This window comes from Procambarus clarkii, chromosome 54 (assembly GCF_040958095.1).
Source record: "Procambarus clarkii isolate CNS0578487 chromosome 54, FALCON_Pclarkii_2.0, whole genome shotgun sequence".
NCBI classification, from domain to species: Eukaryota; Metazoa; Arthropoda; class Malacostraca; order Decapoda; family Cambaridae; genus Procambarus; species Procambarus clarkii.
This window is the reverse complement of record NC_091203.1, coordinates 24,604,617-24,665,564: the sequence shown is the minus strand read 5'-3', so window position 1 is coordinate 24,665,564 and position 60,948 is coordinate 24,604,617. Positions and strand designations below refer to the sequence as shown.

The 60,948-nt window shown below is 43.8% G+C and overlaps 3 protein-coding genes across 3 annotated transcripts in view; all 3 read right to left on the bottom strand.

Moving 5' to 3' along the window:
• Nucleotides 1-11,471: 11,471 nt before the first annotated feature.
• On the bottom strand, nucleotides 11,472-19,692 carry LOC123771304 (peritrophin-48). Its single transcript, XM_045763789.2, has 3 exons — nucleotides 19,538-19,692; nucleotides 12,684-15,118; nucleotides 11,472-12,617 (listed from the first exon to the last, which is right to left on the bottom strand). The coding sequence occupies exons 1-2, from the start codon at nucleotides 19,595-19,597 to the stop codon at nucleotides 14,312-14,314; spliced, it is 867 nt and encodes a 288-aa protein (XP_045619745.1). The 5' UTR covers nucleotides 19,598-19,692; the 3' UTR covers nucleotides 11,472-12,617; nucleotides 12,684-14,311.
• A 14,950-nt stretch (nucleotides 19,693-34,642) lies between these two features.
• Nucleotides 34,643-35,583, bottom strand: LOC138352561 (uncharacterized). Its single transcript, XM_069305051.1, has 2 exons — nucleotides 35,255-35,583; nucleotides 34,643-35,022 (listed from the first exon to the last, which is right to left on the bottom strand). The coding sequence occupies exons 1-2, from the start codon at nucleotides 35,571-35,573 to the stop codon at nucleotides 34,916-34,918; spliced, it is 426 nt and encodes a 141-aa protein (XP_069161152.1). The 5' UTR covers nucleotides 35,574-35,583; the 3' UTR covers nucleotides 34,643-34,915.
• Nucleotides 35,584-50,330: 14,747 nt separating this feature from the next.
• Nucleotides 50,331-60,948, bottom strand: part of LOC123771303 (uncharacterized) — a 21,428-nt gene continuing 10,810 nt past the window's right edge. The window contains exon 2 of the mRNA XM_045763788.2: nucleotides 50,331-51,189. Coding sequence (XP_045619744.2) covers nucleotides 50,599-51,189 — 591 coding nt within the window. The 3' untranslated portion in view covers nucleotides 50,331-50,598. The remainder of the gene's footprint in view (nucleotides 51,190-60,948) is intronic.

The window sequence follows — 60,948 nt, the reverse complement described above, 5'->3', positions numbered from 1 at the left end:
AAATCGTCTGCATAGTTAAGCAGTTTGGGTTTTGGTAATATCTTCGGCTTTGATTACAATTATTAAACAGTTAATGAGTTCCGAAGCACCAGGAGGCTGTTTATAGCAATAACAACAGTTGACTGGGAAGTTTTCATGCTAGGAAACTGTTTAATAATTGTAACCAAAGCCGTCAAATATCGAGGAAAGATGTACACGTTCGTAAGTGCTTGCGTAACTGCTTCGTGAATCTGGCCCCAGGTCCAGTGACTGCAGAATAGTTTAACACACTGTCGACAAACAGCTGTAACTTGAGCTTCATGAATTGTTTCATAAGACAGTTGACGAAGAAAGGGCTTAGTATTCCTCCCTGCCGAGTCTCATTCTCCAGCCTCTTTGAGGACGATGTTTTTCCTTGGAATTTGACTTTAGCTTCTCGGTTTAGCAGGCTTCCTTTGGCAAAGGCAAGAGCGTGTCCTTTGATTTCCTTATCCACAAGGCAGCACAGTGTAGCTGGAGCACTGGCTAACTCGAAGGCTTTTTCAAGGTCTAGAAAAATAAGGATTCCAGGTTTGTCATTGATTTAATCCAGGAGGGAGGTAAGGCATTCTGTGGTTCCAACACCTTTTCTGTAAGCAAACATATTTTGATATAGTGGATTGGCTTTCCTTTCAATTCGATTAAGAGCCGTTCTTTCCGCAGTTTTGGCCAGACAGCTTGTTAATGAGATGGGTCTTGGATTTCCTGGGTCTTTAGGTTTTGGAATGGGAACTATAATTGCACTGTTCCAAGAGAGTGGTCGAGCACTGCATATCAACAGCCAGCTTAAATTAAGGACATCCTACCATCAAGATCAATACAGAATATCCATCTCACCTCACCTACTGACGGAGTCAACATGGACTGAGTAAAACCTAACTTCACCTCGTCCTTCATAGATATGTATATTCTAGCTTCAGCTAACATCTATTTACGTTGCCTGTGCTTCCGAAGCTTCAATGAAAAATATTATTTAGCATCAAGCTAATAAAATTGTAAAATTAATTTACAGCTAATTTTAATATAATATTTCCACATGAAGAAGAAAGAACGCAAGAGAGATACGATTCGTGCTACAGTTATGGAACTAACTTCTGAGATCATATTCAATAATATGCTACATGCATATGTTTTATATACTGGGAGAAATTAGAATAAAAATATGAGTCATCATATCGGTTAATGTCACAACTTAACTGGGTCACATTTGACCTGTGCATATACCTCTTACTGGTTTTGATACTGATACTGTTTTTGATAAATCTTTGAACTTTTTATCTATGCATTTTAGCAATTTTTTGTTGAGCAATTATTAAGCCCAATGTACATTGTATATCTATAAAAATAAAAATGGAAATGTTCGTTTGTTCAAAATCGCTAATCTCCGAAAGTTCTTCACCGATTGCTTTGAAATTTTCACTCAACGTTCCATTCGCATCCGAGCAGGTTTTTATATACATATTATATAGATGTTACGTATGTGACGGGAAAAAAAAACATGCTTTTATGAAAAACTGTTTTTCATGTGTTTTTCGTGAGGGGTTTTCACTAAAGTGTTTTTCACTTCGAATCCACTTTACCGATTGCTTTGAAATTTTGACACAACGTTGCATTCGAATAGGCGCGTATTTTTATATACCTATTATATACATACCTCACCCATGACAGGAAAAAACATGCGTTTTTTTTTTAAACAGCGCCATCTGTTGGACGGAAGAGCAACCCATGCTGTAATCTCCGAAAGTTCTTCACCGATTGCTTTGAAATTCTGACACAACATTCCATTCGAATATGCACATGTTTTTACATGCCTACTATATATAGATGCCACACCTGTGACAGATAAAACATGTTTTTTTTCTTCAAAAAACAGCGCCATCTGTTGGACGTAATAGCAACACACTTGCAATACTAAATATGTTATGAATTCCATTTCAGAGTTTCCGATTGCATTGATAAATTTAATTTTCATAGATTTCAACTTATTTTAATTTGTATTGAATTATTTTGTGTGAAATTGTATTGGAATTGAGCTGTGTTGTTTACCATACCGTTCATTTCATAAGTATAAGTATAAATGCCACACCTGTGACAGGTAAAAATATTCAATTTTTTTTTAAGAAATAGCGCCATCTGTTGCACGTAAGAGCCACACGTACACACTATCATAAATATGTTACAATTCCATTTCAATGTCTTCCACTGCATTGACAAATCAAATTTTCATACTTTTCGACTTATTTTCATTTTGATTTAATTATTTTGTGTGACATAACATTAAAACTGAGCTATACCATACCGTTCATTTCATTTGTAAAAGTATAGATGCCACGCCTGTGACAGGTAAATTTTGTTTTTAAACAGCGCCATCTGTTCCACGTAAGAGCCATCCACACTGTACTAAATATGTTGCGATTCCATTTCATTGTTTCCGATTGCATTGATAAATAGAATTTTCATAGATTTCGATTTGAAATTTCTTTCATAGATTTCGATTTGATTTCTTTTGAACGGTGTTCAAAAGAAAACTAGATAATTACCTCCAAAGAATACCTGATCAACCGAGTTGTGATCCATACGTCAGGCTGAGAGCAGCTGCATCTAACAGCTTGGTGACCAGACCACACCAGAATTTTTTTTTTCTTCTTTTTTAGCAGGGATAATCCTGCGCGGGCCCTAAGCAGACCACACCAGAAGGCCTGGTCAAAGACCGGGCTGCGTTCACCTTGATCCTCGGAACCAACGGAAGGTACCTGTCAATGAACAGACAACAAAGCTCCATCAAGGAACATATAATTTCTACACACAACCACACCATCACCAGAGATATCTTGACCAATAACACCGAAATAATTGAGAGAATCCACTAGGGTTATGAGGTGGGCGCGAACCTACAATCCCGCCATTACCAGTCACATACTCTACCACAACACCACCTCGTGAGGTGATATAGTGGACCAATGAGGATTTTCTCATTGATATATATCACGTTAATATGATTTCTGTGTTAGCGAGATATTTTATAAATATAACGAAAACAGAACAATATACATAGACGAAGCACCACATATCAAACATTCTCGTCTATCATTCTCAAGATTAAGGCATAATATCCAGCTCACACCTCACCTACTCCCCCCAGCCAACATCGACTGGGTGATACCTCACTTCACCTCAGCCTTCTTGATTGCATATTCTGTAGCTTTAGCTAACTTGTAGCCCCTTCTCCTCCACCTCTGAAGATGTTGACAGAGATGTAACTTGCCTGCTCTAGCAACCTGGATATCTCGTGCCATTTTTTCTTAAATCATTAATGCATTGACTAATATGATGTTGAAGTTCTAACTAATATGATGTTGAAGTTCTAACTAATATGATATCCAAGTTCTTTTTAACTGAGTTTACAAATTGGAGTACTAAGTATTGTGGGATCCATTACCTGTCGTTACCTGCTGTAAGTAGAGACATCCCGGCCTAGTTCTGGCAGTAACTATGTCGCTCTCTCAGGTAGACACTTGGTACTCTCCGTTCAAGTTGTTCTTAGTTCTAAACATATAATAACTTTTAATACTAGAGGTTTGTGCCAAATGTTGGTGCTCCTCTGTCAGACATTGGTTCATGTATAATACATGTAGCTTTAGTTGGCTAGTTTATTTTAGTAATATCTTTTTGAGACGGTGTTGATACAAAGGTGTTTCTTAATCTCTTGCTCTGTGCATCAATTGTGTTTATTATAACTGATGTTGTGATATAATGGATTGCCATTGTCGGGGAAAGAAACCTATTTTGCTTATCTGGGTTGCTGTAACCGAAGGCATGTCCCACGAGGTCACCCATACAGTTACTAGCCATTACAAACAGTTCTTAATATTGTTTGATTGAGTAATGCGAACGTCATTCAACGCGCAACATCCATTTGCTCTTGAATTAATTTTTTTGCAAAGAATCTCATTATTATCGCGCGCTATCAACAGCATCTGCGACATTCTCAGGGGCCTGTAACAGTAACTGATAAGCTGGCTCCCTTGTTTTAAATTAGATAACCTATCCCCTAATTGTGGCCCCATAATGGGTATGGGAGCATATTCGTAGATGAAATGTTTACTTATTCGTTTATATACCGATATCTGACCCTCCTATAACTTCTAACACTCGTGGGGTGGGCGACCAGGCCCCTGAGTCGGATTGTGATGGAAGGCCAGGCTCTGTAGCCCCCCCCCCAACACATGGCCCAGACCAAGCTGCTTCTCTGACTCTCCCAACTGACTCTCTTCTCCCCTCCCACCACTGTGGCAGGGTTGAGACCCCAGCCCCCAGTGGTGACCACGTCATCACATGGAGTGGCTCCACCTCTCAATGTAAAAACTACACCTTTTACCCCTTCTCTTACTGGGGATGCTCAGCGCCGTCACTTTCGCAGTCGCATGCACACAATTCCTTCCTGTTCTAATACGTTCCAAGCTTTATTTGGTCCTGCTACATGGACTAAGTATTTTGATTTCAATCATGTTGATTCTATACGTCCTAATGATTTATTCCTCCATAAACACCTTGTTGATTCGGTGAATACCTTTATTACTTTTACCCATACCTGTACTGGTACACGTGATGTTGCAGCTCCTTCTTAGGAAGCAGCTGACAGCTTGGCTTCATTGTCCTGCATTGGGGAGACCCCCGTTTGGATCTCTAAAAATGGCCAGTTGAGTACCAGCATTGGCACAGTTATTCTCCCGCACCATGTTGCGACTGGTGACAGGGAACTGAAAGACTGCCATGAGGATATTAAGCATATCCTTGAGGCCCAAAGCCATTTTATCCTCCAGATTGATACGTTCACTCGACCCCCTCGTGGTCGTCGTCGTCAGCCTCTTCATGCAGTGAAGATCACTTTTGAGAGTATGTACCTTCCATCTTCCGTAATTCTTGATGGTGCCAGATGCTACTTGATACCTGCTTGGTGGGGGTACTGATGGGTATATACTTGATGAGTGCACGCGGGCTTTGCGATTTGGGCCTCACCAAAGGCAACCTTGAAATTTGCCCTGTAAAAGCCCTAACCTGGACATGCTACCTCTACAGAATATGGTCCAAGTCCACATCAAGGGGCAGACCACCTTAGTCCCAGGATCACAGTGCAATGGGTGCATAGGGTAAGATATAGTCGCGATCTGTAGACCCAGAGCCAAAATAGCTGGTAGTCAGCTACCTACGTAGGGTTATTATTGAGTGGCACCACTTCCCCGAATGGTTTCTCACAGGAGGGTGGATGACCTTGCCGGAGCCCACGAGTGGGTATGGCGGCGGCCGGAGGGACCCCCATGCGCATACATGACAACCCTCCCGCTCCGTGGCCTTGCCAGGAACATCCGCTTTGATGATTTTTTTCCATGTATGCTGTCGTCAAATTCATCATACCTGTTTCTAAGGCAGATTGTTGTTTTGCCATCAGCTTAAGTTTATTTTTAATAATATACTGAGCACCCCTCCCTTTGTGTGCTGTGTCTTATATTAGAAAAACAAATACAAAAGATTTTTCCATTGTACTATCTATTATTATTTTCATCTTAACTCCTGTGAGTGAAATGTGTCAACTAACCATTTATTATAAATATTTTAATTTGTGTTGGTAGGGAACTGTGTGCTTAAGGGGGTACTTCCCCGGAATTATGAGAGTTGTTGTAGGGTATTCATAATTTATTATCCTGATACATGTGAAAGGTGCTGCACCTAGGCCAAGTTTCAGCATCTCAGCCTAAATAGAGAAGGAGAAAAAAAAAACAAAAAAAAATTTCAACAATGTTCAATTGCTTTCACAGCCCACAATTGTGAACCAAAATCATTTCTACGACACTCAGCTATGACCTTACTATATAATAAAGATTTGGTAGTAAGATCTTTATCCCAGATGTATTTAGTGCAATAATACAGATTTTTAAAAGTTTCCCAAAAACGTATGCAACAAAATGAAGTGTATCATTATTTATAAAATCAATAAATCTACGTAGATAAGAAAAATTACTACCGTTTTTAGAGGCGTAAACTCTACATATAATGTGCAAGTTTCATGTAAATTGAATAATAAATAAAGGCTGTGAAGGCAGATCTAGTTGTAAAAGTTGGAGTTGCGTAGTGCACGCGACAAGTTACTCTACTCGCGGTCACTCGTGACAATGCGTGATTTACGCATTGCGGCCAGCTCGTACCTTCTATGGAGAGCTCGCATGCATCTAGCTTTCAATGCTTTTCTCTTGTTCGTTTGGTAAGTCATATTGCAGTACAAATAGCAAAAATAGCATGAGTTCTGGGAGATATTGTGAGAGCGCGTCAGCGATACATCCACTCCCTAAGAGAGACACACAGTCACTGAAGGGCTGAGCCACATACCACCCTCTCTCTCACACGATACTGTTGCCAATGAGTGAGTTTATATTCATTTTATGCATAACATGTTATTTTCAACACTATTACGAAAAATAAGACTTCTACAACGTAAGATACAATACCCCGCAGCGCACTCACGCCGCGAGGACCAGATTCACGAAAGTTGCAGCGGGAAATTTGACTCTAATTACGTTATTTTTCAAGATAACATTAAACGGTTTGGACCACAGTGTTGCCAGAACGTTGTAGTATTTTTCGTAATTTTTCGTAAATATTCCATTTTTCTTCGGATTTTCGGGTACCAAGGCCCCCCACATCTTCCCCATGCCTAGTGGTTGGGGCAACGGGTGCCCTGAAGCTATATAAAAACTCTACAACCCCCTCAGAGTGGCAGGGACAAGGAAGTAGCAATCTTGTCCCATACTTCTTAGGGAGCTGATAGGCGCACTCTCCTCTCTTTACATTCCTCTCTCGTACTGTCTAAACTCGATTATGGTTGTCCTGCTTACTCGTCTACCTCTCCTTATACTCTACGCCATCTGGATGCTCTGCACCATACTGGGTTATGCCTCAGTTCTGGTGCCTTTCGTTCGACTCCTACCCTAAGCCTGTATGTTGAAATTGGCATCCTGTCTCTACAAGATCGCCGTGGACGCACTATCTTTGCTACTTTGCGGAGTCCCTACTCACTCTCGCTTATGTCATACTTCGACCTTTATCCCTCCTATGGTCCCTGTTCCCTTTCACCACCTACCTCTTTCTGCATGGTCGTCTCACTTACAAGGTTCTCTATGAGTTCGTTTTACCAATATTTCTCCTCGTGTCAATCCATCCTTACCCCCCATGGAGGGGTCCCGCTTCCTAAGTTTTGTAGAACTTAACCCGTATGACTAAAGCTTTTACCCCTCCTACAGTTCTGAAACGCCTTTTCCTGACTACACCTATATAAGTCGACAGCCTTCAGAGATTAGCATCTTCATGGCAGATTTTAATGCTATTTTGTATGCTCTTCATCAACTGCTTTCTCGCTGTCAATCTTTCTTTGTTGTTGTAGTTGACTCTCGCAATGCCCTCATGGCTCTGGAATCCTTTAATCCAGTCCATCCTGTGGTTGTCGAAATTCAACATTGGCTGTTTCTTATTTTCAGCAGATTTAAGACAGTGGAGTTTTACTGGGTTCCCCGCCACATTGGTGTCCTTAAATGAGCGTGCAGACGCTGCCACTTAGGAGACTATCCGCACTTGGCCCATCTCCTGTAAAGGTGTTCCTTATTCTGACTTCTACCCAGTTATTCATTCCTGAATCCTTGCCCGTTGGCAGGGTTGTTGATCTTTTGTTACTGGTAACAAACTGCATGCTCTTAAGAAAAGCGTGTTCCCATGGCCTTCCTCCTACCACCATGACCGGCGGTGGGCAACGGCTCTGGCGATAGTACGTATTGGCCATTGTGACGGTGTCCCACCACTATATCTTTCCCGTTCCAGCTTCAAGAGTCATATCTCTACAACCTGGACGTTTTCTGATGTTCATGGAACACTTTGGTGTAGATGAGGGTATGGAATGTTATTGTGTTGGCAATGAATTTGCCGTTTTAGTTTGATTATACAAGTAAGTGGCAACTGGTAACTACAACTAAGTAAGTAACTGGTAACTACAGGGCGCCTTAATCCACTTGACCATCACGGCCGTCAAAAGGAAGTGATAGCCGAGGCTATTTGAGCCACTTCCCCGACGGCAACTCGGATGGTAATCTTGGGCATAGCATTTCACCAAATCACCTCATTCTTTGGGGCACACGTGAGGAACACAACTCGGCTATCACTTCCTTTTGACGGCCGTGATGGTCAAGTGGATTAAGGCGCCCTGTAGTTACCAGTTGCGTTGCTCCTGGGAGTATGGGTTCGAGTCACTTCTGGGGTGTGAGTTTTCATTCGCATATAGTCCTGGGGACCATTCAGGCTTGTTTGCATATATATATATATATATATATATATATATATATATATATATATATATATATATATATATATATATATATATATATATATATATATATATATATATATATATATATATTTATATATATATAACTGAAAACTCACACCCCAGAAGTGACTCGAACCCATACTCCCAGGAACAACGCAACTGGTATGTACAGGGACGCCTTAATCCGCTTGACCATCACGACCGGACATAAGGAAGTGATAGCCGAGGCTATTTGAACCACTTCCCCGCCGGCACTCGGATGGTAATCTTGGGCATAGCATTTTATCAAATCACCTCATTCTTTGGGGCACACGTGAGGAACACAAATGCAAACAAGCCTGAATGGTCCCCAGGACTATATACAACTGAAAACTCACACCCCAGAAGTGACTCGAACCCATACTCCCAGGAACAACGCAACTGGTATGTACAGGGACGCCTTAATCCGCTTGACCATCACGACCGGACATAAGGAAGTGATAGCCGAGGCTATTTGAACCACTTCCCCGCCGGCACTCGGATGGTAATCTTGGGCATAGCATTTTATCAAATCATACATACAACTGTACATACCAGTTGCGTTGTTCCTGGGAGTATGGGTTCGAGTCACTTCTGGGGTGTGAGTTTTCAGTTGTATATAGTCCTGGGGACCATTCAGGCTTGTTTGCATTTGTGTTCCTCACGTGTGCCCCAAAGAATGAGGTGATTTGATAAAATGCTATGCCCAAGATTACCATCCGAGTGCCGGCGGGGAAGTGGTTCAAATAGCCTCGGCTATCACTTCCTTATGTCCGGTCGTGATGGTCAAGCGGATTAAGGCGTCCCTGTACATACCAGTTGCGTTGTTCCTGGGAGTATGGGTTCGAGTCACTTCTGGGGTGTGAGTTTTCAGTTGTATATAGTCCTGGGGACCATTCAGGCTTGTTTGCATTTGTGTTCCTCACGTGTGCCCCAAAGAATGAGGTGATTTGATAAAATGCTATGCCCAAGATTACCATCCGAGTGCCGGCGGGGAAGTGGTTCAAATAGCCTCGGCTATCACTTCCTTATGTCCGGTCGTGATGGTCAAGCGGATTAAGGCGTCCCTGTACATACCAGTTGCGTTGTTCCTGGGAGTATGGGTTCGAGTCACTTCTGGGGTGTGAGTTTTCAGTTGTATATAGTCCTGGGGACCATTCAGGCTTGTTTGCATTTGTGTTCCTCACGTGTGCCCCAAAGAATGAGGTGATTTGATAAAATGCTATGCCCAAGATTACCATCCGAGTGCCGGCGGGGAAGTGGTTCAAATAGCCTCGGCTATCACTTCCTTATGTCCGGTCGTGATGGTCAAGCGGATTAAGGCGTCCCTGTACATACCAGTTGCGTTGTTCCTGGGAGTATGGGTTCGAGTCACTTCTGGGGTGTGAGTTTTCAGTTGTATATAGTCCTGGGGACCATTCAGGCTTGTTTGCACTTATATATATATAAATATATATATATATATTTATATATATATAAATATATATATATATATATATATATATATATATATATATATATATATATATATATATATATATATATATATATATATATATATATATATATATATGTCGTATCTAGTAGCCAGAACGCACTTCTCAGCCTACTATGCAAGGCTTGATTTGCCTAATAAGCCAAGTTTTCATGAATTAGTATATTTTCTCTATTTTTTTTTCTTATGACATGATAAAGCTACCCATTTCATACTGTATGAGGTCAATTTTTTTTATTGGAGTTAAAATTAACGTAGATATATGACCGAACCTAACCAACCCTACCTAACCTAACCTAACCTATCTTCATAGGTTAGGTTAGGTAGCTGAAAAAGTTATGTTAGGTTAGGTTAGGTAGTTGAAAAACAATTAATTCATAAAAACTTGCCTTATTAGGCAAATCGGGCCTTGCATAGTAGGCAAAGAAGTGCGTTCTGACTACTAGGTACGACATATATATATATATATATATATATATATATATATATATATATATATATATATTAGTATATTTTGGTAGCAGTCTTTCCTGTAGACATATATTATTAAATATGACCGAAAAAGTAAGATTAATAATTCTAACACGAATTTTCTCAATCTTTCGTACATTACGCTTCACTGTTGGAGGTAAATCAAAAATCACTTCTCCAAAATTCATTTTTATTTCTAGTCTGACGCGACACGGGCGCGTTTCGTAAAACTTATTACATTTTCAAAGACTTCACAAATACACAACTGATTAGAACTTACGTATCTCTGATCTTATATCTACATTTGAGTGAGGTGGGAGGGGTGATGTGGCATTAACACAAGACAGAACAAGAGGGGATATTAATAAGGTATTAAAAGTATCAACACAAGACAGAACAGAAACAATGGGTATTGAATAGAAGTGTTTGTAGAAAGCCTATTGGTCCATATTTCTTGATGCTTCTATATTGGAGCGGAGTCTTGAGGTGGGTAGAATATAGTTGTGTATATACAACTATATTCTACCCACCTCAAGACTCTGCTCCAATATAGAAGCATCAAGAAATATGGACCAATAGGCTTTCTACAAACACTTCTATTCAATACCCATTGTTTCTGTTCTGTCTTGTGTTGATACTTTTAATACCCTATTAATATCCCCTCTTGTTCTGTCTTGTGTTAATGCCACATCACCCCTCCCACCTCACTCAAATGTAGATATAAAATCAGAGATACGTAAGTTCTAATCAGTTGTGTATTTGTGAAGTCTTTGAAAATGTAATAAGTTTTACGAAACGCGCCCGTGTCGCGTCAGACTAGAAATAAAAATGAATTTTGGAGAAGTGATTTTTGATTTACCTCCAACAGTGAAGCGTAATGTACGAAAGATTGAGAAAATTCGTGTTAGAATTATTAATCTTACTTTTTCGGTCATATTTAATAATATATATATATATATATATATATATATATATATATATATATATATATATATATATATATATATATATATATATATATATATATATATATATATATATATATATATATATTGTGTGGTCTGACTGTGTCAGACTACGGAGGAAGAATTGAAACAGGAATTTCCTTAAGTTCTTTCGTATATTAAATACATCTTCAGAAGGAATGTTTACAAGTCAATAAGTTTTGGACATATATAGACAGGAGAGAGAGAGAGGTAAAGTGAAGTGAGGTACAATGACAAATATATGAATGGGAATTGGGTAGATATAAAATAAGAAGGGCAGAAGGCCTATTAGCCAGAGGTAGCTCCTATTTATACCCACTACAGGTTTAGGGCCCACAAAATAAGAGCTGCATCAATAGGCCCATACATGGATAATAATAACATCAGATAGTAAATATTGACAATGAATTAGTGAGACAAATGTGCATCAATGATCCTACTCAAATCGCCCTTTAACTGATCTCTCAAAAATGGATCTAAATTATATAAACAACTGCTAATATTCAAATTACATGATTTTGCAATCTGTATTAAAGCAGATTCAATTATATTCCTATTGAAAATGCTTTTTTTCAGTTCGTTATTGAAAAAGCCATCTCCCAATCAATTTGATGAGAATTTTCTGACAAATTAACAAACAAAACATTAGACAATTGGTCATGTCTTACAGAATATTTATGTTGCGAAATTCTACATTTCAAATCTTTAGATGTTTACCCAACATAGAACTTATTACAGTCTTTACAAGGTATTTTATAAATGCCACAATTATCACTATGAGGACTGTTTCTAACTAATAGATTTCGAACAGTATTTTCATAATTAAACAATACATGTATATCAAAAAGTTTCAAGGCCTTGGCATTATTTTCAAACCCAGAAAAATATGGTAAACATAACACATTCCTTGGGCGAATTTTCTCACTGCATATATTATTATAATATGTACGACGTGCTTTGCTACGTCAAACGTCAAAAAAAAAACTCAGTGGATAACAAAGCTTGAGACCAATATAATCAATATTCTTAAACTCTTCATCTAAGAGTTCTGGACTAACAACCCAAAGAGCTCTTAGATACATAGAGGAAAAAATGGATTGTTTTACATTGTATCTATGCCCTGGGAAAAAAATGAACATAAGATAAATTATTCGTAGGCTTTCTTTCTGTGTTTACGCATATAAGGTATTACACACAGAAATCACAATAGCGTGATGCATCAAATGAACAAATCCACAAGGTCCGTGACGAGGATTCGAACCTGCGTCCGAGAGCATCCCAGTCGATTAAGGCAGCGTCTGGGATGCTCTCGGACGCAGGTTCTAACCCTCGTCACGGCCCTTTTGGATTTGTTCATATAAGGTATATGCTTAAAAATATATATATGCAAGAAGGTTTCTTAAGGATCTTGGTTCCAGGCTCATTGACACTACAAGATCTCCTAAACTGGCAAGCTTTCTCTTCCAGCGCCTCTGTGAAGAGATCCAGACGGGAAAAGCCCGCTGCGTCCTCGGTTCCTGCCCGGCGTCGGAGGACTTCGAAAAAATCTACAGCATCTAGGAAACAAACTTCCTCTTATATCCCTCTTAATGTTCACTTTTTTTTAAACAATCAGATATGTAAGTGTATAACCATGTATAATAAAGTGTACAACATAAAAAAGGGGGGTGGTGGGAGAAGTGAACACTCATACGTATTCAAAGATATATGGCAAGTATTTTTCTGAATGTCCTGTGTTCCCTTCTTTGAGGCTGTGGGTCCTTACCATTGCACCAGAGGTGGTACCCCTTTATATGTATATATATATATATATATATATATATATATATATATATATATATATATATATATATATATATATATATATATATATATATATATATATATATATATATATATATATATATATATATATATTGGTGTATACTGGCAGCAGGTTTTCTTTCAAACATGTTTCATTGAATATGACTGCATATTCTGTGTTTATTATTTTCTGGTTTAGGGCTTCTATCGCTCTAACTATTTTCTTAGCATCAGGGCTTAATTGAAATAGGAGTTCTCCAAAACTCATTTTCGTACTTTTGAGGTGAAGAAAAGAAGTGATTTACTATAGAGTGTATTACACTTATTTATATAATTTGCACAACGTTTCGAACCTCCATGGTTCATTCTCAAGTGAACAGATCTTACAATACTAGTTGATTTTATACCCGGTGATAATAAGCCTTCTGCAACCTCTATGTTTCACCTCACATTTATCCCTTATGTATCCCCCCATGTTTTCACCTTTATTGTATTATCACCTGACCCAGTGCGGGTATAAAATCAACTAGTATTGTAAGATCTGTTCACTTGAGAATGAACCATGGAGGTTCGAAACGTTGTGCAAATTATATAAATAAGTGTAATACACTCTATAGTAAATCACTTCTTTTCTTCACCTCAAAAGTATGAAAATGAGTTTTGGAGAACTCCTATTTCAATTAAGCCCTGATGCTAAGAAAATAGTTAGAGCGATAGAAGCCCTAAACCAGAAAATAATAAACACAGAATATGCGGTCATATTCAATGAAATATATATATATATATATATATATATATATATATATATATATATATATATATATATATATATATATATATATATATATATATATATAACAATTATATATATAGATAAATGGATAGGGGTGCCACCTCTGATGTAATTGTGGAGACCCTTGGCCGCGAAGAAGAGAATAAACTGCATTTAAAGTAAACCTTGCAGACTCACCCTGAACATTAGTATTTTTTTCTTCTACCACCTTTGAATTTTTCATTCATTATTTTATTATTAAATTTATTACGTTGTATTACAGCTTAGACACTACATACATGGCAAACACTGTTCAAAAGCCTCCTCGAGGTGTGTATGGGGTGCATATGGGGAGTGTGACCACGATAATAGTTGAACTATTACTCCCCTGGATCTGGATATGGACAGTTAGCTCCAGTAACACAGAGGCCTGTGTCCGGGTGGTAGTATTGTCCGCTGGAACAACTAGAAGCTGTAACGACCTGGCCCATGTTAGAAGAACTGCAGTGATAGTAGTGCGGGTCGCATCTTTGTGGACACTTCGCGTGGTTACCAAGCACTTCGCAGGTGTATCTGTCGATGCATCCGTCCGGTCCCACAACGTTGGTACAGTAAGTAAGGCATGGAGCCGTGTCAGAACATGTCCCGCTGATAAGATCAAAATTTCCACTCACACATTCAGTGGAATACTCTGGGATGCCAATCTCGCTACAGAAGAAATATCGCTTGCAGTTCGTAGGATCTATTACACCTCCATATAAATCACTTTCTGAACAGTATGGTTTACAGCTGCAGCACTTCGACTCATCTGACTGACAATGAGATCCATCAAAGAACTGGTTGTCATTAGGACATGAATGTTGACCTTTTGAACCACAGTCATAGTAAATTTTACAGTCATAGCGGTCAGAAAAGTATGGCGGGGGTTCAGGGCTGTCAGGGCACTCGTAAGAACAGGTGCTGCAGATGTTGCTACATGTGTCTCCAACAACACATTTACTCTCGGCACTGTCAAACACCATGCCGTCGTCACAGGGGAAGGCTTCTGCAGTAGGTTCTTCACCCACACAGAAGTAAAATTGACGACAGTTTGTGGGATCAGGCACCATGTGACCATCAGCGACGCCAGAACAGTCTGCTGCTGGACAACTTTCAGTTTTACTGGTGTGCACGAGCTCAGGTGATACCTGCAGACATAGACAATTACTTCAAGGGCTATTTTAAATCCTTAAGCAAACACAAAATTACACACGAAAAAGCTCTTTAACTCGATTTTTGGATATTTTTCAAACACAAAATTGCCATTGTTTTAAATCATATATCCAACCTGTTAACAAGTGAACATATTCTGTATTAGAAAAAAAAGTATATGATAATAATAAACATAAACATGCGAGTGGTGGACGGCTGTGACGGTTGGGCTCCTCTGAGAAAGATATCAACATTTTATTGCACTTCAACATTAAATTTTTAATTTTTTATTTTTATTAACAATCATAAGTATACACAGCAATGTGCTGCTACTCCATTCTATATGAAAGATTATACAGTGTAGATAAATACTAGCTATGAGTTCATCTAATATTCCCATCTCACAGGATGGTTAGTCATACAAGGAATCAGGGGAGCAATTACCTGCCTCAGTACAAAAACAAATCAACTTTGACTAAACAATTAGCTATAAATTCAACTAATATTAAAATGGATATGAATTTTGTTGTAATATATATTAGGGAGAGCAAAAATAATGAAAGTTTAAACAGTTCAAAGACAAAAGTTATAACAGTTCAAACACTGTAAAACTTGAGATACGAAATGAGAGAAGAAACACATATTGGCACCGGCCAAGAACATGTGGGTATTAATAGTGATGGTGACTACAGGAGTTGCTGACGACCAAGAACATGCAGGTAATAATAGTTCTCTCTTCTGTCATGTTAGGAATTCTAATCATCCCATTGATTAAATTTCCTCCAAAATAAACTTTCCTGCCTCTACTCTACACAGACGCCGTCTTGTTGACTCTGCTCTGACACACTACCCAACGTACCGAACATGAACTTGAGTCCTGGCTCTGTTGCTGTGGACTCTTCCCTTTCTCAGCATAAACTCAAATGCTCTAAACTTTCTAACAAACGTGACCTAACATAAGCTTACCCTTCCATTTATCTTTCCTTCTCTTTCCTTCTTTCTGTTCTTTCCTTTGTTTTCTGTCACGATCGCTTACTTTTTCCTATCCCCTTCTTATTCCTATTACTATCTGTAATACTACTATTACTATCTGTAATACTACTATTACTATCTGTATATTACTATGTGTAAATATCCCCATCTTATTGGGTGGGTATAAATAGGAGCTGCCTCGTATGGGCCAGTAGGCCTTCTGTAGTTACCTTTGTTCTTATGTTCTTATTCCTATTACTTCCTCTTTATTACACCACACCTTTCGTTCCTTTTGCCTTGCTCTTTCTTCCTCCAAGATTTTCTTCTCCTCACCTCTCTCTCTCTTGCCTATTTATTGCCTCGACACCTTTCCTCATCACGTACCACTTACGGGTACTCCATACACAGTTTCAAGTGTAGATATGATAGAGCCCAATAGGCTCAGGAACCTGTACACCAGTTGATTGGGAGTTGAGAGGCGGGACCAAAGAACCAGAGCTCAACCCCCGCAAACACAACTAGGAGAGTACAACTAGGTGAGTACACCAGTACTGTCACACCAGTACTGTCACACCAGTACTGTCACACCAGTACTGTCACACCCTGCTGTCACACGAGTACTTTCCCGTTTCCTTCACGAATCTCATCGATATACGCCGAGGAGGACTGGCTGGCGGTGTCTATGAAGAACTTCCCCACAGCCCAATATAATTGGAGGGCGATGATAGTGTGTTTATCGCCGACATTTCTGGGTAATTAACCCGAGCTGTGTATTGCTTGATTACACAAGTTGATCCATCGCTGCCTGGTCTCTGGTCCGTCAGTCATGACCTCTAATTCTCTTTCACAAGAGAGAGAAAGTGATTTGCAAGTAGTAAGTAATTATCAAAAGAAGGCACCAAACCGGGAAGGCAATGTAGCACCATCAAATGTGTGGAATAATCAGAAGGTGCTAAATATCACCAAGGATGCCAATACGAGAACAGTAACGCATAAGGCGAACGATGTCAAAAGTATCCGATTCACCAAGAAATCTATCGAGGGACAATTGACCGCGAGAGACGGTGGGAAAGCAAGACACACGCTCGTCCTGGAAGTCAGGACATTCAACAAGAATGTGCACCGTAAGAGAAATAATGCAATTAAGACAAAAAGGAGCAGGGCGGCACTCCATTAAGTGACCGTGAGTTAAACGTGTATGGCTAATACGTAACCTAGCCAGAGCCGTTTCCCACCGCCGGTTACGGTGTTAGGAGGAAAGCCACAGAGACACACGACTCTTAAGAGTACGTAGTTTGTTACCAGTAACAGAAGACCAACAACCCTGCCAACGGACAAGGATGAAGGAATGAATAACTGGGCAACAGTTGGAATAAGGAATACCTTTATGGGAGATGGGACAAGTGCGGATAGTCTCCTTAGCGGCAGCATCCGCACGCTCATTTAAAGAGACACCAACATGGCTGGGAACCCAACATAACTCTACCGACATAAATTTACTGGAGATAAGAAACAGCCAATGTTGAATCTCGATGACCACCGGATGGACAGGATTAAAGGACCCGAGAGCCATGAGGGCACTACGAGAGTCAACTACAACCACAAAGGAAGATTGACAACGAGAGAGCAGGAGATGAAGAGCATAGAGAATAGCATAAAGTTCTGCCATGAAGATGCTAGTCTCCGGAGGAAGGCGACACATATAGGTGTGGTCAGGAAACACAACAGAGTAGCCAACACCGTCCGCAGACTTAGACCCATCGGTGAAGATGGGAACGGAGTGGGAGTGTGAAGAAAAGTGCTCAAGGAAAAGGCGTTTCAGAACTGCAGGAGGGGGTAAAAGCTTTAGCGATGCGGATCAGGGAAGTACAAAATTTGGGAAAGGGGACCCTCCACGGGGGCAAGGAGGGAACAACACGAGGAGAAACATTAGTAAGACGAACCGAAAGAGAATCTTGTAAGCGAGACAAACGGACAGAAAGAGGAAAGTGGTGAAAAGGAACAGAAACTGCAGGAGGGGTAAAAGTTAAAGCACGACAGAGGCGAGAGTGAGGATGCTGTAAGGACCGTGCAAGATAGCGAAGTGATTTGCAAGTAATGTTTTTATGAAGACTACGAGGTTCAGTGGGCATGTCCACACTATACACGGTGGGTGTATCTGTCCACACTCCTTCATAATGCCAGCATAACGCCTTGATTGCACCATAACAATACATCGAATAAATAATAATGATGAAATTTAGGACACGGAAAAACAACTGTTTGCATCTGTGGTCGAGAGAGTAGCGAGTGAGTTATTCATTTATCAACCATAGTTTTCCACTTAGTGAGCTTTATTATAATAGGAGGCACATTGGCTAAATGATCTCAACGCTAATTTGGTTTCCATCTACATATAATTTACAAGTGTGTGTCTGACTTAGTGAAGGTCTCACCTGCACATCATTAGGGTCTGAGTAGATGTGTAGCATTTCTATGTTTCAAGAATATATATGCTAATATGTGAGCCCTCAGATGATGATTTTTGTCGGTATTGGTGACTAGAATTTTCTTTACTACGCAGGAACTGAGACGAGTAGAGGAATATGTTCATTCGTGTCAATAAAGTAATGTAATATGTAATCAAATTAATCACATAATTAAACTAAAACGAACTATAGATGTTGCTTAATCTCAGCTAATCCACAGCATTTGCACCGAAAAGTATTTAAAAATACGAACAAAATGGTTGTAACATATAATAAGGATGTATGAAGGAAACTATGGGAAGGAAAAATCCTGTTAATAAGAATTAGAAGTTGTCCGTTCATGCGTAAAAAAAGCAAGTTTATTTACTTTCTTTTTCTAAAATTGTCAGTAATTTATTTAAAAACAGTCGATGAAATTAAGCATAAATTCTAAGCTTAAGGAGCTGGGGAAGCTTTCAAGGTTACTTTCAGGCAGAACTCATGAGTGGATGGAATAATTTCATCTCCTTTCAGAACATATTTTAGAAATTGTATTCATAATTGTTTTTTAAATACCAGAAAAAATTCTTGTTTTATATTTAGGCCACAACATCATCCAAGGTTAATGTGAAGCATCAGTGAAACATTCCCAGGCTAAGATATATGTAAAGTTGAGAAGGCAAACGAGGGTAGAGATCATCATGTGGTGAGGACAGATTGTTAAGTCACATTGCAGACGAGGAGTCACAGTAACGTGGCTGAAATATGTTGACCAAACTACACACTAGAAAATGAAGGGACGACGACATTTCGGTCCGTCCTGGATCATTCTCAAGTAGATAGGGAATGAGTCCCAATCACATTGAGTCACATTAATCTGAACTTTGTTTTCCCTCACTCACACAACCTCTTTCATTACTTGCTCAACACCTGATCTGCGTTTTTCTCAAATTTCTGTTATATTCTTTCCGGTTGAGTAAGTGTGCTGGGACTCACCAGGCAGAGAACCAGGACCACGGGCAGTGTGAGGACCCTGAGGGAGGTGGAGGCGGCCATGACAGCGTCGGGAGGGTAATGCCTGGCTCCTCCGGCAGGTGGCGGCCGTGTGACCAAGTGGACGGGTGTCTCTGGCAGGTATATCAGCTGCTGTATCTTGCACGGTATATATATACACCCACACAACCCCCGGCGGCGTCTATCTCCGGCTGGGCCACTCTATGGCGCATTAACATTGAATAACAGCCAACTACATTGAAGGGGAAATCCATATTATTTGTGAATGTAGAAGAGTAAGGAAGGAGGGAGAGAAAGAGAGCGGGAGAGGGATGGAGACATGTTGAAACTTTGGATTGTGACACTGAGGTGTTGCACTTCTTATATCACGGAAGTGTTGCAGCACTGAGGTGTTGCAACATTGACTTGTAACACTGAAGTGTCGAAACAGTTCTTCAGGAATAAATTCTCTTCAAGAGTTGTGGGTCTCTGAGGTAACTGGGACAAAGCCGCTCCGCCCGGCAGGTTTTCTCACACTCCTTAATATTTAGCCCAACCACCTGAGGTGGACGGGAGAGCAACGGTCTCACTTCATGCAGGTTGGTGTTCATTCCCTGACCGTGCAAGTGGTTGGGCACCATTCTTTCCTATTTGCCTTGCTTCTTGCACTGAAATGTGTACGTCTCCAAACATGATACATTAATTGTAAGGGACTCTTTATCATCCTTATTTGCTCTCAACTCTTTAAGACATAACTGTAACATGCTCGTGTCTGAAGCCAGACACAAATACAACAAAATTATTAATGATGGTAACAGAGTCCATTTCATGTGGACTACATCTCATGTTGGCCTCCACATGCATGAGAGAGATGATGAGTTAGCCAAAGAATCTGCCTTTAAAGGAGAAATTGAGTATAACCTTGGATTGTCAATAAGCAATCTGAGAGCAGCAGTACACCAAGAACTTCAACAAAATCTTGTAGATCTGACGCAAAGTGAAATCGACACCAGTAATTCCATCTATCAATATACTATCTTACAAGAGGAGCCACACATTTATGGAATATCCAATAAAAGCAGCAGACTTCTAGATGATACAACTGCTCGGCTTAGACTCAGTTACAGGTATCATTGGGAATTTTCATTATCTGCTGATGTAGACCTGACCAAATCTAAACTGTGTCAACAAAGATATTCGCACACCCTCCGTCACTATGTGATGGAGTGCGAAAAAATATGTGAATTCAGAGACAATTTTATAACAAATGTTCAAGAGATGTGTAAATATTTCATTCATAATGATCTGCTACAAGAAATCTTACGCAAATATCCCCAGTTTGCTAACTGTAGATAATAAATGAGTTATTGTAACCTATCCACCGCTGCCCACTGGATGGGGGGCGGTGTGCAGAATAAACATATGAATTGTGACACTAGCTCTCCCCATATGTCAGTTGCTTAATTTAGAAACAGTACTTGTGGTCGGTCTCGAACTTATTGTTGATGTGACGATATCCAATGAATGTTGTAACTAGGTCATCAAGATTGTAAGTTGTTTAGCTAAATGAATTGTGGGGTTCAGTCCCTGAGTCCATTATGTGCCTCTTTAACACTTTCCACTAATGCCCACAGCATGGGTACGGGCTGCATAATAAATAAACTAGACTAAATAACTAATCCCACGTACCATCCCAAATCCTTATCCTGATCCCTTTCAAGTGCTATATAGTCTTTATGGAGCTTGGTGGTTTCTCATGATAATTCCCTCCCTCTCTCACTAATGCTTATTTGCTATTCCGTGTAATGTGAACTGCTGATTAATAGACGCGAGAAGAGTCAGTATAAAATAACTAGAGAGTTCTTCACTAAGACTGTTGTGTAAACTCCATACTGGGGTGCCTCTCTCTTGCGTAATTCAACATTCTGTGTAAGTTCTTGTTGCTACAATTATATCCCCATAATTAGGCAATGGTTAGACCGTTAGGGAACATGAACAATAAACAGGAAAGCCCAAACTAGCATATCAAACAAAGCGGCAGCATCCTGGGAAATGTGTCAGGTGCCGGACGACGGATTGCGTCCGTAGATACTTGGAGAAAATATTGAGTGACAATAATATTTTAAGAGGAATTATGTTAAGAAATAAATGCTGAAGATAATCTAATGGTATATGTAGAAGCTGAGCGGCTGACTCTATAGGCTGCTGTGAGTGTCACAGTGAAACACAAGAGTTGTGGAAGGTTCTCTCTGTACATTGGGAGGATTGCTTCGTTACCTTCATACAAACTCTCTTCTTTGCTTATGAACACCACATTGTTTGCTTGGAAACAGAATTGCACGATCAGAACGGGTACTTTTTATCACCTAGAGAGAGTGAAGCAATGGAGCGTCCTTGATTTTTGAGCGTGTTGCAGCAGACACAAATATTATGACTTCTAGACCTTTGGCAGTCTGAAAGGGGGAAACCAGACGAGAATCAATTGGTAATTGATTCTCATTGTAATTGAATCAATTCAGGTAATTGAATCAATTGAGGCAATAGATTGACGAACATATTGCCTACAAGGTGAGGTCCACAGTTGTGGAGATAAACCATGTGGTGGTGTGTATAACAGAGCCATGTGGCGGTGTGTATAACAAAACCATGTGGTGGTGTGTATAACAGAACCATGTGGCGGTGTGTATAACAGAACCATGTGGCGGTGTGTATAACAGAACCATGTGGTGGTGTGTATAACAGAACCATGTGGCGGTGTGTATAACAGAACCATGTGGCGGTGTGTATAACAGAACCATGTGGCGGTGTGTATGACAGAGCCATGTGGCGGTGTGTATGACAGAGCCATGTGGCGGTGTGTATGACAGAGCCATGTGGTGGTGTGTATGACAGAGCCAGTAGCGTACAGGGTCGTATTATTTGCACCTGACTGCTGAAGCCAAGTTGGCAGGACACGAGCGCCTTGTGTTGTGCTCTCAGAAGAAGAAGACGCAGGCTGGTACACGCCTACATCAATAACAGCGACCAATGTTGGTGAGAATTATCAAGTAGGAACAGAAGATTTGCAATCGATAAAATTTCACTTCCAATAACTTTCTCAAATTCAGATTTTCAACAAAAATTTTCAGCCGCATCACGATGCAACATAGATGGTCTCTAATATCACACATGGTAGGTTCTAATATCACACATGGTGGGTGCCAATATCACACATGGTGGGTGCCAATATCACAAAAGGTGGGTTCTAATATCACACATAGTGGGTTCCAATGTCACACTTGGTGGTTTCTAATATCACACATGGTGGGTTCTAATATCACAAAAGGTGAGTTCTAATATCACACTTGGTGGGTCTCTAATATCACACATGGTGGGTCTCTAATATCACACATGGTGGGTCTTTAATATCACACATGGTGGATCTCCAATATCACACATGGTGGGTCTCTAATATCATACATGGTGGGTCTCTAATATTACACATGTTGGGTCTCTAATATCATACATGGTGGGTTCTAATATCACAAAATGTGGTTTCTAATATCACACATGGGGGGTTCCAATATCACAAAAGGTGGGTTCTAATATCACACATAGTGGGTTCCAATGTCACACTTGGTGGGTTCTAATATCACACATGGTGGGTTCTAATATCACAAAAGGTGAGTTCTGATATCACACTTGGTGGGTCTCTAATATCACACATGGTGGGTCTCTAATATCACACATGGTGGGTCTCTAATATCACACATGGTGGGTCTCTTATATCACACATGGTGGGTCTCTTATATCACACATGGTGGGTCTCCAATATCACACATGGTGGGTCTCTAATATCATACATGATGGGCCTCTAATATCACACATGATGGGTCTCTTATATCACACATGGTGGGTCTCCAATATCACACATGGTGGGTCTCTAATATCACACTTGGTGGGTCTCTAATATCATACATGATGGGTCTCTAATATCACACATGGTGGGTCTCTAATATCATACATGATGGGTCTCTAATATCACACATGGTGGGTCTCTAATATCATACATGATGGGTCTCTAATATCACACTTGGTGGGTCTCTAATATCATACATGATGGGTCTCTAATATCACGCATGGTGGGTCTCTAATATCATACATCATGGGTCTCTAATATCACACATGATGGGTCTCTAATATCGCACATGGTGGGTCTCTAATATCATACATTGTGGGTTCTAATATCACAAAATGTGGTTTCTAATATCACACATGGTGGTTTCTAATATTACACATGGTGGGTTCCAATATCACAAAAGGTGAGTTCTAATATCACACCTAGTTTGTCTCTAATATCACACTTGGTGGGTCTCTAATATCTCACATGGTGGGTCTCTAATATCTCACTTGGTGGGTTCCAATATCACAAAAGGTGAGTTCTAATATCACACTTGGTGGGTCTCTAATATCTCACATGGTGGGGTTCTAATATCACACATGGTGGTTTCTACTATCACACATGGTGGGTTCTAATATCCCACATGATGGATCTCTAATATCATACATGATGGGGTTTCTAATATCACACATGGTGGGTCTCTAATATCATACATTATGGGTCTCTAATATTACACATGATGGGTCTCTAATATCATACATTGTGGGTTCTAATATCACAAAATGTGGTTTCTAATATCACACATGGTGGTTTCTAATATTACACATGGTGGGTTCCAATATCACAAAGGTGAGTTCTAATATCACACCTAGTTTGTCTCTAATATCACACTTGGTGGGTCTCTAATATCTCACATGGTGGGTCTCTAATATCTCACTTGGTGTGTTCCAGTGTCAAACTTGGCGGGGTTTAAATATCACACTCGGTGGGTTCTAATATTGTCGGAAACCCGACACCATATACTAATATTCAATACATTATGCAGATAATTATTGTTGCTGTTTTATAGTAACATTTAATACAATAGGCAGATAATATCGTTGATGGGTTGTATAAATAAATTAAATCATAGAAGATGCAGCAGAATTTTCCTCTCATAGAAAACGGGGGATATCATAGCAACGTCGCTATTAAATTCCCCAGCTATATTAATGAGAATTATTCTTAATACAACAGTTTTTGGATTGTAAACACCATAAAAACATTTCCCTTGAATCAACTTCATTATTAGCACCAAAATAGAGTAAATACAGACCCTCTATCCACTCTGATAAAACACATTTGTAGAACAAGGGATGCAGGCAGTGGGAGGAGGGCCTCAGTATTGTTGTTGTTATAGATTCAACTACTCGGAACAAGTTCCAAGTAGCACGGGCTATGGTGAGCCCGAAACTTACCTGGCACAGGAGCGGGGCAAGTAGCACGGGCTATGGTGAGCCCGTAACTTACCTGGCACAGGAGCGGGGCAAGTAGCGCAGGCCATGGTGAGCCCGTAGTGGATTTAACTGGCAAAAGAGCGGTTCTGAGACTGTGGGGCCTCAGTAGCTCACCATTTAATTTAACCTCAACAACGTCTCGAGTGGAGCAGAACAAGTTGCAAAATTTAGGAATTCTTTGACCTTAGATATTGGCCCTCGCAGAGCAAGCACTGGTTCATTTCTAACAGGTCTCTAATATCACACAAGGTGGGTCTCTAATATCTCACAAGGTTGGCCTCTAATATTTCACAAGGAGTCACTAATATTACACAAGGTGGGTCTCTAATATCACACTTTGTGGGTCTCTAATATCACACTAGGTGGGTCTCTAATATCTCACTTTGTGGGTCTCTAATATCACTCTTGGTGGGTCTCTAATATCACACTTTGTGGGTCTCTAATATCACACTAGGCGGGTCTCTAATATCTCACTTTGTGGGTCTCTAATATCACTCTTGGTGGGTCTCTAATATCACACTAGGTGGGTCTCTAATATCACACTTTGTGGGTCTCTAATATCACACTAGGCGGGTCTCTAATATCACACTTTGTGGGTCTCTAATATCACACTAGGTGGGTCTCTAATATCACACTTTGTGGGTCTCTAATATCACTCTTGGTGGGTCTCTAATATCACACTTTTGGGTCTCTAATATTACTTAGAATAAAATTAACTGCTCTCTGAAAAGATGAAGGTACTGTCTTTAATCCGAATGGCATACACTTGAAATTGTAAGTCCTAACACCAGGCGAAAAGGCAGTTTTTTTTCTCGGTCTTGCTATGTTGCTGGAATGGCCCAATACGCTGACTTGACGTCAAGTGTCCAGAAGTACTTAGCCGCGCCAAACTGATCTATGATTTCTTGAATTAGAGGCAGAGGATAAGCATCAGCTGTTGTCACTTCATTGAATTTATCGTAATCTACCCAAAACCTATAACTACCATTAGGGTTGCATACTAGCATTTCTGGGGGAGAGCCACAGGAATGGGCTTTCTTCTATGACGCCCTGTCTCACCATCCTCTTACTCTCCTCTTTAATAAGTTGTTTCGCCTCTTCTGGGAGTGTCCATTGACGTGTCTGGACCTGAAGATTGTCACCTGTTGGAATAGTACTCACCTAGTTGTGCTTGCGCGGGTTGAGCTTTGGCTCAATCCCCAATGGTCCCGCCTCTCAACCGTCAATTAACTGGTGTACAGATTCCTGAGCCTACTGGGCTCTATCATATCTACATTTGAAACTGTGTATGGAGTCTGCCTCCACTACATCACTTCCTAGTGCATTCCATTTGTTAACTACTCTGACACTGAAAAAAATCTTTCTAATGTCTCTGTGGCTCATTTGGGTACTAAGTTTCCACCTTTTTCCTCTTGTTCATGTTCTACCCGTGCTAAAGAGTTTGTCTTTGTCCACCCTGTCAATTCCCCTGAGAAGTTTTTAGGTGGTTATCATGTCTCCCCTTACTCTTCTGTTTTCCAGGGACGTGAGGTTCAGCTCCTTTAGCCTTTCCTCGTAGCTCATACCTCTCAGTTCCGGGACGAGTCTGGTGGCATACCACTGAATCTTCTCTAACTTTGTCTTGTTTTTAACTAGGTATGGACTCCAAGCTGGAGCTGCATATTCCAGGATTGGTCTGACATAAGTGGTATACAGGGTCCTGAACGATTCCTTACATAAGTTTCTAAAACAGTTCTTATTTTGGTCAGTCTAGCATATGCCGCTGATGATATCCTTTTGATGTGGGCCTCTGGGGACAGGTTCAGTGTGATATCAATCCCCAGATCTTTCTCTCTATTTCACTCTTGAAGGATTTCACCTCCCAGATGGTACCTTGTGTTCTGCCTTCTCCTCCCTTCGCCTAATTTCATTACTTTACACTTTCCTGAGTTGAACTTTAGTAGCCATTTTCTAGACCATTCCTCCAGCTTGTCCAGGTCGTCCTGTAGTCTCTGTCTATCTTCAGCTGTCTTGATTCTTCTCATAATCTTTGCATCATCAGCAAACATGGAGAGGAATGAGTTTATACCCTCTGGAAGATCGTTTACATATATTAGAAACAGGATGGATCCAAGTATAGAGCCCTGTGGGACTCCGCTGGTGACATCTCACCACTCTGATGTCTCCCCCCTCCCCCCTCACAGTTACTCGCTGTTTCCCGTGGCTTAGATACTCCCTTATCCACTGGAGCACCTTACCTTTTACTCCTGCTTGTTGCTCCAACTTTTGTAACAGCCTTTTATGGGGTACAGTGTCAAAGGCTTTCTGGCAGTCCAAGAAAATGCAGTCGGCCCACCCTTCTCTTTCTTGCCTAATTTTGTTTACTTGGTCATAGAATTCTGCTAAACCTGTGAGGCAGGATTTACCATCTCTGAATCCATGCTGGTGGTGTGTTACAAAGTTATTTCCCTCCAGATGCTCTACGAACCTTTTCCTCACGACCTTCTCCATCACCTTCAGACCAGAAGGACAGACATATGCAAATTTTATGCAAAGGGCATATGCAGACATACATATGCTGGTAATAAGAAAGGATTAGAATGCAGTTACCAACATCCCCAAAATTTTGTAAATATGCTTAGGAAAGGTCAGTGTCGATTTGGATCAACATGATGTAGGTTTTTCCATCCTGACATGTGCCAAACCTCACTCGAGGACAGAAAATGCTGTGACCTCAGCTGCCCATACTTTCACGTGAAAGGCTCAAAACGCTACGTAAAGAGTGGCAAACAGGATAATGAATTTGGAGGAAACTCGATAATTTTTTTATACCAAACCGAAAGAGAATTCAAAAGGAGGAGCATGGAGAGTGTATGGAACTAGATGCCAGACCCACTTGCATACCAGAATTACAGATACAATTACACACCAAAAGGGAACTACGACAGGCCTACAACAATCAGCACTGGTCAGAAACTCAATACGTCCAAGCATAATGGGCTTGCCGAAAAAGTCTCACAGTCCAACTATCCCTAATAGAGTAGCCTCATTCATCTTTGCCAACATACAAGGACTAAAAACAAGAACAAACAACAAAGTACAGTTCATAAATGGCCTCCTCACGGAGTCAAATGCAGTATTTGGAGCTTTCATAGAAACCCATGCAGGGGAATTGTTGGACAGTGAGATCTGGATTTCAGGATATAATCTATACAGGTGTGATAGGAAAATTAGGTCACATGGAGGAGTGGGTCTGTATATTAGGGAAGACCTTGTATGCTCGGAGCTCCTTAACGTTACAAATGAGGTGGTGGAGGTACTGGGATTAAAAATAGAGAAAATAAACTTAGTGATTATTCTAATATACAAACCGCCAGATGCAACGGCTGAGGAATTCACAGAACAGATAAGCAAATTAGAGAACAGCCTTGATAATTTGGAGAACCCGATACCGGATATTATCTTCCCAGGTGACTTCAACTTGCCTAGTCTCAGGTGGAAAATAGCAAACAATAATATTATACCAGGAAATCTATCGGGACCTAACCAACCACAGATTAGAGAACTACTTAGATTCTGTGACAAATTTTCACTCAACCAGCAGATATCAGAGCCAACTAGAAATTAAAATATTCTGGATCTGGTCTTTACGAACAATGAAGACATTATCAGGGACATTACGATATCAGATACCACATACTCAGATCACAAACTCATTGAACTGTAAACGACCATCAATACTCAGAATAGACCTAAAACGTTGATCAAGCGAGAGGGGCTATTCAGTAAATTAAATTTTAATAATAAAAGGATAGACTGAGAGATAATAAACAGGGAACTTACAAACATTCCATGGGGAACTGTTTTAAGTAATACAAGTCCTACAGAAGGAATAGAAAAACTGACCTCGGAAGCGTATCAAGTTTGTCTGAAACATGTTCCTTTGAGGAAAGCCAAAAAGAGATCCAACGTAGAAAGAGAACGCAGACGACACTATAAAAGAAGGAAAAAAAATAACGGAAATGCTTAAGCAGACAGGACTTTCCCATCCAAGAAGGAATAATTTAAATAGGGAGATTGAAGAAATCGAGCGGAAATTGAAACACTCATATCAAACTGAAGAAAGGCAGTTAGAGCAGAAAGCAATTCAGGAAAATAAAGCAATAGCAAATACTTCTTCACATATGCGAAATCAAAAGCAAAAACCACTGCCAGTATTGGACCTATTCTTACAAGTGAAGATTCATACACGGAGGATGACAAAGAAATTAGTGAAATCCTAAAAAGCAGTATGAGCACATGTTTAGCACTCCAATAAACAACGTGAAAGTGGAAGATCCAGACAATTTCTTTATGCGGGATATTCAAACCCCTGTAAATATAACTGATATAAACACGAGCGCACTAGACTTTGAAAGAGAAATTGAAAACAAGCCCAGGCACTCGGCTCCGGGTCCAGATTCATGGAATTCAATATTTATAAAGAAATGCAAAGTGCCGGTAGCATAGGCACTCAGTATAGTGTGGACGGAGAGCTTGGACATGGAGGAGATACCAGATGCGCTGAAAGCAGCAGACATAGCCTCTCTATATAAGGGAGAGAGCAGAGCATTGGCAAAGAATTATAGACCAGTTGCACTAACGTCGCACATAATAAAAGTATTTGAAAGAGTGATTAAGAGTCAGGTCACCAATTTCATGGAGACCAATGACCTTCACAACCCAGGCCAACATGGATTTCGAGCGGGAAGATCGTGCCTCTCACAGCTACTTGATCACTACGACAAAGTCACTGAGGCATTAGAAGAAAAACAGAATGCTGATGTGATATACACTGACTTAGCAAAGGCTTTCGATAAATGTGACCATGGAGTGATAGCACACAAAATAAAGTCAATGGGAATAACCGGTAAAGTAGGACGCTGGAGACTCAGTTTTCTGTCAAACAGGACTCAGCGAGTAACAGCCATACCATATAAAATCGAGTCCAAGCGCAGTTAAAAGCTCTGTACCTCAGGGTACAGTCCTTGCACCGCTGCTTTTCCTTATCCTCATATCAGATATAGACAAAAATACAAGTCACAGCTTCGTATCATCCTTTGCTAATGACACAAAAATCAGCATGAAAATTACCTTGGCTGAAGATATTGAAAAACTTCAAGCAGATATTAATAATGTTTTCGACTGGGCATCAGAAAATAACATGATGTTTAACAGTGATAAATTCCAGGTACTCAGGTACGGTAAAAATGAGGACCTTAAACATAATACAGAGTACAAAACACAATCAAATGTACCCATAGTAGGAAAACAGCATGTAAAAGATTTGAGAATAATAATGTCTGACGACCTAACGTTTAAGGAGCATAACCAAGCAAATATTGTGACAGCCAGAAAAATGATAGGATGGATTACGAGAACTTTCAAATCCAGGGATCCCATCACAATGGTTGTACTCTTCAAGTCACTTGTGTTGTCCTGTCTCGAGTACTACTCAATACTCCATTTCCCCTTCAGAGCAGGAGAGATTGCTGAAACAGAGAGGGAATAAAGAGAACATATACGGCACGCATAGACGAGATAAAACACCTAAATTATTGGGATAGTTTCAAAGCCCTCCAAATGTACTCACTAGAAAGAAGACGAGAGAGATATCAAATAATATAGATCAGATCAGATCAGATGTTTATTCAGGTAAGGTATATACATACAAGTGATGTTACATTAATGGATTGATATAAAGATAGAGCTAGTACATACAATGCCTAAAGCCACTATTACGCAATGCGTTTCGGGCAAGAAAAACATTAATATCTAGAACTTAATACTAATTGAGCATAAAGAATAAAAAGTGTTGAGAACAAATACAAATAAAGATAAAAAAAAAGGGGGAACATGACTGAAAAAGCAGCACAAATACAATAGGTTGACAAACAGTGTTGATTAAAAAAAAAGAAAATAACGGACATGGGTTGACAATAGAGGAGTGAGGTAGGTTACAGGGAATTTATTAGGTAGTGTTTAGTTTTTATCTTAAACTGGTTGAGAGAGGTACTGTCTTTAACATGGTTGGGAAGGTCATTCCACATTCTGGGCCCCTTGATTTGTAGAGCATTTCTGGTTTGATTAAGTCGTACTCTAGGAATATCAAAACTGTATTTATTTCTGGTGTGGTGCTCATGGGTTCTGTTACAACCTTCTATGAAGCTTTTGAGATCAGGATTGGCATTACAATTTAGCGTTTTGTATATGTATAGTACACATGAGAGAATGTGCAGTGACTTAATGTCTAACATATTCAGGGATTTGAATAGGGGTACCGAGTGATGTCTGGGGCCAGAATTGGATATTGTCCTAATAGCAGCTTTGTGTTGAGTAATTAGAGGACGTAAATGATTTTGGGTAGTAGAGCCCCAAGCACAAATACCATAGTTGAGATATGGATAGATAAGGGAGTAATAAAGAGTCACCAGGGCAGGGCGTGGTACATAATATCTGATCTTAGAAAGAATGCCCACAGTTTTTGAAACTTTTTTAGATATGTTTAGAATGTGTCCCTGGAAATTCAGCTTGTGGTCAATGAGAATGCCAAGGAATTTGCCAACTAATTTGTTACAAATTTGGGTATTGATTATTTTGAGATTTATTTGATTAGAGGATTTATTGCCAAACAGAATATAGAAAGTTTTGTCAATGTTAAGGGTGAGTTTGTTGGCAGTTAGCCACAGATGGACTTTATTTAGCTCAGTATTTACTGTGGCATTTAGAGCAAGGGGATCAGGACTGGAGTAAATGAAGGTTGTGTCGTCAGCAAATAGGATTGGTTTGAGGTGTTGGGAGGCATTTGGAAGGTCATTAATGTAGATGAGAAAGAGGAGAGGGCCAAGTATGCTGCCCTGGGGAACACCAATGTTGATGGGTAGGGTGGGAGAAATTGTATTATTCACAGAAACACATTGGAGCCTGTCAGTAAGGTAGGATTTGAGGTATTGTAGGGAGTGTCCTCTGACACCATAATGATGTAATTTAAGAAGAAGGTTTTGGTGGTTGACAGTATCGAAAGCTTTACGCAGGTCCACAAATAACCCAACAGGGAACTCATTTTTATCAAGAGCTGTATGAATCGAGTTAAGCATACTAATAAGTGCATCGTTAGTGCTTTTTTTGGGCCTGAAGCCATATTGGCAAGGGCTAAGTATATTGAGTTTGGCTAGATATGAGTAAAGCTGCTTATAGATTAGTTTTTCAAAATTTTTTGACAAGTTTGGCAGGATTGATATAGGTCTGTAGTTGTTAACATCTGTGAGATTACCACATTTGTGGACAGGCGTTACTCTCGCTTTTTTTAGAATATCTGGAAAGGTTTGGAGTTCAAGTGACTTGTTGAAGAGCAAAGCAATAGCAGGGGCTAAAGATCTGGAGGCTTTTTTGTAGATTAAAGTTGGTATCTCCTCAAGGGCACCAGACTTGGTTTTAAGGGAAAGGATTATCTCATTGACGTCAATGGAATTAATAGGCTTTAGGTACAGAGACTGGGGATAGTTCCCTGTCAGATAGTCCTTAATGTCAGTACTGGAAGATGGAATATCATTAGCAAGGGATGAACCAATGGAAGAGAAGAACCTATTGAACTCAATAGCAGAATCAGAGGCTGAAAGCTGACCATCGTTATTAGACAGGAGAGTCGGTTTGTTATTTAAAGACTTCTTTGATCCCAATATTTGTGAAATTGTTCTCCATGTTTGTTTAATGTTGCTCTTTATTTGGGTAAATTTATCTTCGTAGTACTTAGTTTTGGCTCGTCTAATTATCTTAGACAGCAATAATGAGTAATTCTTTGAGAATTCTTTGGAGACAATCCCTAACCTATACTTTTTCTCAAGGTCATGTTTTTTATTAATAGATTTAAGTATTTCCTTTGTAAGCCAGGGATTGTTAAGCCTTTTGGTTGTGACTTGTTTTGTAAGCATAGGACAGTGGGTATTATAAAGGCTAAGAGTTGTTTGTAGAAAAGATTGCACTGCTAGGTTGATGTCCCCTATGTTACCTAACTCGGACTCCCAGTTGACATTATCAGCAGCAGTTATAAAATTGTTTATAGCAGTTTCATTGTGCAGCCTAAAGCTTAACTCCCTTGTTTCTAGAGGTGGTTTGCTAATGTTAGTTAAGAGAAATGTGGGGTAATGGTCTGTAGTGCTATCGGTGATTATACCTGAAGTAAGCGGAGAGGTTATGTTGGTCCAGATGTGATCTAGAGTCGTGGCAGTGCTATCAGTGATTCTAGTAGGTCTAGTGATTAAGGGTATGAGGAAGCAGGAATTCATACAGTTGAGGAAGCTAACAGCAGTAGGGTGTTCTGGCTCGCAGAGGTCAATATTAAAGTCCCCTGCGATAATTAGGTGGTTTTTGTTCAGTCTGTTATCAAGTATTAGATTTCTAAGGTTTGAGTTGAATTCGGACACATCAGTGTTAGGAATTCTATAAACTGCACCCACAGACAGGATAGACTCGGCACCCTTGACTCTGAAGCTGGCGAAGATATACTCCCCATAGCAGTCTCTAGTTCTAATTTCTTTTAAGCATGTTAGTTCTTGGTGGTAGTAAAGAGCAGTGCCACCACCTCTCTGAAGTTGACGACAGTTGTGGATTGCTGAGTAGTTAGGCATGTTAAAGAGTTGAGTAGTATCATCTTTCAACCATGTTTCAGTAAGTATAATAAAAGAGAAATTGTTGTCAATAGCTTCAATCAAGGCACTAACATCATCGAAGTGTTTACCTAGGGATCTAACGTTCAAATTGATTACAGAGATATTGTGACTATGAGTTAATACATTGTTTACATCATGTGCTGCAAAATATCTGCAATTTAGATCATTAAAGTGATTATTGTCATAGATAGTGGATAAGAGGTTAAGTTCTGGGTCTATACTTGACTGCATAAAAAAAAGCTGATTGCCGGAAAAACAAGAAAAACAAAAAGAAATAAAAGTACACAATATTGTACCAAACAAACACAAAAGGGGCTTACAGGGGTACAATGGAGTAAGGGAGTATGGCTAGGCTAGGAAACCTAGGTAATGAATGAGATTAAAGAAAAAAACATATAAACATGGACTATACAAAACACAAGATATAGATATATAAAACAAAAATATAAACAGGACTAAGCAATACAAAAAAATTGAGCAAAAATTAAAAAAGAGGTAGATTGCTTACAGGTACTCTCAGGTACACTGTAAGTAACAATAGACAGAAAATATATGTCAATATAGAAAAGAATGTCACAATACAATAAGATAAGCAATTACATGAACAGATGAAAAACAAATCTGCTGTAAAAAATAGGAAGTAATTATAGCAAAACACAATATAATAATATAACAATACAATAAGAGCTTACAAAGTATTGAGTCTGCTAAATTAGAGAATAATTATGGCAGGACACAACAATAAATGCAAGCAAACAAGGAATTGAAACAATTAGAGGTAGAATTAAGGTCACTAGATAGCCATGGAGGATGCACAAGTTTGGCGGAGAGAACAAAAAATCAGTAGAGACTGTCAAGATGAATATATAAAAAAATTGACAAATGATAATTGTAAAGTAAAATAATCTTAAAGAAAATAAATTTTATTAAGCTTAGTTTTAACTTATAATTAGTAGGAACTTAATTAAAAGAACAAAAATGAGATCAATAATTGATTTCAATAAATGACATAGATCAATACAAATAACTTTAAATTTTAAATATAAATGGAATTAGGGTAAGATTAGATTTAAGAGTAAAATTTTACAATGAAACTGAGGTAGATGCTTGCATAAGTGCATGGAGACTTGATGGATTAATTAGGAAATTATATGAATAGGAGAACATCAGGTAAATGGTAAGGCAGAGACAGCACCTTAGACAAAGTTAGGTTAGGCTCAGGCACTGAAAGAGTTATTTTAAGTACTGGCATTGGTCGGGTTCAGGTTTTCAGATATACCACAATCACTTAAGAAGGCCAGGAGTTGTTGGTCACATTTTATTTCATATCTTTTTCCTGTAGCTTCTTTCTTCGCAATAATCGTACCATTCCTTGTGTAGCACTGCTTGATAAGACCAAGGTTTTGTTTGCGAACTTGGCGCAGCCTGTAGAGGAGGGATCTACGCTGCTTAGTAAGACACTCATTTATATAGAGGTTGGTTTTTTGCTTAGCAGCTGTTTGCATGAGGTCAAACTTCTCAGAGGGATTTGCAAGTTTAATGAGCATTCTCCTGTTACGGGGATTGTTTTTATCTATCCTAATAGCCGATTTGATTTGAACATTGACACTGATCTTTGAATTAATTAGGGTGTTGGCTATGTTACAGCAATCCTCACCTTGTTGTTCAGCAGGTAGATCAGTAGAGCTAATTATCAGGGAGTCATGAAGTTGTTGTTGCTCTTGGTCATCTTTGGAAGCCGCCTGGTGAGTCTGAAGGAGATTGATCAGTTTTTCCAGCTTTTTAAGGAGGTCACTTTGAGCTGTGAGGGTTTCTTCAGCCTGAATCTTACGTATTTCATCCATTGCAACATTTGCAACAGTTTGTACGTTGAGAATTTCTTGGTTGTTGTTCATCGACGATTTAAGGAGGCAGTCTATGGTATGTTGTTGTCGGGCGACTGTGTCTTGGAGGGCCAAAATAGCTTCTGATTGCATTTTCACAAGGTTGTGCAGGTTGTGCAGGTTGTGAAGGCTATACACGTGGAAGATACTGGAGGGCCAAGTACCAAATCTACACAGTAAAATAACAACGTACTGGAGTGAACGATATGGAAGAAAATGCAGAATAGAACCAGTGAAGAGCAGAGGTGCCATAGGCACAATCAGAGAACACTGTATAAACATCAGAGGTCCGCGGTTGTTCAACGTCCTCCTAGCGAGCATAAGAAATATTGCCGAAACAACCGTGGACATCTTCAAGAGGAAACTAGATTGTTTTCTCTAAGGAGTGCCGGACCAACCGGGCTGTGGTGGATATGTGGGCCTGCGGGCCGCTCCAAGCAACAGCCTGGTGGACCAAACTCTCACAAGTCAAGCCTGGCCTCGGGCTGGGCTTGGGGAGTAGAAGAACTCCCAGAACCCCATCAACCAGGTATCAACCCGGTATCAACCTTGCATGGTATACAAGTTAGGGAAACTGGGCTGTAGTTCAGTGCCTCTTGTGTGTTCCACTTGAGGCAGGTAACCTATTTCCTTATCCTCGGTTGCAAATAACTTAGGAAATTTATAGAGGACTTCTCGTAAAGTCACCAACATTCAGCAGGTGACATATGAGTCAAATCTAGAGCAGTTATTACCTTGTCCAACATTTCCTTATCTTGAGGAGATATCGGGTTCTTTGTATCGATCTTACTGTGTGACCCCTGTTCCCTTACGTTCAGTTCAGTGTGCTATATTGCGCTGCTATAGTAAATGTTTGTTTGGTACCTGACTGTTATTTCTTTTGAATTTACCACAATTCCCTGCGTCAAACTATCGCCTACCCTAAAACTATGAGGTTTGTGAGAGAGGTTGACTACTGGTATTACTGCACCTTTATAATGAACATACACCAGATTATAAGTTATCAACAATTTATCAACTCTGCCCGCCACATGAAGGGTACTTCCGGTTTAAATATTTCTTACTACGGCAACCTTAATAAACTTAAATGACCGTGGTGGGTATTTAAGAATAGAATAAGACAAAGAATAAGTGAATCTTCGTAGAAAATCCAACCCCAATAAATATATCACCAGGGAATGTTAAATTATCCACCACAGTGCATTCATGGATACAAGGTTCGTCTTTTTCAATGTTAAAGTTTAAGGTGGATTTTCCTAGAATGTCAAAATGTTGACCATTGATAGCTGTTAACTGTGCACCATCTTCCTTAAGGCGCACCTGACTGAAGGTCCTAAATGAGTCCATCTTAATGATAGTTACCCGACTACCAGTGTCCAGGAATGCGGTCAACATCTTCCCGCACACCCTCACTTCAAAAGTGGGCCTCCCTTCCTCCTTGGGGGCCTTATCTCACAATTCCTCATTATTAGGGCAGTCAAGTCTTTTGTGGCCGTGTCCGCCACAGCTCCAATACCTGGGGGTCATCAGTGAAGTACCAGTGAGGAGGCGGAACCACTCTATGGTGTACTCACCTTCAGTTGTTATGGGAGCTCTCCTTAATACGATGCGGAGAGCTCTCCTTAATACGATGTACATCGTTCGTAACTACTGCTTGAACATAAGAAGATTGTTTGGTGTCAGTTGTATCTTTATACTGCCCTTGAATATTCTGCAAGTCCGAAGCGAACTCTATTAGACTGTAATAATCCATCGTTACACTTGCAGCCGAAATGTGGGGCTCCAAGTGTCCCAGGGACACAATTGAACATGTAAAGCAGTTGTTTAGCCTTCTGACTAATTTTCAGGTTATCATACCCTAGTTCGTACCTCAAGTCACTCACTCTCCGCATTATACCAGTTTCAAAGACTTTGAGTGTTTTGTTCTGGCCTTGTTTTAAACTAGCTAAATACTGTGACGGACCTCGGCGCCATCTATGATCCAGGTTCTGAGTTAAACAGTTGACCCTCCCATTAATATTAGTTTTCCATCTTCTAGTCTGCTGTTCTGGGAGGTGATGAGGTACCGGTGACTGGCGATAGACGGCAGTGAAGCAGTACACTGGTCGACTTTGAGACGTACTAGCCCGCGGGCTAGTGAATCGCTGAGGACTTCACCGTTTGGGTGTCCTAATCAGGAGGTTAGTAGAGTGCTGGAAGACTTCACTGGGGTGCTAGTGAGTGGGCTAGTGGGGCACTTCGAGATGTCACCATAACTGCAGCTAGCGTGAGAGCAAGTGTTGTGCAGAAGACCTCGTCAGAGGGACTTGCATAGGGTCCATCATCTTTGACCATAGCTAACGTTAAGGCTAGTGATGCGTTGGACGACTTCGTCAGAGGGTTGTGAATAGTAATAATGTGATATTTTGAAGTGAAATTTCATTTCTTACCTTAAACATTTAACTGAATTTCCACAAAGACTAGGGATATCTGGACTTGAGAAGGATCATAGTTTAAAAGAACCCAGTTACAGAGGAATTCGTAACAATACCTATTGGCTATTTCCTCTTATTTTTTTCTTTAACTTTTATCGCCAAAACAAACTCTGGCCATGTGCACAAATACAGGTCTTTCCTGACTCTTGGTCTGCGTTATGGAATCATTTGGGTTTATACAGACTCCCGCTACTAAATTTTCACCCAATCATCTTGGGTAGCTGACAAACATGAACCTACTTGCCCTTAGCTAGTCGTCCATCTTCCGGTTACGATCCACAATGTTGGTAATTATCTGCAAACTAGTTTGGGCAATACTGGTCTAGGCAATGAGTGATGAAAATGGGGGCTGATGCATACCATGAGATGCAGGGGGCCTGGAGTATTGATGTTAGCAATGGTTAGGGAAGGGTTGGTGTGAGTTAGGGTTAGTGATGGTCGGGGTGTAGGGTAGGGTAGGATGTTGTTGGTTCAAGGTAGGGAACTGTAGATAGGTTCTGGGCAAGGCATAGGATGATAGGTGGGGGTTTGGTGGCTTGACCAAGGTTGGGATTGAGGGGAGAGAGATGGGGTGGTATTGGTGGGGACTGTTACCTGGGTGGACCCCTGGGTTGGCGTACGTACGCGCCTTGCCGAAAGACTCGCATACAGGGGTTCAGGGAGGCGTTTCCTAATTGCTGAACATGTGTATAGTGGAGGGGGAGGGGGATGCATAGGGAAGAGGGGTACATGGAGAAGCTGCAGGCCGCTGTCCCCTAGGGTGTTGGTGAGTAGGGGGGGGGGAGGTTGGCTGTCGTCGTGCTGCAGAGTATTAGGGGTGGGGCAGAGGAAGATTACCTGGGGGTGAGACCTGATGTGGCTCAACCACCTGCAATTTGAGGATCGCCACCTGTCTACTGAACTTCGCTATCCACTTGGGTGACGTGTATCTGTTTAGGAATTGGAAATTCTTCATTAGAAGAGGGATTTGACATCGTAATTTCAAATTCTGCAAGAGCGGCCTCAACCTGATCCTATGAAACCCGTGTTGCTGGATGGTCCCGTTGGCTATGCACTCCATGACTCCTTAATGCTCTATCTAAACTCCTGATGGTGCTAAAATAAATCTGAAAGATGGGTCATTCCTGACCTGAAATACAGGTCTAGCCTTGACCCAAGAATGTTGAACGAAAAAAAAAAATTGGAACAAGTAATCGAACATTAAAAAAAGAGAATCAATGTTTTTATAATTAGCCTCTAACTTGACCACGATGGTAATTTAATCAGAACTTCTAAATGGAAAAACATTAATAATTAAATAGCTCTAAATCTGCTTCCTCGTTTGATAGATAATAATTGAAGTTCCCTTCACCGCGTTTACCCCCTCCCTTTCTGGCCCGTTGTCGTCGTGAGGGGGCTTGGTGGACGGCTGCCGGAGTGTGATGCTCCGTGGGTCAGTCCTCTGTCCTTTTGTAGCCTTGTGCTCCTGCTGCTGTCTTCACCAATTGTGCCAGAGCTCTTTTTTTTTCCTCGTTTCATGTTTCTCCCCCCCTCCCTCTTCTCCTTTCTCATTTCCTGCCAACCTTTTTTTACCAGTCTCGATTCTTTCGAACTTCTTCTGTTTTGATACTCGGGTGTTTGGGGAGGCATACTCTTGCCCGTAGAACTGTAGTACCTAACGTCTCGAGCGAGGGGACTTTTTATTGTCAATCCTCCTTTCGTTGCCGTCTCTTGTTGGGTGTCCTGCCTCTAATTATGGCTGTGGTGGGTGCGGGGGGGGGGGGGTGTACATTCGTGAATGTATTACCTCTCGGATTCCATGTCGATGAATACTGTTCCTATTATGACTTCTCAGATTCGTGGGGTGGGGCGACCAAGCCCCTCCAATTCGGACTGTTGGAAGACCAAACTCTGAAGCCCCCGCTACATTGGGCGCAAACCTAGATCCTCTCTTGACCTTCCTGACTACTTTCTCTGGCTCCCCTTCGTCCCATGTGGTTGGGTCGAGCCATAAGCCCCCAGCGGTGACCACTTCGTTCTCTGGCGCGGCCCAGTCTCTCATTGTGACTACTTCACTTTTTAATATCTCTCTTTCTCTCTCTCTCTCTCTCTCTCAACGCCGTCCCCCGCCACGGCCTCACTTTCACAATCCCTTCCCATACTAACACATACCAAGCCTTGTTTGGTCCTGTTTCGTGGGCTAAATACTTAGATCTCCTCACTCTGGATTCTACCCCTCCTAACGATTTCTCGCCCCATAAACACCATGTTAATTTGGTGGATGCCTGTTACTTTTAACCCTACCTGTTTAGGTACGTGTCGTCACTGCTCCTTCACCAGATGCAGCTACCCGCTTAGCCGCATTGTCCTGCATTGGGAGGCCCCTGTTCGGGTCTCTAAAAACGTTCGGTTAAATGCCAGTGTTGGCACTGTTTTCCTCCTGCACCATGTTGCATCTGGTGTTAGGGACGTAAGACTGCCATGAGGATATTAAACATATCCTCGAATCCCAAGGCCATCCTGTCCTCCAGGTACACACATTTAATTGATCCCCTCGTGGTCGTCACCATCAGCCCCTTCGAGTTGTGAAAATCACCTTTGATAGTAGGACCCTTCCACCATCAATAATTCTTGCTGGTGCCAGATGCTCCGTTCAGTAGTACATTCCTTCTCCAAGACTTTGAAATAAGTGCTCGAAGTTCGGGCATGGTGTCCTCAAATACTGTGTAACTATGCCCCATGTGTGGGGCCAATGATCACTCTAAATCAGAGTGCACTTCTCCCCAGGCTCGCTGCCTCAATTGCGGTGAGGCCCACCCTACCTTCTCCCGCTCGTGTATACACTACAAACTTGAAGCCGTCCTAAACTTGAAACGCCGGAATCGTTTGTCTTTTTCTGAAGCGAGACACCAAGTTTGCAGTCTCTCTCCTTTCGCTGGCGTATCCTACGCTCGCGTGTTGCGTTCTACCTCTCCTCGTCCTTCCCACCTTACTCAGTCTCACAACCGTTTCCAGATCTTAGACCCCAGACACGTCCACCACCTCCTTCCCCTAGCTGTTCGTGTACATTCGGTCCCGACAGGGCCCCCTTATGGTTCTCTATCTGAAGTCCCCCACCCCCCTTCCTACCCAGTCTGCCATGTCTCCTGTTTCTTCTTTCCCCAATCCTTCTTCCCATCTCCTCTTCCCCAGTCTCTTGGCCCTCCATGCCACCTGTCTGTTCAGGCTGATGTCCATCACCCTTCCAGCAATCTTCATGTTGTTCACTCCCGTTCATCTTCTGTTGAGTCAAGTCTGTCGCCAAGTACGTTGTTACTGGGACACCTGTCTGAGTCAGAAACGCAAGCCTGGCTCCTCTCCTTCGTCCTCCCTGGCAGGTAAGAAGGCATCGCTTTCTTTCTCACTCCCCACCTCTTGATCCATCCCCTTCCATTTCGTTGATCGGGCCACCTGTCTCAGCTCTGGAGGTTTCTTTTGCCCCCGATTCCCCCCTCAGTTGCTGCCATTGCTGAAGTGCGCTTCCCAGTTTGCCTCTTCCCCCTCTCCTCCTGTCCTTGACCTCCCCTTTCGGTTGTCTCCTCCTCCTCCCCCCCCCCTACCCGTCTGCGTGTGGTCTGCCCTCCCGCTCCCTCCACTCTATCCTTACTCAGTTCACCCATGGCCCCCTAACCCTGATTTTGCTGATCCTTAGCTTCTTTAATATACTGTGTTCTTCTTTACCTTTGTTTCATCATTGTTCTCTGTTGCTGTCCTTTCTCTTTTCGATGTCTATTCTTCAAGGGAATATTCGTGGATTTTGTGCCAACTTCCACGAACTTCAACTTCTGTTTAGTTTTCACCACTTTGTGTTTGTCTCCAGGAATCGATGCTTGGTGCTCGTCCTGGTCACTTTCGTGGTTATTCCTCTCTCTGTCTCTCTCTCTCTCTCTCGCTCTCTCGCTCTTGCTGGGGCTCATAACTGTACTGCTATCTTGATTCATACTGATACTCCCTTCGTCCCCCTATTGTTTTCATTGCCTATTCGTTATTCTGCTGCCCGTGTTTTTGTGAGTAAATGGTATAGTCTGTTCCATTTATCTTCCCCAAGTGTCCTGCTTTCCCTTCTTGATCTTGAGCACCTCCTGGACTCCTTGCCAGTGCTCCTGTTGGGTGATTTAAACTGTCGACATACCTCCTGGGGTTATGTTCTGACAAACACCCGAGGCCGCCTTCTTGAACCATTCGTTCTCTTCTTCCCTGGGAAGAAAATTCTTTTCTGAATTCTGGTGAGCCCCACCCATGTGGACTCTCTAACTCGCACCCTTTCCTGTCTTGATCTTTCTCTCTGCTCGTCGTCCCTTTACTTAGATCTCACGTGAAGGGTTCTTGATGACCTCCATAAGTGACCATTTCCCCATCCTTGTTTTTTTCTTCACCCTCCCCCTCTCCTTCCCTGGGTGGCAGTTTGCCAAGGCAGACTGGAACCTATTTACCCTCAGTGCTGCTATCTCTGACTTTTTCTCAGGGAGGAAATGCGCTCATGGGAATAGATTGAGAAAGACTTACAAGACTAGTGCTAATATTTACTCTGTTAGGTTAAGGTTACTTTAGATTAAGGTTTAGTTAGGTTAGGTTTAATTACGTTTGGTTATTTAATATGGTGTATTATTCGCGTTAATAGAAATAATGGTCTTTGGAACTATTTGAGTGTACCTGACAATTCCATTTATAGAAACCAAACTTCAAAGAAAACGTTGTTGGAATACCTTTTATATGTTAAGCCCACAATTTATAATACAATATTTACAATTTGAGACTAATCTGTTTTGGACAAACGTTCACTTGCCAGTTTACATGTAGACTTTCATAGGAACCATAATATGGTTTCATATTATCATAAAGATATAGATAACTATCCAGGTGGTTCCCCCCTCCTTTCCAGCCCGTTGTCTTCGTGAGGGGGGAGGGGGGGGGGGTGTTGCTGGACAGCTGCCGGGGTGTGATGCTCCATGGGGACGGTCCTTTTGTAGCCTTCTGTCTGTAGCTGGTTGCTATTTCCTCTTCCTTATGTGGCATTTACCCCCCCCCTCTTCTCCTTTCAACTCTCCTTAACAACCTCGGCACCCTCACAACCCCTCCCCCCAGCACCCTAACAACCCCACACCCCGAGCACCAGTGTCACTACCCCCTCCCCCACACCCCCCCCCCGGCACCAGTGTCGCTACCCCTCCCCCGAGCACCAGTGTCGCTACCCCTCCCCCCCTCCCCGAGCACCAGTGTCGCTACCCCTCCCCCACCCCCCGAGCACGAGTGTCGCTACCCCCTCCCCCACACCCCCCCTCCCGGCACCAGCGTCACTACCCCTCCCCCCCCCCGCACCAATATCACAACCCCTCCCCCAGTGTCACAACCCCTCCCCCAGTGTCACTACCCCTCCCCCCCCCCAATATCACTACCTCTCCCCACCCCCAATATCACGACCCATGCACCCTCAACCCCTCCTCCTGGCCTCAGGTGTGACCGTCACCAGGTGTCCGCCGTGTGAAGACACCTGGTATTTCCCACCTTCTGGTCCAGGTCTTTTCTTATCATCCCACACCTGCGGTTCCTCCAGCCATGTTTACCTGACGATGAAGCAACGTGAACCCTGAGGTCCCGGGTGATAGAGCCAGACTAAGCAGCCCGTCCTCCATACAAAGATCCAAAAGTGATTCCATGCACCCGCCAAACCCCCTGTTTATGAATGAAAAACAGTTTACACACGACTGATGACGTTCGAACACTTCCGGAACAAGTGCTTCAAATGACGAATTTTGTTCGAAGCACAATGCTGTAAATGCTTCACCCACGTACTACAAATAATCGCTAACAGAACCTAAACACCTAACCTAAGCCTATATATGCACACTATGCTAATATATTATAATATTAATTTATATTTGAGAAAATTCCCGTTTTGAATGAACAGCATGTAAAAATTTATGAATGCGTCTGTGGGGGTCGACCGCTAGATGTAATGGGACTTGAGTCGAGGACGGATTAGATTGGGTCCCGCGATTCCTGGTGATAGAGCCTGACTGGGTCCCGAGGTCCTGGGTGATGGGGCCAGACTGGAGTTGTGGGATCGATAGGTTAGCGGGAATTTTATATATATATATATATATATATATATATATATATATATATATATATACTGTATGTATTGTGGCTTACGTAATGCACGTCAGTACATGCTGAAGCTTTCTCGTCCACGGTGGTTTCATGTATATATATATATATATATATATATATATATATATAATATATATATATATATATAATCTTCTTCCCCCCCCCCCCTCCCCTTGACCTGTCACTGAGAAAGGTAGGGGGACCTATCCTTAAAAAGTTCCTGCTGACCTGTTATCCTTTTAAGACTGAATTTTATCAATTTTAGTTTGCTATATGCCGTCACCTGTTTTGGGGGATTTTTTTTTTTTTTTTTTTTTCGGACCATTTTCAGTGAATAGTTTTATTAGGTGTTGAAGAGTTCTTATGTACAAAATATACGATTTATACCCGTTTTAAAACTAAATTTTTTCAGTTTTACTTCTGCCTGCATTATTGATGAGTTCTTTGAAGAAAAATAAACTCTACGGACATCAGTTTCTGTTCTGATTTTTTTCAAAAGTTAGTTCTTGGACCGGGTCATATTTCTGACGTAGTAAGAAAGGAAATTAATGTTACCGACTTCTAACTCCTATCCTCTATTTTACTTCATTCGTACAACACCGATATTAGCCGAAAAATTCCCCTGAGATTTATACCTGCTTTATTCCTGACACGGTAAATAGGATCAAAGCAGTTCCAGCTCTTGTCCCCGCCTTAGTTCGCTGCTGTAAGTAGTAATAAAAATCAGACATAGTAATAAAAGAAAATAGTTACCAAGTTCCTGTCCGCCACCTCAGTTCTCTCTTGTATCTTCGGTAATATCTACCCAATTTCTGAGATTTAAAACTGCTGCATTTCATACTTGGCAAAATAAATCGAAGCAATTACCGAGCACCAACTCGTGTCCTCTGCTTTAGTTCAGTGTTCATAAAGCTTAGTTATTCCAGCACATCAGACCGACTCCCACCTCTCACCTTATCAAAATAAACATAACCTCTCCTTCAATACTCTTGTTTACTTAATTGTGTAAATAATCACTCTCCAGGTACTTATCACACATACACACTTTCTCCCCCATCCCACCTCCCTCCATGGCCCCCCTGCCCATCCTCTCGCTTTTCTCTCTTAACCCCCCCCCCCCCCCTCTCTCCCTGTCCGGCTCGTTGATGCCGTGAGGGGGCTTGGTGGGCGGCTGCCGGTGTGTGATGCTCCATGGGCCAGTCCTGTGTCCTTTTGTGGCCTTATGCTCCTGCTGCTGTCCTCAAATTTTGCTGGACATTTTTCCTTTTTAGTTTTTCTCCCCCCTCTTCTCCATTCTGATTGTCATTTCCTGCTGACCTTGTGCCTGTTTTGTTCATTCTTGTGACCTTTTGTTTTGACGCCCGGGTATTTGAAGAGGCATTCTCTTGCACCCATAGAATTGTAGTACCCAACGTCGTGAGCGAGGGGAACCTTTTATTCTCGATCCTCCTTTCGTCACTGAACCCCGATCTCAACGGACTGACGGTTCTTAAGGTTACGTTTGTGGGGCAAATACTCGCGATGCACTGCTAGGGTGGCCCCGGCATGATCGGCGATTAGCTTCTTGTTGGGTGTCCTGCCAATAATTGTAGATCCATGGTGGGTGTGGGGACACATTCGTGAATGAGTGTTTCTTCTCGTCTATGTCTGTAAATGTTCCTCTTGTTCCTTCTCAGGCTCTTTGGGTGGGCGACCAAGCCTCCGAGTTGGACTGTGTTGGAAGACTGGGCTCTGTAGCCCCCATTGCATTGGGCCCCGACCTTGCTCCTCCTATGACCCCTCCTGACTATTACCCTCGGCTCCCCTCCCTCTTCTGTGCTTGGGTCGAGCCACAAGCCCTCAGTGGTGTCCTCCTCGTCCCCTGGCACTGAGCCGTTCATCCTCTCTTCTTCCCTGTCTCTTCTGAATTCTGATAAGCCCATGCATTCGGACTCTCATTTTTTCCTGTCTTCATCTTTGGGCAGGTTCTTGATGACCTCCATGGCAGTGACCATTTCCCCATCTTTGTTACCTTTCTCCTCTTTTCAGTCTCTTCTCTCCTTCCCTAGGTGGCAGTTTGCTAAGGCAGACTGGAACCTATTTACCCTCGGTGCTGCTCTCTGACCTCTCCCTTCTGCCTCTCCCTCGTTCTCTCCTCCTTCTTCTTGACACCGTCTTCGATGCTGCCCTTCGCTCTTCCTCTCGGGGATCACGGAAGTGCGTTCCCTGGTGGAATGCAGACTGTGCTCGGGCTGTCTGCTGTAAGCATGTAGCCTGGAAGAGACACTGCCGCTGGCAGACGGCCGAATCTTTTGTTTTGTTTTGGAAGGCGAGTGCGGTGCCCTGTAGGACCATCCGTACGGCTAAACGTGCATGCTGGGTGTCTTATGTCTCCACCATTACGTCCGAAACTACTCTGCCGCTGATCTGGAAGCATGTCCACAAGATAGCGGGTAAGTTCGTTCTCAATGTCTCGCCGGTCCTTCACCTCCGTGATACTCTTGTGGCGGACCCATTACAGGTCGATACAGAACTGGGTTCCAACTTTTCTTCTGTTAGCTCTGGTATTCCTCTACCACATTCTTTCCTTTTTCGTAAACCTGTCCTTGAATCTCTACCTTTAGATTTCTGCACTCATCTTCGACTTCCCTATAACAATCCCTTGTCTCTCTCTCTCTGAACTTCGGTTTGCCCTGGCCCTCTGCGGTTCTACGGCGGCGGGCTCCGATGGCATTCATTATGAGATGCTTCATCTCCCTCCGTGCACATCTCAGTGTTTACTGAGTCTGTATAATAGGATCTGAGTCATCAGTCCTTGAGGACTGATGACTTCCTCACTCATCTACTCGATGCCGTTGTCCTCCCTGTTCACAAACCAGTGTCTCTGGGAACATCCCCTAAGGACTTTCGCCCTATTGCCCTCACAAGTTGTCTGCAAACTCTTTGAACGTATGGTTAACGTTCGTCTGATGTGGTTCTTGGAACACCATCACCACTTCTCCCTTTCTCAATTGGGTTTGCGCAAGTGCCGCAGCACGACAGATGTCCTGGAGAACTTGGAGGTCTATATTCGTAGTGGTTTTGTTGTGAAGACCTCCATTGTTGCTGTCCTTTTTGACCAGGAAAAGAATTAAGACACCACTTGGCGATACGATATTCTATCCCAGCTTCATTCTTTTGGCCTTCGTGGTCATCTCCCTCTCTTCCCCAAAATTTCCTCTCTCGTCGTTCCTTTCGGGTGAGGCTTGGTACCATGCACTTTCTCTGCCTCTTTTCAGCAATATGAAGGTGTGCCCCAGGGTAGTGTTCTGAGCAATACTCTTTTTCTGGTTGCCCTCAATGGTCTTCTTTCCTCTCTTCCTTCTTTCGGAGAGTATTCTCCGCTCTCTGTCGACGATGTTACCTTTTGCTGTCAGGGTGATGATTCGCCTCTCCTTTAACGCCGGCTTCAACTTGCGATTGATGCCGTGTCGTCTTGGGCCACTGATCATGGCTTTAGGTTCTCTCCGTCTAAGACTTGTGCTATGACTTTAACTCGGAAGCATGTCGTTCTTCGTCCTTCTTTGTCGCTTTATGGTCACCGTTCCGGCTCACGGCTCGTTGTCGCCGTGAGGGGGCTTGGTAAGCAGCTGCTGGAGTGTGATGCTCCATGGGTCAGTCCTCTGTCCTTTTGCAGCCTTATGCTCCTGCTGCTGCCTTTACCAATTTTGCCAGACACCTTGTCCTTTTCCTCGTGTCTCATTTTTCTCCCCCCCCCCTCTCTTCTCCTATCAAGTTGTCATTTCCTGCCGACCTTTTGCCTGTTTTGATTATTCTTTCGACCTTCTTTTGTTTTGATGCCCGGGTGTTTGGGGAGGCATACTCTTGCACCCGTAGAACTGTAGTACCCAACGTCTCGAGCGAGCGGACCCTTTTATTGTCAATCCTCCTTTCGTCACTGAGCCTGCTCTTGACGGACTCGCGGTTCTTAAGGTGGCGTTTGTGGGGCGTATACTCACGACGCACCCCTGGGGGGCCCCGGCAAGATCGCCGATACCTTCTTGTTGGGTGTCCTGCCTCTAATTGTGGCTTCATGTTGGGTGTGGGGGCACATTCGCGAATGAAAGTTTTCCCTCATTTTCATGGCTGATAATGTTTCCCTTGTACTTTCTCAGGATCGTGGGGTGGGCGACCAAACCCCCGAGTCAGACTGTGTTGGAAGACCAGGCCCTGTAGCCACTGCTGCATTGGGCCCCGACGACCTGACTACTCCCCTCTCTCCCTCTGCGGTTGGGTCGAGTCCCCAGCCCCCAGTGGTGACCACTTCGTCCCCCAGTGGTGACCACTTCGTCCCCCAGTGGTGACCACTTCGTCCCCCAGTGGTGACCACTTCGTCCCCCAGTGGTGACCACTTCGTCCCCCAGTGGTGACCACTTCGTCCCCCAGTGGTGACCACTTCGTCCCCCAGTGGTGACCACTTCGTCCCCCAGTGGTGACCACTTCGTCCCCCAGTGGTGACCACTTCGTCCCCCAGTGGTGACCACTTCGTCCCCCAGTGGTGACCACTTCGTCCCCCAGTGGTGACCACTTCGTCCCCCAGTGGTGACCACTTCGTCCCCCAGTGGTGACCACTTCGTCCCCCAGTGGTGACCACTTCGTCCCCCAGTGGTGACCACTTCGTCCCCCAGTGGTGACCACTTCGTCCCCCAGTGGTGACCACTTCGTCCCCCAGTGGTGACCACTTCGTCCCCCAGTGGTGACCACTTCGTCCCCCAGTGGTGACCACTTCGTCCCCCAGTGGTGACCACTTCGTCCCCCAGTGGTGACCACTTCGTCCCCCAGTGGTGACCACTTCGTCCCCCAGTGGTGACCACTTCGTCCCCCAGTGGTGACCACTTCGTCCCCCAGTGGTGACCACTTCGTCCCCCAGTGGTGACCACTTCGTCCCCCAGTGGTGACCACTTCGTCCCCCAGTGGTGACCACTTCGTCCCCCAGTGGTGACCACTTCGTCCCCCAGTGGTGACCACTTCGTCCCCCAGTGGTGACCACTTCGTCCCCCAGTGGTGACCACTTCGTCCCCCAGTGGTGACCACTTCGTCCCCTGGCACGGCTCCGTCTCTCATTGTGACTACTGCGCCTTTTACCCCCATGAACTCTGGGGGTTCTCAACGCCGTTCCCACCACGGCCGCACTCGCACGATCCCTTCCCATAATAGTACTTACAACGCCTTGTTTGGTCTCGCTACGTGGGCTAAATACTTTGATCTCCACCATCTGGATTCTACTACTCCTGACGATTTCTCCCTCCATAAACACCTTGTTGATTCAGTAGATGCCTGTTACTTTTAACTCGACCAGTTACGGTACGCGTGTCGTCGCTGCTGCTCCTCGGGATGCAGCTCGCTTAGCCGCTTTGTCCTGCATTGGAGAGACCCCTGTTCGGGTCTCCAAGAACGCTCGGTTTAATGCCAGTGTTGCCACTGTTCTCCTCCCACACCATGTTGCAACTGGTGTTCAGGACCTCAAAGATTGCCATGAGGATATTAAACATATCCTCGAAGCCCAAGGCCATTCTGTCCTCCAGGTGGACACGTTTACTCGACCCCCTCGTGGTCGTCGCCGTCAGCCCCTTCGAGTTGTAAAAATCACCTTTGATAGTAGGGCCCTTCCGCCCTCTAGTATTCTTGCTGGTGCCAGATGCTCCATTCAGGAGTACATTCCCTCTCCTAGACTATGCCATAAGTGTTGGAAGTTCGGGCACGGTGTCCTCAAATGCACCAGTACTGTGTATCTGTGCCCCTTGTGTGGGGACGATAGTCATTCTAAGTCCAAGTGCACTTCTCCCCAGGCTCGCTACCTCAATTGCGGTGAGGCCCACCCTACCTTCTCACGCTCGTGTATACACTACAAACTCGAGGAAGCCGTCCTCGCCGTCAGATATTGATGGCTAGTGCGGCTTGAGATGACTGCCGTGTCAACATAGTGTTATACAGGCGTGAGGTGTATACTAAGGTGAGCATATATGAAGACAACTACAAGGGCGGTGAAACCACGGGAGACATCTCCCGTCACGCAGGGTGCAGTCGCATCTCCACAGATCTCCAGTATCAGCTATTGATACTGGTAATGGCTCAAAAGGGTCACAACTTACGGGCTATTCATGCCTGTGCCACCTTTAGGGTGGCTTAATCTTCATCAATCAATCAATCGAAGGTGAAACATCTTGATGTATATATAATTTTCGGTTATATAGGTCCTCTTTTGGTCTTCAGTAAAAAGAGCGTCATATACAGTTAATTCTTTATTAAGCTTTCTTATTATAATACGGAAAATAATATGTAATTTCAGAGGGTAATAAGAGTCGCCGAGAACAACACACAAACCTTTGTTTAAATGTCAATAAAGTTCATCAAGACAACAGTTGGCTCTAATGTCAGTCCATCACACGTAATGAACTTTAATCTGCACGCTGTGAACACCAGCGTTCTGAAGGAGAGGTGCAGGGGTTGTACGCTTATGTCTAGGTAGGTATTTATGTGCATACATATCTTCTTGGCTACATATTGGGGCAAAACAAAATGCATGGCGCCGAATCGGAACATTTGTTGGTAGTGATATCAAAATTCCCAAACTGACACTCAAGTGAATACTGTGGTACACCTATTGTATCACAAAAGTAGTATCGCTTACAATCTTTGGGGTCTATCACATAAGAAAACAGATCAGAATCAGAGCAGTACGGCTTACAGCTGCAGCAATTCGCCTTATTTGCCTGACACGACGATCCGTCGAAGTATGGTTTGATAGCTTCACAAAAGTGTGTAGCTCCTGATACACATTCATGGTAAATTGAACAGTTATAGCGATCGGCAATGTAAGTAGGTGGTTCGGGAACATCAGGACACTCGTAAGAACAAGGAGAGCACTGGGTGACACACGTGTCGCCTGGCACACAGTCCTCAACGGTGCTGTTAAAGATCATGCCTTCTTCACACACGAAAGGTTCTTCGGTGGGCTCCCCCGACACACAGAAGTAAAACTGGCGACAGTTGGTGGGATCAGGCACCTTACCACCATCAACGGTGCTCCTGCAGTCTGGCTTACCACAGTCAATGCCTGCAACACCGTACATGCACTCCCAATGAATCTGCAACATGAGAAAGTTTAATCACAAATTTTAGTTTTTGTTATGAAAATAGGCAAGAAAATAATCATTACTAAATATGCAACATGTTTGATAAAATAATGTTTATACGATTATCTATGTGAGGAGGTGGTTCACCAGCTCACTTACAATAGTGCTCTTATGCCTGTGGGAGCCAGTACACTTGTTAAGTGGGCGGACTTAAGTTTTGTACCAGCAACCGAAACATCTAGTGTTTGGGCTCATGTGAGAGCCCCAGTCATCAGCAGTCCATAAATGTTACCCTGGCCGGGGTGGCATGTCTGTGGACAGTGCTAGAGCTGATAGCATCATCTCATTGTATGGCATGGAGCCAGACAACTTTGCGCGCGAACGGCTAGGCCGCAGGCGTGGGGTGAAACATGTGGGGTCCCACGCTCGCCGGCCACTTGAGTGGTTGTCATGGAAACCAGCCGCCATCTTAGAAACATCTTGAGCCGCCATGTTGGTCGGCCATCTTGGAGCTGCCCTAGGGGCTATGCTACACCGTCGCTGATTGGATGAGAGGGGTACGTAGGCCGCTGTATGCCTTCCTCTCATTGGTTATTTCGAGAAGGACACGGGAATAGCCGTTGTGTAGCATCATTCTGAACTCAGCCGCCACCTTGTCAAGACGTTCCTGTACTCAATTCGGCCAAATTGATGTATAGGGCGTCGTGGTGGCTGGACTACAACTGCTGATGCTTCCTGCTTCACCTACGACATCGGTCGTCACAGAATCCGGCCGAAGTCGTCGCTTGGAGGGGTTTAAGACATTATTGTATGCAGGGGGTAGAGGTACAGTGATCTGGGATCGTGGGGGAATGTGCATACGAGCAGCAACAGACTCGTAGATCCCATACCAGTGATGATTAGACTTGCTAGTGCTCTGTAGCAGTCGATGGGAACGGGGAAATTCGTGTCAGTGTTAAGGCAATTTCCCATGTTGGTGTTGGTGTGGCGGGCCTGCCCTGGATAGAAAACCCGGAACGGAAGACCACAGCACATAACCTTGGAGGGGATGGGCTCCTTGAGGCGCATATGCAGCGTGCGAGTACCCAGCCGGAGGCCCCGCAGCCGCCCGGCACTAAACAAGTTGTACCGATGACGCAACACCATACCATACCTCGTAAACACAGAAGAAAGCTCCACCTCTGGAAACGTAACAGGTACCCCGTGCACGCTCACAAAGGTCAGTGGACCCCACGGATCAGAGACAGTCACAGACACAGCCGAATGAGGAAGGGGAGTCGTCCGCTCGTTCCAACACCCCACAAACCGCTCGTATCCAGGTGACGTGGCAAACGTCACCGCCACGCGAGTGGGAGAAAATTTCTCGAGACCGAGGAGATCTTTAACATCCACCTGAAGGACATCCAAAAGCGCAGCCGCCACTAGTTCCCAATCCACCGGTGCAGAGAACTCCAGCCGAGCAGTATTCACACGGCGGATGCGGCCACCACCAGCCGCCGCCATATTGCTGACCTCCGCCTCAGTCAGCTGGCGCCCCACAGCAACGAGCAACCACCACCAGTCAGCGACAAACAGCTACTGGCAGCCAGAGCCCGACGTCCACGCCCCCCAGAGGCAGAGGACGGAATCAGGTCGTCACAGAATCCGGCCGAAGTCGTCGCTTGGAGGGGTTTAAGACATTATTGTATGCAGGGGGTAGAGGTACAGTGATCTGGGATCGTGGGGGAATGTGCATACGAGCAGCAACAGACTCGTAGATCCCATACCAGTGATGATTAGACTTGCTAGTGCTCTGTAGCAGTCGATGGGAACGGGGAAATTCGTGTCAGTGTTAAGGCAATTTCCCATGTTGGTGTGAGACGCTATCGTTGGGCGTGTCACCTGGGTATGAACGCTTCACTTCACCGGGGAGTCGAGGGTGCGAACTCAGCCGTGTTGAGTGGGAGGGGTTCGAGTGTGCGCCAATTTTCCGTATAAGTACTACGGTCAGGAACTACCGCCGCCTACGCCACCCGGAGCGAGCCAGCCACCTATAGCGGGGTGCCTGATGTATGGGAATGGTGTGTAAAGCCGGCAGTGTGAATGAGTAAGTACCTATGTGTGTATTTCGGTGATTAGTAGTCTCTAAAGCTTGAATTCGAGGTCAAGTGTTCCGTCACATTGTCACGCAGCACCTGTTCAGGTGGAGTGAATTGTGGGCGAGGAGATTAATCACCTGTGTTGTCATCTTGTCAGTCCAGAGGGACTTAAGGTCTGGTGTACACAGACGTACAGTGTGTGTGTGTGTGGGTACACACGGGAACACAGAATATACACAGATTAGCCAAGGACTGAGAAGATGTCCAAGTAATAATTCTTTTATTTCATTGTGGTAATCATTTTTGATCGTCCGTGGGACGGAGTGATATCATTTCCATGTGTGGTCTTGCAGGTGTGGAATTCCAACACTGAGCGCTCAGGTATGTGTAACGCCAGTGATTCCTGGCAATGATTATTGTGGAGTGTGCCACAGTGTGGCTTAAACTTCTTGTAGTGTTCCCAGGGCCGTGACAAGTGTGATTTATATAAATATATATATTGTGGTTGCAGTATTAATTAACGTAATTTTGGTGAGGTTTGGTGAGTGACGAGGCCGTCTAGAGAGACCGCCCCCGCTCTGTCGAGTAACGTAACTCTCGAGTGTTTATCGGCATGCGTGACCGATAAATCATTCACCCATGTGATTTAAGGAGTGTGAGATTCTCCTTAGTGTTCCCAATAACGTTTGATAGCTGTAGGCTACATGTGTCAGCGGTAATTATATATATATAAAATCGTAGTGTCACGGTGCCCAGTGTTAGTGTTATTTACTGTGTGGTGATTGCAATATAGTGACCTATGTTCTAGGGGTCATTTGCAGCAGTAAGTAAGTGTGTGCAGTATCCTAATATTTGGAAATTGGAGTACTTGCCGTGTGTGTTATTGCAAAGGGGTTGTTATTTGATAGTGATTGTTGCTAGTGTTGAGCAATCACCGGATGTGATTGCAGTCCAGTAAAACCATTGTGGGGCAGGGTTCTAGAGGGTTCATGTCCTGTATGTTATTTTACTAGATTCTGCAGTATTGTCATAGCAACCGGATTGTAACGTAAATCACTGTGATTTGTTAGTGTGATTTGTCATTGTTGTGGGTGAACTCGGCTGTAGACGAGTACTTGGATATACATATATTCTCCTGGTTATCTGGTAGGACATCGAAGTCCAGTATTCAGTGAGGTGATTGCGAGGCAATTAATATAACGTAACCAAGAGAACGCCCATTGCTTTAAGAGAATTTGTTCTTTGACAATTCGAGTAACGTAGAATGCGTTTGGGTTAATTTACTTTCCTGTAAGCAGCTACGGTAGTCTCGAGGAGCCTAGCCATCAGCCAGATAAGAATTAGAGTATTGTCTGTCGTAATTAACGGTCAGTGGGCCGGGTAATTGACGTGTTTCAGGAAGTCAAAGTAATTAATCTCGATCCTTGTTTGATCGACTCACACGAAGGCTACATTGTTCCATTAACGTAACGTCGTTATCTGCCCGGAAGTACCGGCACTTGATTGACTCGTGAGAGGAGTAGCGTCATTTTAGAATAACGTAAACGTGGGGCTAATTACTGTTATTAGTCGCCTGAATTGGTCTGAGTATGGAAGGCTTAGACGGAATTCATACCTTAATGTAAATTGCTGAGCCAGTGTGAAAGGTTGCGTATTTTAATTGTTTAATTATTGATCTTGAGGATAGTAATTAATTACTCTAAAGGTAATCACGAGTGATTACCGTTCTCTTAGCACTTTGGACATTGTAAATCAGAGTTTACCATCGCTGAGTGATTAGTAACCGATTAACGTAAATTAACGTAACTAGTAAAGAGATTAATCAGCTGTCTGGAAGTGCAGGGATTAATGGGATTTTCTCACTGAATGCTCGACGGGTAGAGTGTTGTTTGATTTTCGCGTTACTAGTGACAGTTGTAAGAGTTGTTAATTTAACGTAAATGTTACCTTGTTATTAACGTAAATGTTATTGTGTTATTAACGTAAATCAATTGTTATTGATTGTTGATCGTCCGTGGGACGGAGTGTTAACGTAAGGATTAATTTGAGGAAGGGTGCTGGAGTTGCCAGCGAACCCATTAGTTATTGTTGTCATTGAAAGACTACTGATTTGATTGCATTGCAACCGCTGTTGCAGGAGTAGACTGCACTGAGGCGTAGAACAGTTAGGAGGTTACTAGAGACGTGTTTCAGAACCTACTGTGTCATTTGCTGTAATTGTGATTATAGATCTGTTAGTTCTTGCTTGCTTGTTGATTCCTCTGTGGTAACGCTTATGTTCGAGTTTTTTTTTTATTTTTTTTTTATTTTTATAAATTACACAAATTACAAGAACACACAAAACAACGCAAACCTGTACACATCAAGTACACCAATGAAGTAACAGTACACAGGAATAAACAGTCTGTACACTAAACAATAACAGTAACCGCAAAACAAACACAAGCGCTGAACAAAATGAAAACGCATTGAAGCAATGGGCTAAACAGTACAGGGAAATAAGTGCTAAAACAGTACATGGAAACAATAGGCTAAACAGTACATATCTACATAGCAACACAGAACATGGCCAAGAAAATTACATGAAAAATAAATTAACAATAAAGTACATAAATAACATTGAAACACACCTGGAACCAATAACATAAACATACACAGACGTGGATATAGAATCACGTGCACAAAACCACGCCTACCACACACACAGAAGAACAAAGGAGCATAGGATCATACACGCGCTGCCCAGGAAAATGATATACACTAAATAAGAAGAAATTATGTACCCACACACTAAACACACTCTAAACAACAAGACAAACACACTCATACCACCCACACCACCACGGCACACCACACTGCACCCAAGCACGCAAAATAAAGGGTTACAGGCCAAAGCGAAACACGGCCACAAAAGGAACAGTAGAAAACAGTACAGCAGAAAACCCAGGCCCACGCAGGAGCCAAAACCCCCCTCAAAATCACACACCCACACGCATACGGACACAACCGGCACCCGGAGGTACGGAAAACACACCACACACACACAGGAGCAGCAGCATCTCAAGGGGGGAGACACACAAACACACGCAACCCCCGCCAAGGACACCCCAAGAAGCGGAAAGGGAGCGCATAGCAAAGCAAACCCCGAAACCCCCCAACCCCTCTAAACCCCCCCCATCAACACCCCAACCCCACCCAAGACGAGAACATCACCTTGCCACCAAGGCACCCGCCGACCCAAAGGCAACCCCACGAACATAGGCATCTGTGAACCACCGACCAAACTCCTCCGGAAAAGCGCGCTGCAACCACCACCAGGTAAACCGCATGCGCCCCCGTAAAAATCCTAAAATTCGGGCAATCCCAAAACCCTCCCGCCTCCCAACCCACACACAAAACACATAATCAGCAACCAAAACACACAATGTATTACGCACCCGCTGCGGATAAGCCGGAAAATACAAAAACAAAAACCGCAAAACATCACCCCGACAACCCGGACCACAAAACACCTCCAGGACATCCCGAAACCAGTCCACCAACCCCTGTAACCGGACACAAAAATAAAATACATGCACCTGCGATTCACATAAACCACAGTGAACACACGCCCCAGAATCCCGCAAGCCAAGCATACACAACCGCTCATTTGTCGCCAGCGACAAATGCAGAACCCGAAACAGCAATTCACGCTGCTGAGGCGCCAAGAACCGTGCCCCCAAACACGACCAGATACCACCCCAATCCCAACACGGGAACAAGCCCTCCACTCGAGGCCGCACCCGGGGCAACAACACCCCATACACAGCCTTGCACGAGAAAGACAGAAACCCAGGATGGCGGCAGAGCTCCCGAAGAATCCCCACGGCCCAAGAATAAACAGGGGGGGTAACCAAGGCCACCTCCTGACAAACCCCCAAATCAACCAAAAAACTGAAGCGAAGCGAGCAGAAAAACACACCCAGCGTATTCAACCCCCCACCGAGAGCCAGCCCCCGACGCAACGAGACCCAGAAGAGGGCCTTGGCCTTCGTGAAAACGTCAGGAATGCCAACACCCCCCTCTCTCACCCCTAACACCAACGTCGAACGGCGCACCGGTTGATAACGCCCACACCATACATATCTATACACCACACTCTCCAAACCCAAGGCCTTCCGACGATCCAACGGGAAACATCGAGCCACAAACCAGACACGCGACAAGACCTTACACGCAACAAGCAGTCCCCTCTGATAAATCGTCAAGGGCCGACGCGACAAAAGGCCAACTGCAACACCAACCGACCGAGAGACAGCACCCCAATTCCACTCCAAGGAGCGGTCATAGGAGGCAAACCAAGTAATCCCAAGAACCCGAATCGAGGAGACCACCGGAAACCACGACCTATCCCACACCAGGCGGGAGGCCCACTCACCGATCCCCATCAACCCCGACTTCGCCCGATTAAGAACGGCCCCCGTAGCGGACTCAAACCGCAGGAGAACGTCCTGGACAGCTGCAACAGAACCCTCCGAAGCTACAAATAGAATGGTGTCGTCAGCATACCCGCAAACGGGTAGCCGGAGACCGGACGGCAGACAAGGAGGCACGATCAAGGAACACGCTTTCACCGCCCGAAAAAGAGGTTCCTGAAAAATCACATACAAAAGCATGGACATGGGACACCCCTGACGAACGGAACGGCAAATAGGAAAAAATGAGCTAAAAAACCCATTCACACAAACGCGACTGCGACTCCGGACATACAACAAACGGATCCACCCCACAAACACCACCGGAAACCCAAGCCTCTCCATAGCACTAAAAACAAACTCTAAAGACACCCGATCAAAGGCCTTGGACCAGTCCAAGCTGATCATAGCCGCCGAAAGCCGATACTCGGACGCATAGAGAAGCACGTCACGAAGTAAGGCATTGCAATGCATCAGGGCACGGCCAGGCACACCACAAAATTGCTCCATAGAGACCACCGACGCAACGACACCCCGACATCGACGCGCTAAAACCTTAGAAAGAATTTTATAATCAACATTTAAGAGCGTAATAGGCCTCCAATTGGAAAACAACTGCAAATCGCCCGGCTTCGGGAGTAGCCGCACGATCCCGTCACAGAAGGAATCAGGCAGAGCACCCAAACGCAAACACGCCTGCACCACTTCCAAAAGCACCCCCCCCCAGCACATCCCAAAAGGTAAGGTAGAACTCAATGGGCAGGCCATCCGCACCCGGCACTCTCCCAGAACGAAACGACCGAACCACCTCCAGGAGCTCCACCGTGGAAACATCCTGCACCAACCGGGCACACTCCGAGCGCGACAAACCGGGGAAGCACCTGTCCAAAAAGGAACCCGCGAGCACACTATCACCATGCACCTCCCCATAGAGTGCCTCCAACTCCCGCCGTGCGGTAAGCAGAACACCCTCTGTGCTAGAAAGCACAGACCCATCAGGCCGCCGAAGGCCCTGGAGAAGAACGGAACCCCTAGCAGCCTTCTCCCTCCCTAAAAGAAAGGGAGAGAGCCTCTCCCCATCCACCCGCTCAGCTACACGAGCACGCACGCGAACACCGTCAGCCAACACCGCACGCAAATCACAAATACGCTCCTTACACTCAGCAATCTCACTAAAGCAGTCAACCCCAGCATTCAACCGCACATATAAAGAAGACAAACGCGCCTGAAGGAACCGCAGCAGACCAAACCTCCCGGCAGCCTCCCGCTTAGCAACAATCCCAAAAAACCTCCGACACTCCACCTTACACCACTCCCACCAAACGAACAAAGAGGAGAAATCAGCCTTCCGGGCAACGATGCCAACCCACCAGGCCCGAAACTGCGCACAAATACGTGGACAACGCAATAACCGACAATTGAGTTTCCACCACCCAGGCCCCACCCGCACCTGACTCCGGACACCAACCCGGACAACCACCATACAATGATCCGAGAAAGCCACCGGGACCGTGCGAAAATCAAAAACCGAACACTCCCCACCAGAAACATAGAACCTATCCAACCTAGAACTCGCCCCACGCGCAGCGAAGGTATACTCCAACGAGCCGCCACACAAAACAGCCGCATCGCGAAACCCGCACGCACGCAAAACCTCAATTAAAGCGGCCGAAACATTCCGAGGGTGAGCACTAGAGCAATCCCTCACACACGTAACACAATTAAAATCCCCCCCAAAGATCAAATCCCGCGTATCATGCCGCAGGTATGGCAAAAGCCCCTCCCGAAAAAACAGCTCCCGGTCCTGACGATGCGCCACCCCAGAAGGGGCGTACACTGTCAAGAACGGAATCACAACCCCCAAATACTCAGCCCGAACAAACAAGACCCGCCCATCTTCATCCATTTCCGTGTGAAGCACGGAAATGGATGCCCTCCGCGAAAACAACATCAGCGTTCCCCCAAAGGACGTCCTCGGCGGGTTCAGCACAACATGATACTCAGCACACAACCCCTGCAACACAGACACATCCCGAACATTGTGCTCTTGGATCAGAGCCACATCCACCCGCTGCTCCCGAAGCACATCCACAAGGCCCAATTGGACCGCCAAAGCATTCAGACCACGAACATTCAAAGACGCACAAACAATAGCAGGCGCCATCGAACCCATTAATGACCCCCAGCCCCTCCAGGACCACCAGAGGGCACAGAGCCACCCACTGCAGAGGCGCCGTCAGCATCCTGAGGCTCAAACTGCCGCCGTTCCACCGTCGGGGAATCCACCATAATGCCTGGCCTCTGATCCCGCAGGAGGCGGACAGTGCCGGCATCACCCAGCGAAGCACGCCGAGACCCCGCTGCCACTGACCAGGTATCACCAACGTCCACCACCGACGAGGAATTCTTGCTGCCAACCGGCACTGCATCACTTCCGGAATCCATATCAGACACAGGAGAATTAGGAGGACGAGGGGGGGCACCACCCAAGGCACAACTCCGCGAAGCCTCAATCCGTTTGCCAGGGGGCTCTCGACTGCGTGAGCGCGCCCCCGCAACGCGCTTCCGGCGAGGAGCATGGGAGGTCAACGCCCCCTCCTGGCACGCACCCGCAGGGGGAGCAGAAGGCGGACTCGCAATCCATGCAACAGGAACGCCGGCACCAACGACGACGCTCCCATCACCCTCAGTGAAAGCATCGCCCACAACGGGAGGCACCGAGACGACACTCCCAACACCTCGCCCATTCACCAACGAAGCACCAGGAACAGGATGCACCTCCACATCCACCGGAAGTAGAAGACGGGAATCAGGAGCAGCCACGTCCTCCACCACAGCTGGCACAGAAGACACGATAGGCACAGACGAACCAGCAGGCACAGCAGTCGCAGGTGCACCACCAGGCACAACAGTCGCAGGTGCACCACCAGGCACAACAGTCGCAGGTGCACCACCAGGCACAGCAGTCGCAGGTGCACCACCAGGCACAGCAGTCGCAGGTGCACCACCAGGCACAGCAGTCGCAGGTGCACCACCAGGCACAACAGGCGCAGGTGCACCACCAGGTACAGCAGTCGCAGGTGCACCACCAGGCACAGCAGTCGCAAGTGCACCACCAGGCACAGCAGACGCAGGTGCACCACCAGGCACAGCAGACGCAGGTGCACCACCAGGCACAGCAGTCGCAGGTGCACCACCAGGCACAGCAGTCGCAGGTGCACCACCAGGCACAGCAGTCG

Excerpts from the sequence above, each read along its gene's own strand:
- LOC138352561 (XM_069305051.1), bottom strand. The coding sequence starts at position 35,573 with ATGCAATCAGAAGCTATTTTGGCCCTCCAAGACACAGTCGCCCGACAA. Across the intron at positions 35,023-35,254 it reads TCTACCTGCTGAACAACAAG|GCTGCGCCAAGTTCGCAAAC; the intron begins GTGAGGATTGCT and ends CCTCCTCTACAG.
- LOC123771304 (XM_045763789.2), bottom strand. The coding sequence starts at position 19,597 with ATGGCCGCCTCCACCTCCCTCAGGGTCCTCACACTGCCCGTGGTCCTG. Across the intron at positions 15,119-19,537 it reads TGGTCCTGGTTCTCTGCCTG|GTATCACCTGAGCTCGTGCA; the intron begins GTGAGTCCCAGC and ends CTATGTCTGCAG.